Consider the following 70,286-nt stretch of genomic DNA (forward strand, 5'->3'; position numbering starts at 1 on the left):
ACCCAGATCCCTGGGCAGGGAAGAGAAACGGGAATAAACAAACACACTGATATTTATTATATTAACAGACGATTAGATAGCACTTTATGTGAGCCAGGCACTGTCCTGAGTGCTGTACAAATATTACCTCATGTAGCCTCTGAGACAGGTACTAGCATGATTCCCCATTTTACAGATGAGAGCAGTGAGACAAAGAAATCCTAAAGTCACACAGCCAATGGGCTCATATAGGAGCTATACCACCCCTCAGAGAGGAAGGACTGAGAGGTACCAAGTAGAGGTAGAGAACATGGAAACAACTACAGAAATATGGGAGAGGAGGGGGCAGACAAGGCGGGGAGGAGAGAGTAGCAGGATGGCCTGGAGAGGGAGGGGAGGGACAGAAGGGAGGCGGGCTCCCCTTTGACCCCAGGGCCCCAAAGATGCTATCAGGCCAGACCCTGCCGGAAAATCCTTCCTGGATCCCTCCACATTCCAGCCTCTGCTGGGCTGGTTTTACAGCCTTGTGGTGCTGCCGGACACTGTTTATGGCAGCCCCATTCTCCAGCCCTTGTCTCCAGGCCCCAAAGGCATCTGGCCAGGCTGAGGAAGGCTTGTGGGGGCAGGGGTCCCCCCCCCAGCCTCCCACTCCCTCCTTTGAACCCTGCTGGACGCCGGAAGGAGGGGGCTGGGTGGGCGCTGAAAGGGCCCCTTCCAGGCTCCTTACTGAGTGTCTGGGAGGAGGAGGAAGACCCCCAGGCATAGGCCAGCCACCTCGCAAAGACCACTGAATCCCACCTCTGCCAATTCCTTGCTGTGTGACCTTGGGCACATAACATGATTTAACCTTCCCTAGTCTCAGTATACCCTTCTGTAAAATGAAAATAATGGTACATCATGATTATTTTGAGAATTTGACATATTATATATAAAGTGCTGGCCCCAAAATGTAGGCGATATTATTAGCTATTATAGAGTTTGTAAATAAGGCAAAGAACTAGAGGTTCCCACCCCATTTAGTAGTCCTAGAACTTTCCACTAATTCTGCCCCTAACCAACAACCTATGCTACAAGCTTCCTCTGTCCCACCTCTCACCAGTCACCCCATCCCAGACCCCTCAGCCTTCACGCCCTTCTGCCTGGGCTTGTGTGTGTTGCCCTCTGCTGGCAATGGGAAGAACTGCATACCCCCTTCTTTGGGGCCTAGAAACCTGAGGCTTGGGAAGAGGGGACCCAAGAAGGCCAGGAAATTCTCTCCAGTGTTCCACGAGTCTGGGAAAAGCTCTATGGAATCCATAATAGGACCAAGGGCAATAGGACCGAGAGAGGTTTTGGAGTAGAAATCAGGGACTGCACCACCTGTGTTCTAAGGAAAAGTTTGGGCAGATGAAACTGAATAGAAGAGGAAAGATGCAGGAAGCCTTGAAGAAGGGAGAGAGAATTCAGGGGAAGGGAGTGCAAGAAAATATGACACCTCCTTTCCAGAGATGTCCCAGCCTGACAAAGACTGGGAACAGGGAGGACGTGGAGGAGGAATGTCTGTCATTCCTCAGAGACACACGGAAAGGGGCCATTGGGATGGAGGAGGACACCCCCACACACCCTGAGAATGGGAAGGGGTTAATTGAGTCTGTCTGCAGGCAAGATAAAGACTCTGGCAGGGCTGGAGCTGGTTCCCTGGAGTGTCTTCCAGAAAATGCTCAGAACCTGGCTGAAGATAAACAACTCCCAGAGAGAATCGGGAAGGAAGAGCAAGGAACCTGGTCTCCTCCACTCTCATGCCCTCCCTCGGCACTCCCCCAATCCCATAAAAAGAGAGTGGGAGAAGTCAGACAAGAGGAAGAACTTGTACATGGCTGAGACTGGGCTGCATTCATTCCCTTTCCTGACCCTCAAACACTGAGAATCCCCAGATCTCCCCATCCTCTGCTCCCCGACCCTTGGCCACCACGGAGTGATTTCATAAGCACGTAGGTCAGTCTCAGGGGACTTTGGATGCTAGACCTTTCCTTAAAGTCATCAGCAACAAGTCCTTGAGCAATGTCAAGGGCTGCAGAGCTGAGGTCCTCTCTTTCGGCACCCCAGACACTCTAGTAGGTCTATTCTCCCCCCTCCAACCCCTGTCCCACCAACTGCCCTCTCCCTACTCACATACACCACCCAACACCCCCCCACCCACCCAGCTGCAGTCAAGAATTCCAAACAAAAGGCTGGGTTCCAGGCCCCATGTTTTTGTTTATCTCAGCACAGGCTCTGTCTTGTCAGAAGCTGCCCCTGCATCTGACCCCCTGCCCTGCCCCCAGAGCTCTGCTGAGAGGATACACTGAACAGGGATGCCCAGTGGACAGGCCCTGCAGGGGCTGGAGCCTGAAGAGTGTGGGGGTCCATATTCTCACAGAGCCAGAGCCCAAACAGGTAGGGCTGCATATGTGAGGGCCTCTTCTCCTGAACAGTCTCCTCAGGATGCAGGGGCAAGCTCTAGCTCGTTCCTCTCCCTAGGTAGTTATCCCTGCATTCAGCCTCCTCACACCAAGAGTGGAGCCACCACCACCACCCCAAGCCCCTCTCAGCCTAACGTCTGCTCAAGCTACAGCTCCCAGGTTCTCAGACCCAGGACCTCCCCTCCCCTGTGCCCCTGAGAATGCAAAGAGGGCGCCAAGAGGAGGAATAAACACACAGTGCATGGGAGAAGAACTGGAGATACATGAAACTGACCCCAAGCAGGTCATAAACAAAGCAGGACCTACTGTAAACAAAGAATGAAATTCCCTATAAACAGAAAGTGAAAGGGCTGTAACAGAGGGACCAGGGTGGTTAAAACATGATCACTGACCCCTCCCCAAGTAAGCAGTGAAGGAAAGAGACCTGGGAGCACCTGGCCCAGAGAAAAGGAGGCCTGGGACAGGGGCAGCACGAGGGACAAGAGCTTATTACAAGGATATGATGAGTTCATGGGATCTCCAAATAGCAAGAGGGATGGAGATGAGACTCACAGAATGACTTCCTCGTGTCAAGGGCAAGTGTAATCTGCCACCACTTCCCCTTCTCCTTTTGTCCTCACGTCTCCCCCCGCCCCAACCCCACAGGGCAATGGACAGAGTCCTAAGAAATAGCTAAGAGGAAAGATTCAGAAACTGAGGCCCACTCCAAACCTCAGGACATAGGAGGTCCTGAGGGTGGGTTGTGTGGAAAAGAGGGCGCAGAGGGAATCATCAGACACCCCAGCAAGACGAAAAGACAGAATTCTTGAGCTGGCAGGGCCCCAAATCCAAAGATGAAGAATCCTGTCCATTCTTCCCTCCTTCCTCTTCTCCTTTCCCTACTCCATTTCACCTCGCCCTTCTCCCTCCTCTGGTCTCTACCCCTCTGTGTCTCCTCCTCTCCAGTGGCATCCACACCATCCTAAAGCCTCAGGTTTAAAGGCAAAACTGAGTCAATCCCAGCACCACTCATATACCAACAGACCGAGATTGTGGAGAATCGGGCACATTTGGGACTTGTCTGCATCTCTGCTTCTCCCCGCTGAGTTGCTCCCTGTCCTCACCCTGTCCACACACACACGCACAGACACACTCACAAATGCAAGTCCCCTTCATTTTTCTTTCACCTCTGTGTCCATGTTCCGATTTCCACATCCTGGAAGTAACCCTGGAAGTAACCCTTCCGTTGAAAGCCTGGAAGTAAGGAGGAGGAGGAGGAACTTGGTGCCTGCCCTTGCAAAGGCACCAGATGGGTCCTGATGTGTTCCTGACCTCCAAGCATGGGTGTGATCATGGAGGGCAAAATGGGACCTAAGCACCTTCCAAATCTTGCCAGGACCGGGAGATGGTCCAGACGCTGCCAGACCTTACAGCCATAACCTGCTTCACTGCTGCTCCCCTCCACCACCACTCAATTACTATTCATAGTGCACAGCTGGGTGATTAATGACCTGATTAATAATTACTCAGGCTAATAAAATAATTAATTAATTTGGCAAGCCATTATTTATCTGTTCATCCTCAGCCTGAAACTCTGCAACTAGGAGTTTGGGAATCTCCCCTCCAGGCTCTTTCAGAAATATGCTCATTAATGTGGACAGGGATGGGTGGGGGATGGGACTTCTCCCTCCTGAGACCCTCCCAAGGTAGCAGAAGGAGAGGGCCTGAGGGCTTTCTAAGAAAGAGATAGAAAGGGCTGAAACTAGCTGACCAGGCAAACTCAAACCCTGGAAGAAGCTGACCAGGGGAGCCCAGGGTGGGGGTGGGAACACTTATTTGAGGGGAGAGCATAACGGGGAACTTAGGGGGTAGCTGAGCACCCATGTTTGGGGAATTCTTGGATGTGTTCTCTCTAGCAAATGATTGATGACACTATTTTCAACAAATGATCTTTATCTCACCTCTTGTCTCCCAAATTTATGATTGTGCCCCCAAGCCCCAGGCTAACGAGCAAGGACCGGGTGAGTTTGGGGTGGGGGTGGGCTGACTTGGGGTGGGGTCCAAGAATCAGTGGGGTGTCTCCAGGACTCTGCGGGAAGGAATAGCCTCTCCCTACCATCTGTTTCTGGGCTTTCAAGAAATAAAGCTCTGCCTGGGAGGGAGTTAGGCTTGAGTCTCCAGAACCTAGAGAGTCTGGGGCACACCCCTCCCAGTAGGGATTAACTGGGAAAAAGAGGGGACAGCTGATCTCCTGGGGGGTGGGAAGGGAAGGAGAGGCCTGCCCCAGTGGTGAGGGAGGGAGATGACTGGTATGTCCAGTCAGTCTTATACAGGCAGGGGTATCTCTGCCATGTTTCAGTCCCAGCATCAGACACAAGACACCGATTCTCCACGTGTCGGGCTGAGGCACTAGTCGCTCATTCACTGAGCAGACCTCCTTTGGACGGCCAGTATGTGCAAGGAAAATAAGAATCAGGCCTTGCCCTAGAGGAGCTCAAGTACTTTGGGGGGAAACCGACTTGTAAGTAGATAATGCCTCAGCATAAGTGCCATAAAAAAGGTGTCTATAAAGTCCTTGGGCGCACAGAAGCAGCTTGCCTGGGGGTGTCAGAGAAAAAAATCCCAGAGAGGGGACATCTGAGGAATGAGTAGGATTTTGCCAAGTAAAAATGGAAAAGTATGTGCAAAGACATGGAAGGGCAGGATGTGTTTGGAGAACTGTGAGTAGGGAGGCAAGCAAGGAAGCAACTTGGTGAGACTGGAGGCCAGATCAGAAAGGATGGAGATAGCCTGAGCCTGAGGCTGGACCTTTACTTGTAGGCAGTGGGGAGTTGCTAGAGATTTAAGTAGGAGAGTGACCTGCACTGATCTGTGTTTTAGAAAGATAATATGGAAGTTGCAGAGGAGAGAATGTCAGCAGAGGTCCAAGGAGAATACTGAAGCATGTCCTGGCTGAGGATCCTGAAGGACTGACAAGTTGGGATCTGGCGGAGTCCAGGGAGCTGGGGGCGGGCAGGTTGGATTTCAAGCCTCCATAAGTGTGGGTAGAGACTCTAAGCAGGTGGTTGCTGAGATTTTCCTCACCACCCACCACCCCAAGTTCCAGTGGCTGCAGAGCTGGGTAAGAAACCTTGATCCACCACACTTCTGAGGGGTGGAAGGAGCTGGACACTCCTCCACAGAGATAAGGGATAGCAAAAGTTAGAGCCAGGCCTGGCTGGAGGGTCGGACGTCTGGGTTCCGTCCAGCTTCAGCAGGGGGGCGTGGCCAGCAGAACACAGATGCGCAGGAACTCGCTGATTTGGTGGCCACAGGGGAGGAGGCCGCGCGGCGGTACCCACTGTGGCCAGCAGAGGACGCGCGGGAGGCAGGCCGGGCCTGGTGAGAGCTTTAGCTAGGGGCTGCGGTGAAGTGGCTGCGCCGGTCTGGGCGCCCTCTGCTGGGGGCAGGCCCCGCACGGCCAGACTCGCCGCTCCCACAGAGGGGTCTCCCATCCCGGGTGTCTGGGCCCGCGCCGTTTGCGCTACATCCAGCATCCCGCAGGGAACCGGGGTCTCGCCCAAGAGAATAGGATTTTAGGTCTGGGACAACCAGTTCTGAGGCCACCCATTGCATTTTTGGGTTCCCTCTTTAGCATCTCTGACAGCTAGTTCCTCCAAGAGCCTCAATGGGTGTGTGCGAATGTGGTTGTACCTATGCCTGTATCTGTGTGGCTCGAACTCCCATAGCTCACATTTGCATAAAGCAAAATGCTTTCACTTCCATTACTTCACGAAGTCCTCCTTTCAACCGAACAAAGACAGTAGTACATCCCCATTTCACAGATCAGGAAATGGAAGCTTCAAATCGAGGTCACACAGTTACTGAATGCAAGACTTAAACCCAGGCCTCCACCCCAAGACTAAATTGATGTCCCTACTGTGTGCTACGTAATCAAGCTGTGGTCCCTGTTCACAGTTGAAGTGTCATCAGGGAAACAAATAGAGGAGCTAGAGGACTCTCAGCCGGCTGGCGCAAGCAGGGCAAGCTTCTCGAAGGGTACTGGGAGGACATTTCAGGAAATGCCCTGAGCGCCGCGTGCTGCGGGAGCCTAAGTAGGACCTTTGAGGTCTGTGCCGCATCTAAACAGCGCGCGCCAGCCGACTAGGGAGAGACCCTCCCCGCCCAAACCCACTGCGAATGTCTCAGGGGCACCGAGGTGTCTGTCCTGGTGGGCGGTCAGAGTGACAGCACCTGGTCGGAAGCCACCTACTCCTTGGACCCCGCAGGCACTTCGTGGGCGAAAGGGTGGCCACCTCCACTTAGGTTTCCACCAATTGTGTCTAACACTTAACTGTATTACCTCTCCTGCTCCTACCACCCCTGACCGGTTTCCACCGTCAGAGCCTTTCAGGTAATTCGCCTCCAGCACCCAGGAACGATGTCATCATCGCTTTACACCATCCCCCCCAGGTCCGACTCCACCGGGTAAGTCCTTTCTGGTGTCTCACCACCATTTCTCCTGCTGCAGCTTCAGCTAAACCTAACAAGTTCTGTTCTCACGGGAGAAAGAGGTTGCTTTAATTTTTCTTCTTTTAGTTAAACTATCTAAACTTCCAGCCCCCTTTCCACGTTTTCCCCATCCTAACAAGGCCTCCCTTTAAGGGTCTACATCTTCCGTTTCTCCCACCTTTCCTCTTCAAGGTAATCTAAGGCTGTTTCTGATTGGCTGTCCCTTCCCTTCCAATTTCCCCTCTCACTATCGGACCTCCCCACCAGCTGTACTGATACCCAAGTCCCATGAGCCTGGGCCCATAGATGGCCTCAGTTTCCCCGGTAGTTGCACCGCCTTTGTGGCACCCTCTTGTTTCTGGGGGTCCTGCTCCACTGTATCTAGGTCGTCTCGTCCCTCCGCCAGCTTCTGAACAGGACGCTACCACATTCTTTCATTCCTCTCAAAAACATTTATTGAGCGCCTACTACGTATCCCGTGCGAGTTCCTCGCCTCAACCCCCAGCCTTCCCTCGGGCCGCTCCTGAGGCTTACAGCAAGGAGCGGGAGATCCAGGAGTGCGGATCTCCAGGCCCGAGTGCTGGGTCAGAGAACTGAAGGTCGTCTGCAACTGGGTGAAGCCACCGGGTGGGGCCGGGGTGGTCGGACGCCTGCAGGCCCGGATGCTCCAGGACCGCAGAGAGGACAGGGCGCCAAGCGCCGCGGCCGCCCAGCGCTCGAGCCAGGCGCAGGATTTCCCATTCCTAGCGCAAGGAAGACCCCTTGTGGCTGTTGTGGGAAGAGCTGGCAAGTAAAGGGGGATAGAGCATGGAGATGACAGTCCCAGACTCCCTTCTAGGTCTTGCCTGGGTTAGGGGCTTGTTTCCTAGAAGGCCTTGGTGGCTAGTTGTGTCCAGAAACCCTTCACCCAATTTCCATACCCTCAAAACCCACAACAGGGACTTCGGGAATAGTCTCGCCGAACCGCGAGGAAAAATAAAACAGAAACAGCAATTGTGACTGTAGTTAGACTTTTGGAAGAACTTCTCTAGAAACGGATGGGAAGCAGGAGGACGCACAGCAATGCGGGGGTGAAAGAAGACATGCCTTCCGACTGTCCCCTTCCCCGGCGGTGGAGAGACAGAATTCTCTAGGGCTGGGATGCGTGCGGGGATGATCAGACCCTGACCTGGGGCTTCTTCTCGCTTACAGGGTAGGAAGTAAGCTCTAACAGCAGAGGGCTCAGGTAGTGTCCGCGCCACGGACCGTCCCGCTGCCAACACCTTAGGCCGGATGGGGGGTGCACAAGGTCATTGGGAGCAGGGAGGGGACCCCACATTCCGGTGATAGACCGGGGCGGGACTGGTAGGGCAGGTAAGATGCACCCCCACATACGCACCCTGTCTGAACTCTTTTTGAGAGCGGAAGACCACTAACAATGCTGCTCCCCTTCCCCCACCCTTTGACACTGCAAGCGACTAAGCCAGGGCCCGGGTAACTCAATTTGCATATATTTGCATGCCCAGCTGCTCACAGCTGCATCAGGCTTTGGGCCATAAATTCGTGGCGGGTGGCTCGGGGCGAGCTGGCCCCACGCAGGGCGGGCGCTCTCTCCGCGCGCAGCGGCCGCGCCAGTTCACGCCCCGGGTGCCGGCGGGTTCTCACGCCTCCCTGAGCAGTCGCCGGCGCTGCCCAGCCGGCTCCACCTCCCCCTGCTCGCGCCACCTTCCGGGCATGTGTTTGTCTCGCACAGCCCCAGGCCCAGCCTGAAACGCCAGATCCCCGTTCCAGGCTCTCTTGGGAGACCCAGTGTCTCCCGAATGTATTCATCTTTCTCTGACGCCTGGAGCCAGGTTTCTGGTCGGAGTTTCCTGCCAGGACTAGTTTGTAGCCCCTAGGTGGCAGTACTGTCTTCGGGGGTACCTTCCTGAAAAATAGGTCTAATTATGGTCAACAGCTTAAAACTCTGTGGATTCCCTAGGCTTGCAGAATAAAGCTTATATTGTTCACTCTCGCCAACGAAAGCCCCTCCCATTTGCCAGCATACCCCTTTTCTTGAGCTTTAACCTTATCTCCTGCTTGATAGCCAGACGCAGGCAAACCACAGCCTGTGTTTTCGTTACACAAAACTGCAGGAGATTCATTAAACTTCTCATTAGCCTGCTCCCTGGGCCTGGCCTTTATGTGCAACTTGTTGCCACCTGGACTGCCCCCCCTCTGGTCTTCTTGACAGACACATTTTTAAATCAGTTCTAAAACATTCCCTCCTCTGGGGAGATCTCCCTAATTTCTCTCCTCTAGGGCAATTTGTAATGACATCTATTAGCACTTACTGCATAAATGGTTGGTCAGTTGCACCCACCAGATTGTGGAGCTCCCTCAGTTAAGACAGGGACCATGTCTGTCCCTTGCTGTGTCCCAGTTCCCACAGAGCCTGGCACCAGAAGATGCTCAGAAATACTGAATGAGTGAATAATGAATGAATGAAGCTGCGATTTTCCCAGGCACCCGGAGTATGACACAAATGCAGAGACACTCAGAGCTCTGCTGGTCCCAAACAGCTTTTACATGACATCTGTGGGCCCAAAGGAGAACCCCTCCCCGTTTCCTTTTGGGTTCAAACTGCACTGCTGCATGACCTTGGAAAAAATTAACTTCCTCTATCTGAGGCTGTTTCCTCAACTGTAACATGGGAATAATATTAACCACTTAATAAGGACTTCATAATGATTGAAATAGTCCACAAAATGCATACTCTATGTCAAAAAAAGGGTGGATTCCTTTGAGATTCCAGGCGGATGAGGTGAGGATCTAGTTCGCCCCCTTTCCCTGGGGAGGAGAGCACTTCCACTAACAACCTGAGCCAAGAAGCTTAAGGGATTGAGTTTTCCAGAGCCTCGAATTCCACCAGTGTGCATTCTGCAGGAACGTATGGAACAGCAAGACATTCATCAGTAGTGTGGAGGGAGGTCATACCTGCTTCTCAGCAGAGAACGATCCTTACCGCTGTTCCCTCAATGGCTACCAGGGGGCAGCACAAACTCTCAAATCGCCTCAGGCCGCCTAACCGCTAGAAGCAGGAGACCCGTCTAGGCCACTCCTGAGAACTGAATCCTGGTTCCCACCTCCATCCCCTGACCTTACAACACCCCTACCACGCAGGTCTTGGTGTCCCATTTCCCTCATCCCCTTTCCCGTGTCTCCTGTCTTCTCCGGTGGCTTTGGCCAATTTACAGCATGTTCCCAGGCCCCCTAATTGCCCAACCTGCCCTTGATGGTGGCCCATCTTACCTTGAGTAGGCGGTCCAGGATTGGGAGGGGCACAGACAAAGCCTCCGGATACAGAACACAGCAGACAATTCTGGGGCAGACAGACTTGGGTTCCAGGCCTGGCTCTATTACTAATCAACTGTGACACCTTGGGCAGATCACAAAGGGCTCAGTCTCCTCTCAGAATTGTGAGGTGTAAATGCCTTCACTGCATGGAAAGCCCCATTTGCTCTATGCTTGTCTTATTCAACAGACTTTTTTGACTCTGCCCAGTGTTTACCCTACCACTGCTGGGGCCAGAGTTTCCCTCATATCAGCCCTATTTCTGGTCGGCTCAACTTCTTTGAACTGGTGCCAAGACCCAGAATCCTTAACCCTGACATACCTTTGGATATACACAGCAAGTCCTGTCTCACCAAGAGATGCAGTCTGGATCCAGCTTCACACAACACAAGGCTTGTACCCAACATGGAGAAACAACGTAGGGTTCTATCACACTCCCATTTATAGAGCCCCACCAAGCATTTTTTTCTAGATGAGACAACCCAACTACCTTCCAGGAAGTTGGTTGTGTGTGTGTGTGTGTGAGGGATTGTGACATCCAAGAGAACAGGCACTACTGGACTCCCGTTCTTCTCCCCCTCATCCCACAGTGAAGCTGTCCCGGCCAAGACTCTCATTACCTTCTTTCACGTCATGATGACCAGGAGGCACACGGACACAAGTCAGGTGCCTCCTCCTTAGGTGGTGCCTTTCCCCTCACTCCCTACCATACCTCATCCTTCTCATCTTCCTTTTTACTCTTTTCTTTTCCTCTCCTTTTATACACCCACTCTTTCTACTTCCATGTCCTCTCTCCTCTTTCTTATGGGATTTGTGAGTTTCTTCCCATCATTCTTACCCTCTAGAAATCCTATCTCTCCATCCCAAATGCTGCCCCTTGCTCTCCTAGGGGAGTTCTTCATTATCTCCCTCCAATTCCTCTGTCTTCTGTGCTTCCCTTCCCACACCCAAGACACCACCAGGGCTCTAATGATTTATGAGCCACGTTTTAGAGATTCCAAACTCTGAAACTAACGCCTGATGCTTCAAGGGACATAATGTGCAACCTCACTGCTGGGACAGCATCACTGATAAAGGTATCGAGACCAAGACAGTCCCATGCAGAAAGCAGGAGGGAGGGCGTTGGGGCTGGGGCCTGAGGGGACCGGATAGCCCAGGCAGGGAAGGTCTTGCCAACCGTTGTTGGTGTTCTTGGTGAGTTTCACCCTTGTTGGTGATGATAGAGACAAATCCAACCTCGCTTGATGTTTTAGCATGCTATTTTTTAAATCATGTTCACAGCCTTGTTCACTGTCCATCTGTCTGTAATGAATATCCCCAAACACCAACTCTGTCTTAGTCTGTGAGCTCCAGAAGGCAGGGGTGACATATAACTCCATCGGTAAAACTCTTTGCCTCGAGAAGTCTCCAGCATACTCCAGAAGAGGCAGCAGAAGACGAGCGGATACAAAGGGAACAGAGAAACAGAGAAGTTGAGGCCCAGTGATACAGGTTTGGGTTTCATGAACCTTATGATAAGCAGTGGCTGAAATTATGAGAGTGGATGAGCTGTCTCAGGGAAAGGAAACAATGGAATGAGAACAAGAGCTGAGAGTGGAACACCGGAACCACCCCTATTTATTTCAAAGGTATGAGGCTGAATTGAAGTGGTCAGAGGTGGAAGGGGGGCTTCCAGACCCCAGATCCTGATAGAATCCATATATAGTATATTAATAATAATTTCAAACAGTAATTGTTAAGAACACAGTGCTATGGTACTATTTTATGGTAAGTTAAAAAAAAATGCAAAATGGTACACAATGCAAAAATAGTACTTTGTCTCATACAAATAAAATCTGGTCAAACACACAAACATAAAAATATGTATTATATTAATGTAATAGGATTATGGTTTTTCCAGTTTTTTTTAAATTAATTTTATGATTTTAATAAAAGGCAAAATATTTGGTGAAAAACGAAATAATTACTCAACATTTGAGCGGAGTCCCCTCAGAAAACTGATACCCCAAGGGGGCAGAGGGGCAGGAATTAACGTACCCACCCCAGTATCACACAGCCTGTGAATGGCCAACTCGACCAACCTGAATTCTCACCTAATGATTTTTTCCCAGTGCCTGGTTGTTCTGGGCTGGTGCTTTGGCTACTTCTGGGCAAGGTCAGTTGTGAACTTACATTGCTTCCTAACCTCTCTCAATCCACACTTTATCCTGTCCCTCTTTGTGCCCTTGGCCTTCCAATAGCATGCTGCCCCCGAGGCCCTCTCTGGCCTCCCTGTCTTTCCACCTGAAGAGACACATTGCCTGTAATTTTCTGCTTCTGATCTGTATGACTGTCCTGGTGCACAGCTAAAAGCAGTTTCCTTTGCCTCCTTTAATGACTTCTTCTTCTTGACCCAGAGAAGGCCACAAGGCACCTTCCAAAGCCTATCCTGAGTGCAATCCAAAGCACCTTTCAATCATAACCATAAATGATTCGGGGATTATCTGCTGCCTTGAATTACCTAGGCCATTACTCCCCTCCATTAGAGTGACTCAACTTGGACTCAGTGGAACTTAATCTATTCAAATGAGCACAAACATATTCAGAGCGTTATATTCAAATGAATACATCCCTCCAACTGTCATACGCACACACAGACTGGCCATTTCGATGGAGGGAAGGAAGCAGCTGTTTGCCCTATCTCCTCTTTGGAGACAGTTCTAATGCGCCCTAGGGTACCCCTACCTGCATCCAATGAGACACCTGTACTGTCAGTCCCCTAATGTCTCCCCAATACACGCTCCCATCTCATACCCTTCCTGGGACCACCTGAAGCAGGCTTAGAGATCGGGGAAAGAAAACATCAGGATTCCAGGTCCTCCACCCGCCCACCCCAGAGTAGAAATTGAAGTCATTCAGGATGCAGAAGGGCCTCCTGAAGTAATCAAAAATATTGTTTAGATTTTCAGGGTGGTCATCCACTCCAGAGCAGACTGTTCTAACTCAGAACACATGATGGTAAATGCTACATTGATTCATTGCCCAGAGCTCTTCAGAAGTGAAGTTCCACCCATCTGTGGCTGGGTGAAGAAGACATTCTGCCTGGAAGCAGAGGATGCAGCCTCAAGGGCCTCCTTGCAGGCCCCTCTGAGCTTCCACATTCCTCGCATCTGTGTTTTGGTGGGTACAAGTGGGTATGTGTGCACGCCCCACTCCCGCTCCCCGCGCGTTATCTGTTTTTCCAAGCCTCTCATCTCCCATCCTTCATTTCATTTCAGTCTCCCAGTTTTTTCACAGGGACAACCTTGTGCCTCCTTCTCTCGCGCACCTCTGTCCAAGGTTGCAACTTCATCCCTAACCACCCCATCCAGCTCAATCCTTAATGGAAACTCTCCCCTCTCTTTTGAGGTTGGCCTTGCCTTTTAGGGAGGGGGGAGAAAATCAGGGAAATGGTTTGTACCTGTCCATAATCCCTTAGGTTGATGAATGGGAGCCACAGGAAACCCCCAAAGAGGAAAGTTTTTATTCCCATGCTGAAAGGCAGCAAAAAATTCAGACAGAAAAAAGGATCTAATTAGTTTAGCTGGACACTTAAAAAACAGTGATTTCCAGTCTTGTTACAACACCCCAGATGACTCCAGTCATCTCAAGGAGGGGTAGGAAATTCTCAAAATTGATTATCTTAAAATTTTTAACAGAAAAATACCACACAAAGAACTGATTTTGGGGCGGCCTGATGGCTCAGTTGGTTAGAGCACGAGCTCTGAACAACAGGGTTGCCTGTTCAGTTCCCACATGAGCCAGTGAGCTGGGCCCTCCACAACTAGACGGAACACAATGAGCTGATGCTGAGCTGCGGGAGGGGTGGCCGGATGGCTCAGTTGTTTAGAGCGCGAGCTCTCAACAAGGTTGCCGGTTCAATTCCCGCATGGGATGGTGGGCTGCGCCCCCTGCAACTAAGACTGAAAACGGCAACTGGACTTGGAGATGAGCTGCGCCCTCCACAACTAGACTGAAGGACGACGACTTGGAGCTGATGGGCCCTGGAGAAACACACTGTTCCCCAATATTCTCCAATTTAAAAAACAAACAAAAACAGACTGACTTTGTTTTTGTGGGGATGGCAAAGGTCCCTCTCACATACAAAACCACAAAGAACCCAATAAAAATAGAAACTGTTTTTATGTCTAAAATAATCCGTTTTGCACCTTATTCCTGAAAGAATCAGTAGATCTGAGGATGAAGAGATACTCCAATCCCCAGGAAAAGAAAAAGATGGCAATATTCCTGTTCTCCATACCTCCAAAGGGGAAGAGGAAAAATAATCTGAACTTTTTTTCCCTCTCAACACCTTCTCTCAAGCCCTCTTATTGTCTACTCCTAAAACAGGGATAGGAAAAAAAGGCAGAGGAACTGGGAAGATGATAAAAGTGTGTGTGTGGGGGGTGGAATAACAGAAAGGATGATGAACAAGAGAAAAAGGGAGGCAAGCAAAAAGGGCAGAGAAAACATGGAAAGAGGGCTCATCCTGTGTCCCGGTCTAGAAGCTGGAGAGATGTGCCCCCCACCCTACCCCACCCCACCCGACCCTGCTCTCCAGGGAGCATCATGGCAGCTCCATCCCCTCTACCTCCCAGCTCCACTGCAGACACGACTGGAATGATGAGGCAGGAGCCAGAGAAAGGGGGTATGTGACAGAGGACAAAGGAGCACAGCCAGGCCCAGGTCTCTGGGACCTGGGCTCTCTTGGCTCCTGCCAGAAATCACTGAATCATAAAGCAGCAGGTTATAGGGTGTGTGGGGTTTTTTTTTTGGAGGGGGCGTGGGGGAACCAGGCTGCTGCATAGGGTGGTGCTGCTTGGAATTGGAAATAGCATGAGGAATGAACGGTCCATCCCATTCCCACATGGCAGACAAGGGCTTCGGCTTACCTGCCCTCCTTCCCCTGGCTGCAGATCGCACACCTGGCCCCACCCCCACTCTTACTGCAGATGTAGCAGCAGAATTTCATAAGCTGCAGTGGTTGTGGCCAATACCTCAGCTCCCCACCAGCTTCCTTCCCCAGAAGCAGCAGGAAGAGGGAAAAAAGGGTACAATAACCCCAAAACTTCTCATCTGGGCAGCCCCCCAATTTATTAGCAAACTCAATTCTCAACATCTCTTCCTCTCTCCCTGGCTCATAACTAAATGATCACACAAGGATTTACTAAGAGGCGTGAGGTTGTTGAGCTGGCATCGCCTCCCCCACCCCCACCGTCTGGGACGGGGAATCACATTATACACAGAAAGAGATGCACCTGTTTCCAGAGGCGGCATGGGGTAAAAAGAGCTCGTAAAGAGTCCTAGATTGTTGCAAGAAAGATAATAATTTGATGGGGTTGAAATTAAATGTCCAAATTGAGGCCGCTTATGGAATTTAAAGGGGGTGATGGTGTAGAGAACATGGGGTGGAAGAGACCAGAAATAAGAAAAAAGACAAAGAAAAACACATATGATATAGTAGACAAAGGAGAGAAACCATAAAAAAAAATAAACACACAAATAAAAACAGAAGCTGAGAGGAGGGTGCCAGCACCTGGGAAGCAAGATGTTACAGCTGCAGAGGGGGTGGAGGAGCAGGAAAGCAGAGTGGGAAGGGGAAACAAAGGCAGAGGAGCCAAGGAGCAGAGCAGACCCTTCCCATCCTGTGCCTGCAGCTCGTCCATGACTTTCAATAGGTGCGTCCACGAAGTTTCTCACACTCATGTTTCCTTCATGTCTGCCTCCAGGTCTGCATGCTCACACCCACCAGTTGGCCTCTGCTTTCGCGTAGTCCCCCCACCACCGCCCCAGGTCACTCAAGACTTTCGCAGCTTGGCGTGTCCACAGACTGTAATGGGCCCGTCTGCACATGCTGATGTGCAGCCACCCTCAACACTAGGCTCTCACCCCCAGCGCACTTCCTCCCAAAGGCAGAGGTTGCCTGGGGGCTGCTTGCTCTAACAGGGTGATTCCATGCTGTGTGCTCAGTGATCCAGCTAAGCAGACTCTCACACAGTGATCCCTCCATTTTCTCTGGCTGTCAGTGCTGCATCGATTTCACTAGCTCTGCAGCTTTTTAGTGGAGACAAAAGGGGAGGCGGAATTGCCCCGCTTTGGGCGTCTCCAGCGCAGTTGCCACTCAGTGTGAGAAGAGTTATGGAAGATGATGAGCTGATCTGAATGAGCACCACGCAGGCAGACCCCGACACACTGGAGGGAAAACCAAGACGCGGTTGCTCAGAAGTGGGAGTGCGGGTGTCAAAACCCTGGAGTCGTCTGATGGGCCCTAGGCACAGACAAAGTGGCGTGAGGGTGAGAGAACTAGAAAGAGATCGAAAGGGAAGGGGGCGAGCAGTCCCAGGCTTCAGAGTTAGGAAATAAATAACGTTCCGAAGGGTCTGCCTCTGAAGTGGGCCAAATGGCTCTCCTGTCCCATGTTTATGGGGTCATGGACCATTAAACCAGCCAACCTACAGATGTCTTCATAAGACTTTACGAGATTAGACTGGGGAGACCCTATAACTCAGCAGCAAGAAGGGAAAACGAGAGGGGAAAATTGCAGAGAAGAAATGGCGAAAACAAGAGAGCTCAGCCTACAGTGACATTTCAGTGAAAGGACGTCTGGGTTCTGGGATCCCTATCTTCCTTACTTCTCTCTTCTGTTTCTGCCCATTTCTATTAGATTCAGAACTGCATCAGGTTTATATTACCCAATATATTCTTCATTATTTACATACTTTTTCCTTCCTAATCCAACTTCTACTTGCCCACCCCCCAAACTATGTTCCTGATCCACAATCATTTGATCCTCACTGATGACCGGCTCTTTGGTATTTGTGAAGCAAATCAGGAAGATAATAAAAGTTATATGTACAAACTCATATATATTGGTTTTCAAACCTGGTTTAGATTGTCAATGTGGTTTTCCACAAATTCTAACCACCAGGAGCTGACCCTTTTAGGGATTCCTGGGTTCCTAAAGGGTAATGTTTATTTACTGAGCCATTGGCAGCAGAGATGAGCAGAGACCAGGAGGGCATACAATCTGAACTGGTTAAGGAAACAGATAAAGGAGCAGGATACATGTTCTTATTCAGGCTTGCGCCACCCTGTGGCGATTTGCAGAATGTCATAGACCAACATTCCTTAGGAAAAGAGCCCGTGTTCTTCAAGTCTCACTTCTCTTTCAGAAATGCATGGACCCCAATCAAGGAAGGGGTGTTAAGCTCCCGATCTCCAAACCACCACTCAGGATCCGTATTTGAAAAGCAACCATTTATTAGAACCAATACAAGAGTATGAAAAGAGGGAAAAGAGGAGGGTGGAAGAGGGGGAGAGAATGAGGTCTGCATCGGATGTCAGTTGTGGAAACACGTAAATTGCCTACTTTTAAACATTTACATTTAAAAGACGAACATATATATGTCACTTATCCTAAAAAATTTTAAAATGAAAAGCAGACATGTTTGGCTGAAATAAAACTAAGAAACACAACCAAAACTCCCCCATAAACCAAAGTCCATAGAGAATTTAATTTCCAATTTTTCCATTCAGAAATCTGGCTACAAAGTGTGATTTGTTTTGCTACTCAGGATGGTACAGAGTGCTGAGAGAAACCCAGCCTCGAGTTTCTTAGATCCCCTCTTGTGGGAAGGGGTGGGAACGCCGGGCGAGTCAACTCCTGGCTAGTTGGCAAGATGTCAGACTGTTCTCTCCATCCTCCAGAACTCCACAGAACCGCCTGGTTCCGCCGCCAGTGCCGGATGAACAAAGGAGCAGAGTCCACAAAACACGGAGAACCAGAATGTGACTGCAGCAAGGGGCCAGGACCTTGTGCTTCTTCATGGGTTATACGTCTAGGGCCAAGGAGAGGGAAAGGAAAAAGCCCTATCGGGGAGAGGAGCTGGCTGAGCCCCTGAACTGAGATGGAGAGTAAGGTTCTCAAGCCCACACCTGGGCACCTAGAAACAGTGTCCATAGTTTTCCTAAACCAGATGAAAAAAGGTCAAAGCCAGGTTCAGACTGTAGACACAGAGAAAGAATGACAGATGCTGAATGCAGTGAATTGGATGAAGCTTTAAAGAGTATCAATGCCTAATTCTGAGTATTAAATACATCTCTAGAAAAACCATTTTCCAATGTGGCTTTTTGGTGGGGGCTGGAAGTGATTACGTTTATTGAACCAGCTGGCTCCTATAGGGAGGTGGAGGCTTCAGTACAGATACCACGTAGGGGTGGAGCGACCCAGCTGTCCTGGGGTCAGTTTCGAGAGGGACAAGCAATGATATAACCCACTGTGTCTGCTTTGCTCCTAAGACAGTCTGAGTCTGTTCCGAGCCCATGGGGGATGGGATCTTAATTCCCAACCTACAGAGAGAAACAAGCAGTAGCATCTCTGCCTCATGATTTCCTAATCCAATGCTCTTGGGTCTGAAACGGCCTCCCTTTGTGGATGTGAAACAGAAAATACTAAGTGCCTCCCCCCAAAACATCCTAAGTAAGTCTGGACTATTAAGGTTCCAACATTCACAAAAACACTGTCAACATCTGAACTAGCAGCTTTGATGAGGGGTGGGGGGCAGACTGTGCCGAGGTCACTAAGTAGTTCCAACCTGGGGACAGCTCAGTGAGGACTAAAGCCTATGTCAGGCCTAGACTTCGGCTCAAGGCATCCTCCATCGAGGACCCTCAAGTATTCGATCAACTTTGATTTACAATGCCTCACAACACCCCCGGTGAGGTAGGTCAGTATTATTACCCCCATTTGACAGATGGGGAACTGAGGCATTGGAAGGAGTGACTTGCCCAAGGTCAGCCATTATGAATCGGTTGAAGAGGTTGGCAGTCAGCATCCACTCAATTGTTTCACTCCCCAGAGCATTTTACTTCTTAGAGTACACTTGGGAGCAAAAGGAAGCTGGTGAGTACATCTCACTCTACAACCAAGATGAACTCAATCAGCCCACAAGCATTAACTGAGGGCTATTATTTATTAAGCATAATGCAAGGAACCTTGGAGAAACAAACTGCTTCTGAAAGCCATGTGTTAACGGGTGTTTCGAAAATAAAATTACATTTTAAACATTAAGGCGAAGGACTAAGTGACATTGATTTCCCAAAGTTCTATACTAAGTAATCCAAATTCCTAAAATCCAGATTGAAGCAAAAAGACCACATTCAAGCAGGAAGCTAAGAACTAGTTTCCCCAGGAGTGGTCTCGGTAGTACTCTGAGCTGCAAGGTTGACGGGGGAGGACCAGCAACACCCTCTACAGGCTAAGATAGGAGCATAGGAATCCTAGCGCCACGACCACCCTCCTGCTGCTTCTCGGCTCTGCCCACAATCCCCCGAGGCCAGCCTCTCCCAACCTTTCTGCCTCAACTCACCTGCAGGAGTTGCAGTATCTTCATCAACAGCTCAAGATTAAGGATATAAATGGTGACCCTATTTTTCAATTCAGGGAAAGGGGGGTAAAGTGTTCTCTATATTAGTCATAAGACTCTTGTAATATTCTTTTCTCCTGCCAGAGGCATAACTCTAACAAAAGAAAGGCAAAACAAAAAACACCTTTCCCCCCTCCTATGGATTTACAGTAGATTCTAACAGAGATCATTATGACCTTTATTCTAAAACTAGTGGGACAAAACTAAATCCACAGCCAGCCCTGGTTTAGAATCAAATACTAAAGCTACTAGAAACTGCAAAACACTGACTTGAGCCTTAAAAGTGCTGTGACACGATTAAACTCTATCTTCTCCAGTCTCTCAATCTACAGGCAGGAAGCCCCCCGCCCCCCTTTCCTCCATAGCCCCTCCCAGTAGCCAGAGCGGCAGAAGCTCAAAGAATGATTTATCAACACACACGCTATAGTGTGCACCAGGGAAACTCTAGTTCTAGGAAGGACCAATCATTCCAAGACCTAAATATAAACCTTTTTTCACTGATTGCTAATCACACTGAACAAGTCCAAATGATGATAATGTTCAAGATGGATTAAAGTGGCAATGACAGTTCAGGTTCAATCTGTGTTTGGAATTCCTCAAAGTGTGACAAACTGGCCACTGGGGCCTGGATCAGCCGTGAGGGTCACACCTGCCCACGCCAGGGGACACCACACATACAAAAAAATACAGAACGGCAAGATAAAAAGTTCACTGCATTCAATTTGGCCTAATTTCTTGATAATAGTTTCCTATTAGATTTTCTGATTAATACTGATGGCTCTTACCTAGGCTGTGATAATTAGGTTTTGATCTATTGTGACATTAATGATCACAATCAGTTGACTTTGAAATTGTCTTAATTAACGGCTCTTCCCTTGTCAGTTGCCTCCAGTGCAGGTTCTGTCCCCTCCCTCACCACCTTGTTTTAACTCCTTCTCTTACTGATCTTAGAGACAAAAAGCATTTGGAGATCACTTTCTTCCCATAAACAAAGATTTTAAACTATTTTTAAAACATTTCTCTGACAGAGGAACACTATGAGATGATATTAGGTGAAATGAGAATTGGGATGAAAAGGCAGAACACGCTGTCAATGAATAGGAAGAAAAAACCCATCTTAGAAAGCCCAAGTTAAGCACGATGTTAAAAAGTGGCAATGACAAGTTGATGTAACTTTAAAAAAGACAAGATGAGGTAGTTTAAAATTCAAGAAATCCAGCGCAAGCAAAAAGAAACTAGAATTTTTATGAAGCTATCCAAAGAAACTTCACACTGTAACTTTCCAGACAGTTATTCTAATTCCTGGGAATTGTGACTTCCAACTAGTCAACTCTCAATTATCCAAGCAAAGTACCCTTTTCTCGTGGTCGGGAACTAAGACATTTCTTAAAGTCAGACTGTTTAACAGGGCTAGGCCTCATCCTAGATTAAATCCAAAATTCTAGAGTATGTGGACTTTGGGGAGGGTTTCCACATAATTGACACAAGTCTCTGCTTAGAAATCAGTCTCTGGCAATGTTGAATAAAACTACACCACCCAGAGTAGATGCCCAGGTGTTAACAGATGTGCCCCAAGATGCCTTTTTAGCAAATCTCTTGGCATTGCAAAATATGTCCCTGTTTTAGGCTAAAAGCCAGCCTTAAGTTAATTCCTCCAAAAGAGATAAGCAACTGAAAAAGGTGTGAGCAACTGATAAAATGTCCATGAGGAAAATGTTACAGAACCCACAATAATGTAACACATAACGGAATCTGCAACATACTTAATACTTTTCACAAGCAAGGATGAACTATACCATTAAATACTTTGGCAAAGAGTAGAAAATAGGGACCAAAATTTGGGGTTCTCAATCCCCACTCACCTGTTCTCTCAGTAATAGCAGCATTTCTAACTAACCTTCAGTTACCTTTATTTTCTGGAGTAAAACAGGCCCTTGTTGTGGTCTATCTATGGCCAGTTAGCTCAGTTTCTCCAAGATCATAGGTCTTTCCCACATATGAACCATGTTACCCTCCTTCTTAAAGGCCACCAACTGTATCAACCAGCTGTCTGTCTCTGCCCCCAGATCAGAATAAACTATTACATAGTCAGTTTATCCCACACCATTATGAGAGTTCCTTGAGGTCCGGTAAGAATCTTTTTGAACTTTGTATTCCCCACGCCAGAAAATGTTTGTTGAATGAATGATGTAAAACTAATGTGGCTGAAATATGGACGGCTCAGTACAAACTCAAGGTCACTATTAATTGGGAGGGAGCACCCAATTCTGAGCATGTGCTCTTGGGTGCCAGGCTGGTAACATCTGTATTTTTAAAAACATAACTTTGATGATCAGTAACGCCAACGTGAAACTGGAATACACTGGATCCAGACCTTTCCTCTCTCCACCTTGCTACAAGTATGTATGCTTGGTGGCCTGATTACAAAGGTACAGACCTCACATTACTACTTTGTGCTCTCAAAATCTAAACCAAAAGGATGGAGCCATGGGTGCAAAATAAGCTTTTCCTTTGACCTAATTTGTGAGAAACAATTTCCACATTTCAAATTTAATTACACAACCCTTCCTGGGGTTCTCATACTACTATTACAAAGTAGTATTTTAGGCCCTTGAATTCAAACCCTAAGGGCAAAGACAATCATTCCCCAACCCAAACACAGATCCCTCTGTACTTTAGGGGAGCTGGCCTATACATAGATCCAACAAAATCACAAGATGAAAATCCCAAGCACCTTGCCCAAAGCCCTATGAAATGACCTGAATATAAGGTAAATGGACAGCAGGGTGGCTACAGAACAGGACCAGACTTTCAACAAAAAGTGGAACATAGATATGGCTGGGGGTCAGCCAAGGACTATCTACACCAGGGGTGTCCAAACTTTTTCCAACGTTTTTTACCAAGGGCCATATGCGGCAAAATACACAACCAGCCTGGGCCACTCACTCGAGGTGAAGTAGTATTGCCTCACCTGGTTTATTTAAGTAAACTAAATATATTTTTGGAATTTGCTGCGGGCCAATTAACAATGGCTCGTGGGCCACAGTTGGCCCGCGGGCCGCAGTTTGGACACCCCTGATCTAGACTTGAGTGTTAGGAGCACCACAGGCCCAAATGCTCCCTTGAGCAGGAAAAAAAACTGGACTGCAGGAAGAAAAATGCTATGGCTCTCTCCAGTTTAAAAACGGGTGCTTTCATCAGGGCTGATATTCCCAAGAGCTGATCTTAATGTGAGGGCATCAGCCCAGCCCAGGGCTCAGAAAAGCAACTACACTGACCTTGGTAGACTCTTTTAGGAAAGGCTCTACTACATTCTGTGCAAGGGAGATCTGTGAATGCTGATTACTAAAGAAATTCATCATTAGAAAAATGTTTTGGAAGGACTAAACACGAAAAATACACTGAGCTCCTGGGACCTACATGTTTAAGAGTGCTTAGCCCATGGCTACTAAGTCTTCTGAAAGGAGAAAACCCCATGAAAACAAGTTTCTGTTTGAGGTTGCAATTCTCCAAGGGCCAGGACAGCTCCTCAGCATTAACAAATGCCGGAGGCAGAGGCAGGCATCTGGCTTCCGTTCCGCTGAGGGCTGAAATCTGCACTGGCCTCGGGCTCCCTACATTCCTACAGAAGCAGCTGTGAATAGGCAGGCAGAGAACAAAAGTTGTTTTGGCGGCACTCAGTACAAGACCGTGATTCAACAAACCGTGGACAGAAAAAGATGAATGGAGTGAAGAGTAATGTATTAAAGAGGTGATGAATAGATAATACTGGGGTTATTGTGCTAACAGAAAATCAGATTCTGATGACTGTCTTAAATATTACCTATTACCACACGTCCCACATTTCTCAGCATCAGTCTCAGTACAAAATAACCGTTTTGTCCATATGCTAGATTTTGGTAAAAATATGGTCACTGTTAATTTATATGCTCACTGCTCCTGGAAGACACACTTTGGCTACATGGATAAGCTGTCATTTTCTCCACCTGCAAATTGAGACCCAGATCACCTCCTCAGGGGGGCACTAGCCTACTTCTGTCCTATCCTCGTCTACCCTAATTAATATTCTTGGTTACCTGTATGACAACTATTTCCTGACCATCCTTTCTTTTAGATAAGTACTGGTACCTAGCACTTGATCTAGGCCTTTCATTCCTTCAGAGAGTAAAGGAAGATGGAGATAAACCTCCCATCCACTTGAGGTATGGGTTACGCGTTCTTACCTAATCACTTTACCGTTCAGAAGGATTTTCCTGGATGACTTAAACCCAAATCTTCATTGTTCCCGTCTGTCAGGTCACTGCATCAATAGCTGTCTTCTCAACTGTGCAGTATAATTTTTGACATAATTTATACGAGCACACAGAATTCAATCAGCAGCTGAGCAGGGAAGCAATGTTAACAAATGCTATGAATGGGTATATGATTTGCATATTATTCGGCTCATCTGTGGACTAGAGCAATCTATCCATTCCCCTCGTTACTCTGAATAATCCAGAAATGGTTGAATGCTCCTTGCCAGACAGCTATGTTTTAAAAACCAAAGCAAGAAAAACCTCAGTGGCTGGTGAACACTAGAGTTAAGGCTATTTCAAGCATTTATTCTTATTTCCTCAGCTTTTGGGCTGGAACAAGGATGCTCAAAACCCTGCTATTTCCTTACTTTTAGTCTTGATTCTCCAGCCCTCCCTCAACTAAAAAAAAAAAAAAAAAGGGTAAAGAGAAATAGGGCATCTCGTGGTAGCTAAAGGCAGAAGGTTATGATCAGAAAAATAAACTCTCAATATAATGGCAAAACAGGACAAAGCCAAAAGGGAAATACTTTGCTGAGTTGGGAGAGAAGGTTATGTCAACATGCTAATACCAGAGCCTGTCACTCTGAGGTGATAGTCTTCCATGGAAATGCATTCTTAAAAAGAAGATAGAACTCAGAGTTTGAGGGTGGAAAAAGGAAGAACATTGATACTTTGGGGACTCTTGGCAAATCCAGGAGTCAACAAAGCAGGAAATTTATAACTATAAATGCTATGAATATTTAAAATTGTTATTGTGGCCAATGGTTCCCCTCTAAGAATTCCCCACTGAAAATAATGTCATGGAGAGGAAACTTGGGTCCACTGAGAAGTGAGGGTCAGGTTTGAAGCCTCTTTGGTTAACAGGAATGCTTTGGGAGGCCACAAAAGTTGGCAGGGTTGGAGGGTGCCTAGCACCTTGGCACAAGCAAGCACCAGGCAGTCACTCACACCTACATAAATATATAGTCCAAATGTGAGGGATGGAAGGAAATAATACATATATACCACGTGTGATAATAAAGACAACTGTACCCTACCCCATCATCCTCATGTACTAATAGCTAAACATCTCCACAGTTAATAATCCTGTCATTTTATGACAGACTACACCACCTTGCAGAAGCAGAATCAGGGATTGCTAAGAAACAAGGCCAAAAGTTCTGGGGCTGAAAGGAGTGCCTTAACAAATCTGAATGTAAAATTTCAAGTCCTCCAATGGATGGAGCTATTCTGGGAGGATGGGTGAGGATGAACAACAGAGGGTGGCCCAGAAGACCACACCAGGGACCCTGTATTCTCCTGGGTAGAGCTGAATGACGCTGGGAAAGCCCCAACAGGTAGGCAGTTGCTATTGGCTTTTTAAAAAGATGGGCAACGTCTTTTCCATCCCAACATCTCAAAACAAAGGCTAGCTGATCATCAACATGTTCTAAGAACCAAAATTCATCATCACTGTAACAAAATCCCCCAATCTAAAAAGTGACCAACCCTGAAAAGATCAAGACTCTAAGGTGATTAAAAAGGTAAAATTCATCTTGAGGTCACAGGGGAGCAGAAAGAAGAGATCAGGGCAAAGGAAAAAATGATGAGAATTACACACAGTATGTAAATGCCTGGTCTTCACAGAGAGACACTTATCATGAATCAGACCATCAGTTATGTTACAAGAGAACCAATACCAACATTTCTCCTGTGGAGCACAGTGATAAGCACATTTTTTATGGATGTGTTTAGGATAGAAGGGGGTGGGGAGAAGGGACAGGAAGCAGGGAGGTGAATGTATTATGTACAAAGAGAAATGACAGAGACCACCCCCTCCTTTAGCTCTTTGCTGTTTCTTTCTCTTTGTTTTCCGCATCCTCAGGATATGCGTGCCACGTCAGTCTCTCTTCATAAAATGCTATCACAATCTGTGGACATTTTACATTAGCTTCTTTTGCAAGAACCAGGTCTGCTTCATCTGTGTCTTTCCTGGGGAGAAAGAATAGGAGACTTAAAAGGAGAGAAAGTAAGAATGAGTCTGCCCAAATATAGGTTTCTGTCATTATCTGCATATAACTGGCTTGACTGCCTCTTCATCCTGATATCAAAGTGAGAAGAACCCTACCAGTTCAATATTTTCAAGGAGAAATTTAAGTAAATGAATTAAAATTACAGTAGTCTCCCCTTACCTGTGGTTTTGCTTTCTGCAGTTTGTTACCTCTAGTCAACTGCGGTCCAAAAATATTAAATGGAAAATTCCAGAAATAAACAATTCTTAAGTTTAAATTGTGCGCTGTTCTGAGTAGCGTGATGAAATTTCATGCTGTCCCACCTGGGATGTGAATCATCCCTTTGTCCAGCATCTACATGCTGTACATACAGTAAGATCTTGAGAAAGACCACTTTCACATAACTTTTATTATAGTAATTGTTATAATTGTTCTATTTTATTATCAGTTAGTGTTGTTAATCTCTTACTGTGCCTGATTTATAAATTAAACTTTATCACACAGGTATGTATATATTGTATGTATGCATATATGTATGTATAGGAAAAAACATAGCACATACAGGGTTCAGCACTATCCATGATCTCAGGCACCTATGGGGAGTGTCTTAGAATGTATCCATCATGATAAGGGGGGACCACTGTATTACTATCATTTAACTACCGTGTTTCCCCAAAAATAAGACCTAGCCGGATAACCAGCTCTAATGCGTCTTTTGCAGCAAAAATTAATGTAAGACCCGGTCTTATTTTACTATAAGACCGGGTCTTATACAATATATGATATGATATGATATATGATACAATATAATATCGGGTTTTATGTTAATTTTTGCTCCAAAAGACACATTAGAGCTTATTGTCTGGCTAGGTCTTATTTTTGGGGTAACAGGGTACTATACTACATCAGACAGAAACAGAAATTTTCACAATTAGAATTTAGTTGGAAAATAGCAGGCTTAATCAAAAGGCTGAAAATCATATAAATTCTGCTCCCATAATTTGTGTTTGTATGAGTGAACACTCACTCAAACCTACATGCAGCCCTAGTGATCGTGCAGAAATTGACCGATGCAGTTTCTGGATCATCTAAGTGAAAGCACCCTACCACTCCTCATCTTGTGGCCTTTTCTTTTTTACTTTTTTTTTTCTTGTGGCCTTTTAAACACTCATTATCCTTTTGGTCAGCACCGTGGTTTGGAATAATAAAAAAACAAATTTAAGTCAGAAACAGTACTTATAAAAGGGAAAGGAAAGAAAAATGTAACATCTAGTGCTAACATGAAATGTAGGAATTAGATGCAAATTTCAATTATCCAAGTTACACAGCCTCTACTATCACGTATAACAAAAAAATCTAACAAGTTCCTTAACCAGGATTCCCAACCAAGAAAAAGTTTAAATCAAAATTGCACTGAGGGTGACTGGTTAGCTCACTTGGTTAGAGCGTGGTGCTGATAACACCAAGGCTGCCGGTTCAATCACCGCATGGACCACTGTGAGCTGCGCCCTCCTTAAAAAATAGATAAAAAATGAAAAATTCCACTGAGATGTGAGCAAGGATTACTCCTTTTCTAGAAAATGAGATGTTTAATTCATAGCAGTAAGTATTCTGGATGAGAAGTGGAGGGTGAAAACACATGGCTTAGGGCTGGGCCAGTGGCTCAGGCGGTTAGAGTTCCATGCTATTAACTCCGAAGGCTGCCGGTTCGATTCCCACATGGGCCAGTGGGCTCTCAACCACAAGGCTGCAAGTTCAATTCCTCGAGTCCTGCAAGGGATGGTGGGCAGCGTCCCCTGCAACTAAGATTGAACACGGCACCTTGAGCTGAGCTGCCGCTGAGCTCCCGGATGGCTCAGTTGGTTGGTGCATGGGCTCTCAACCACAAGGTTGCTGGTTCGACTCCCCCAAGGGATAGTGGGCTGCGCCCCCTGCAACTAGTAACGGCAACTGGACGTGGAGTTGAGCTGCGCCTTCCACAACTAAGACTGAAAGGACAACAACTGAACTTGGAAAAAAAAAAAGTCCTGGAAGTACACTGTTCCCCAATAAAGTCCTGTTCTCCTTCCCCAATAAAATGTTAAAAAAACAAAAAACACATGCTTAAAGCAGATACTCAAATTTAGACAGTGGTGGAAAGATAGTTAATATGTGACTGTAAATCACAAGTAGCACATTGGCTAAGTGGGAATAGCCGTCAATACAGCTTCCTTACTTCCGAACAGTACAGTGATTCTTCAAAAATCGGCTTCTAGCTAGGTAATTTACCATCAAAATTTTGATCAAGCGAAACGTTAAGCCTTTTGATTATACTTTTAAGGTAATTAGCTTCCTCAGTGGCACTGTAGCACCAACTCTCTGTTTAAAGACCAAACTTGAATCACAAGCTCAGAATACCTGGAAATAGAGAGGTAGTGAGGGCCACACCATAAACCACTGTCTTTTAGAAACCAAATTGAGGGGAAGCAACTACACCTTCCTCTTAAGAGCTATTGCCTCTACCAGATGAAATAACTTGTGCTTTGGCCACTATTATTCTTAATGTTTTTTTTGTTGAGATTATTTTTCTCTTTTAAACATTATTCAGTGGTCTTGGACCTCAGTGATGGCAGAAAGCCTTACTCAACTCCTATCCCATGGCCACAGGCTTATGGTCTAACAGTAAATGATTCAGAATTGTGTAAAAAAAAAAAATGGTTAGGTCATGTTTATGTTTCGTACCTCAAATCTACTTTTTCTTGTATGTGGGCTAATATAATTTGGCCTAATACTAAAACTTGAGGACGTCTTGAGTTCATTCCAAACCATAATTCCCATTCAATACTGACAGCTGGGGTCAGTTAAAGATCCTCGACAATCAAAATTCTTGGTTGGGGAATACTCAGTCTTCCCTCCCTATCTTCCATACAAATTCAAGTCACTGGCAAAAACAAACAAATCCACAATTGTAGAGTGAGACCCACTCTCGCTCACCATTTCATTAGGAACATTAAATCGCCACAGGAATCTGTCGCCCCAATGATCTTTTCTGGTTCCAGTCCTCTCTCAAAGCCCCGAGCGATATCATTGCTCTGCTATAAATAGAAGATGAAGAAAGCTTTGAGAATAAAAACCTCCATTTCTCTGCTCAACAAAGCACAACCTAAGCTACTAGCACCTGATATCGTTTTTATCACAAATTCATAAACTTTTTAAAATTTAAGAAACACAATATTGGGTTACCCAGACTCAGTGATGACAAAAGATATTTTTGCAAGAAGATGCAGCTGCCCTTCCAGTATTCCTTTAAAGGATTAGGAGTGACCCCTAACACTCTTTAATAACCCTTAAAATATTCTGGAGTCATGAGAACAACTCTAATCCAATCTCCTTAACGATATAAAATGACTACCCGTAAATTGCTTCCGAGATGAAAACAAGTCCGTGTTTACCCAAACTAAACCCTTTTTCATTTTATAAACTTCAAATACACATGACTCACAATCTTAATTTTCTTAGTCTTTTTAGTTTACCTAATACTAACTAGTACTTTTAATACTTCTTTTCAGTCATATGTATTTATGAAAGAATAGATGTAAGAATGATTCAAGGAAATACCATAAAATAGCAGATTTCTTTCAGAGCTCACATACTGCAATATCCAAACACTTGGAAAGAGGCCATAGTCTGTGCCTGACGTGGATGAGTCATTAGCATTAGAGAGAACCGGACAATGATTCAAAACAAAGAAACTGATCATCCTTTAGGGGATTATTCAAATTTGGTCAGAACACAATCATGCCACCTAGACAAGGGGCACAGGGTCTCATTGAAGTGTGATGGCACTAGTGAGAGCAAAATGGCAAAAATTTATAACAACCAGGTAATTTTAAAAACCTTATTATGGAAGACAATGCAAGCTTAGTAGTGGCAACACAAAAAAAGATTTAAAAACACTGTCCAAATGAACTAATCTCAGATGTCTGATTTTTGTAATAAAATCTCTTTGATCTAACATTCACCTTGCTTTCTTCTAAGAGATACAAACATACAGGGTCCACGTGGTCCCCAAAGATACCAGAACCCACATTGGGAAGGAAATTCCATGCACGGATCAGGGGAGATACTGACTGAAAAACACAGCCTCTTTTGGGGGCGCTTAAAGGGAGGAGGTTCCCAGATGTGCACACAGCTGCTCACAGCTGGAATGCTGGCGCATGTACTGAGTCGTAAATCATAGCTGGCGGGTGAAAACAGTTTGCCACATAGGGAGGGAAGGGAAGAAAAATGTTCAAGCTGCTGAAAAGGATTCGAGGCGAGGAAAATGCTAAAATCATCACACAGGCAGTAATCTTAAATCATGCATAATGCAGACTAACAAATTTCTTCTGCAGTGGTCTAAAGAAAGAAACTCAATCCCCTCCTGTACCTTTAAAACATACAATCACCTATCTTCCCAGCTGCCTACCTGACAGCCACCAGCACTGCTGAGAATGCTGTCAGGGGCCCCAGGTGAACATTACAATGTAAGGGACGTGTAGGAGTTATTTTCAAGGTCAGCAGCATCAGAACCGGTCCTAGGAACAAAACTCTGCATTGGCCAGTGGCTCTAAGCCAGACTGCTCCTTTTTTAAGAGGACAGAAGCCTTAGGTTGAGGGAATGCACACTATATGTCACAAATAGCTACTCAGAGGTCTTATGCTATGTTGTTTTCCAGCCTCTTTACTTAGCTAGAGAATTAATCAAACGACAAAAGCCAGAATACAAAGGACTAATAAAAAAAGATGATGTATTACAAAATTGTACACCTGAAACTTATATATTAACCAATGTTACCCCAATAAATTTAATTTAAAAAAGAATGAACCAAGTCTTAGCTCCTTAGAGGAGGGAAAGGATTCTCAAATTTTTTATCGGTAGTTTATCATAATGATATACACACCTCACAATAAAATTAATGTGGGACAAAAATAAGAAGACAGACACAAACCCAGAATCCATTCTCACTTGCAGCCTCCAATCTTTCACTCTTATTTCAATCCTTTTTGGAAAGCTAGTCTCCCATTTTCTCTCCTGTGGAGACCAGGAATCACTTGGGTACGTCTTTATAAAATACTGATGCTTAGATCCAACCCACAGAAATTTGAATTTAACTGGTCTGGAGTGCATTTTGGACACTGGAAGTTTTTAAAAGTCTCCCATCCCCATGATTCTAATGTGCAGCCAGAACTGAGAACCAATGCTCTAGAAAGACTGGTATCCAAGTAAAATGAAGCTAGATAAGGATGCGTATGACAGTGATGCTGGATGATTCAGAAGCGGACTTAGGTTTTTATTTTATTAAATTTTAAGGGTATGATACATCCTTCACCACAAAAGGCTTCGCAACCTTGAAATAAATGAAAGGAATGGACGCTGGGTGGGTGGCATGTGTGTATGTGTGTGCACAGATGGAAAAGATATAGATGAAAAAAGAGTGGCAATCACAGTGTTTATGTTAGTTACTTCAGACCTAAAGATCAGAAGGACTAACGCAACTGAAACAAACCAAAACTTCATAAACAGATTTTCCAAACTGAATAAAAAATATCAAGAGGATGAAAATTAATTTATGCGCAGTACACAGAAATAATAATATCAAAAGAGAATACGTCACTGAACTGTATGTATACTTTAAAATAGCTAATTGTATGTTGTGTGAATTTCACCTCAATGGAAAGAGAGAATATAAAGATTTGAAAATAGGGCTATCTTTGGAACAAACGATAAAAGGAAGTGAAGTGGTAAACATTTTAAAGCCCTTTTCTATTCTAAAAAAATTCACCAAAGACCCTTCACGTCTCAGATAGCTTAGCCTTCTTCTATGGAGAAGACAGAGTGACTGAATGTTTTAAAGGGATTTAATTTTGCCAGGTTAATACAGTTCAGTGCAGACAGAGTACATTTCTCAGTCAGCCAGGAGGGGGCACTGTGGTTCATCAACACCCCTCCCTGGAGGCTCTTTTGTTCAACCATTTTACCTTGCAGGCCACCCTTAGAACGGAAATAAACAGAATAAGGCTTTGGGGGGGGCAAGGTGTGTGCGAAAAGAATAGTTTGTGGGGAAAAGGGGACAGGAAGCTTACCTCTCTCTTTTTTTTGGATTTGATATCATCAGCACTGTTTGAGAAACTGGATTTCCTCTTGTTACTTTCTGACTTCTCTCTGGGTTTGTTATTTTCACCCTCCTTCATCTTCTTATACTTTTTCATGAACTCAGAAATTAGCTCAGGGCAATCCAAATTTTTCTCAGGTTCCCAAGTATTGTGCTCCCTGGGCAAGAAGGATGGAGAAAAAAGGAAAAAAATGAGGTGGGGAGGGAAATTCAATGCCTTAAAGAGGACAAGTAGGCAAAAAGGGGGAAAAAAACCCTTCACTTAAAGGAGATAAATTTGATCCTAGGAATCTATCCAAAAGAAATGAAAAGATATATAGATAAAAAAGTTGGCAATCATTCATACCAGCATTTGAATAGCCAAAAGACAGAAAACAATTCAAATGTCCGTGAACTAGTGAGGGAATAAACAAAATGTGGTACATCCACACAACGGACTAGTAGTTAGCAACAAAAAGGAACACAATACAACATGGAAGAGCCCCAAAAACATTACGCCAATCAAAGAGACCATACGCAAAAAACCATGTATCGTCTGATTCCATTTGCAGGAAATGTCTAGGAAAGACAAATTTAGAGACAGAAAGCAGATCAGTAAGTAGTTCCCTGGGGCTGCTCTGGGTCTTGGAATAACCACATAAGGGCTCAAGGGAATTTAAGGAGGTTACGGAAGTGTTCTAAAACTGGAGTCTAGCGACAGCTGCTCAACTATCAATTTACTAAAAACTCACTGAATTGTACACTTCCAATGAATGATTCTTATGGATTGTAAATTATACCTTAATAAAGCTATTAAAAACTCAAATGAGAATTCTGCTTTACAAGTGGCAAAATGTGATTTCAAACATATAATCACCTATGCAAATTGGGAGGATAATCTAATAAATCATGCACCCCCAATTTATACGGTCTTAAATATGTTACTTATACTTTGAAGAAATGTCAACAAATTATTGGAGGATTGGAAATAGTTATTTAGAAAAAAGGCAGTAAGGGCTTAAATCATTAGAATATAGACAGACCCTAAGAAGAAGACTCAGAAGTGGGATTAGGAGCACAGTAATTCAACGGTCTGGATTCAAGTCTGTTGTCACTAGGTAGTCAAAATATATTGTTATATTAATAAGCAAAAACAAAAACAGCAACAAAAAAACCCTAAACTAAATAATTGGGTTTAATTAAACTTGGAGCAAGGGAGTCCTATTATAGGAAAACAAATAGCTGGTATTCATAAAGGTGTTCTCTGTACTTGGGGTTTGGTTGCAGAAAACCAAACCCCCAGCTCCATAAGCTTATGAAATCAAAGGAAGAAGTACCTACATGGGAGAAACTAAACCAGGAATCCTCTTCACTTGCTAGGCAGTGGCAGAGGTTTTTCTGGTTATATAGTGAGCACTAGTTTATATTAAGCTACATCTGTAAATATATCATAAAAGTAGTTTCTACAGTACGTTCACTGACTTGGGGCAAAAAAAAAATTTAATTTATGCACTATCCATTTTAGATATTTTATTGTTTTTGTTTTTAAAATAAGGTATCTTTACCCTTCCACCGTGTGAGGTTATAGCAAAAAGACAGCCACCTATGAACCAGGAAGTGGACCCTAACCACACACAGAATCTGTCAGCACCTCGATCTTGGACTTTTCAGCTTCCAGAATTGTAAGAAATAAAGTTCTGTTGTTTATTTTTTCAAAGAGGTATCTTTAGAAAGGAATTGTTTGAATACATGCCATAACTTGACTTAAATAAGCAGAAGAAGGATAAAAAAAAATCTGGGATATTTACTCTAGACTGAAACAACTTCCTACAAAAGGAGCTTAAGAATAAGACAAAATTTATTTCTGAATATTTGATCTAAAACTGGGAAAGCTTCGGGGCGGCCGGATGGCTCAGGTGGTTAGAGCGCTCGCTCTTAACAACAAGGCTGCCTGTTCAATTCCCGCATGGGATGGTGGGCTGCGCCCCCTGCAACTAAGATTGAAAACGATGACTGGACTTAGAGCTGAGCTGCACCCTCCACAACTAGACTGAAGGAAGACAACTTGGAGCTGATGGGCCCTTGAGAAACACACTGTTCCCCAATAAAATTTAAAAAATAAATAAATAAAACTGGGAAAGCTTCTCCTTCACAGCTCTACTTTTAGCAAAAACAAACAAACCCTCATATAGTAAACTATCCCCCAAATCCACAGACCATATAGTTTACTATCCCAGAAGAAATTAAGGTACCAAAATCAAGAGCCATGCCAACACTGTCACATAAGCAACTACATATGGTGGGGAGGTGGGGTAGGACAGTCTCTGTTTATAGCAAGGAAAGCCAGTCCTATAATGGAATCATCCCTTTTCCTACCAATTTGCTATTGCTGTTTCTACATTAACAATTTGCACCCAAAAAACAGTATTTCTGACAAAGGACAAATGCTTAATCTGTCTATCCCAAGCCTTGTCTTTCCCTCTTTTGTCTATGTAAGGTACCACTACAGGTATAGTTTCAAGCAGTACTTCCAAAATGCCCAAGAACTTCCAGTGATGATTTAATGGACCCAATAAATACCTTTAAAATCTTTAGGTGTTATTTGAATTCCTATTTCACAGTGCTCTAGGTCTCTCAAACTCATAGTTGTCATGTCTAAGGGCATAGTAAAACAGCATGCATTCCTCTTCAGAAATACGGAGGGCATATTCTGATTGCTGTCCTACCCACCTTTGGTGCTGAGTGCTAGGGATGCTAAGCATCCAGTAGTGCACACACTGTCCCACCTAAATCGCCAACAGTGCTCCCAATGAGAAACTTTGATTCATGTAATGAAATAACCTTAAGTACGTTCTGAAGACTCCTGATTCATACCTTTGTCTAAAGGTACTGTCAAAACTTTGAGTCTTTTATTACAGTATATTCAAGTCCTCTACTTTAAAGCTGTGATGTTCAATATGGTAGCTATGAGGCACATGGCTATTGAGTACATGAAATGTGACTAGTTTGAACTGAGATGTGCTATGAATTGTAAAATATATATCAGATTTTGAAGACTTTGCATGAAAAAATAATGTAAGACATCTCAACAATTTTTAATTAATGTTGAAATAGTATTTTGGTATGTTGTGTTAAGTATATTTTCAAAATTAATTTCACTTTTAATGTGGCCACCAAAAAATTTAAAATTACATGTGGCTTGCATTATATTTCTACTAGACAGCGCCACTCTAAGGAGGCTAAAGCAGTTCCTATCAGTTCATTGGGGTTCTAAGAAATCCATTCTTTGTTATCAGGCACCCTGAGAAGATAATTAACCAGCAATTGAGGCAAAATGGCTAATGATTACACAGCTTCACATATTTCACTTTTCAAACTATTTCTTCTATGCTTCAATATGTGGCTAGTTCTATTTATTCCAAAGGAATGAATAATCTACTTGAGTCCTTCAGCCTAAAGCCAGTTACTGCCTAACACATTCTAGTCAACACTTCAGTATCATTCTTAAATCTCATTGACTGAAAAAGAGAGTTTTTAAGGTCTTTGGGGAAAAAAAAAGACAAAGGAATAGATGGATGGGTAGGTTATATTAAAATATTCATGTAGAAAATAAGTGGTATGTATCTTGAGTGTTCACTCAATTTCTTTTCCCTCAGCTGTATATTTGAAACTTTCAAAAATAAAAATGGGGGTCGGGGTGGGGAAACTATGGTCTCAGATCTAAGACTCTCATGAAGATAAGTGTTTCCTCCTAGGACAGTTCTGAGATCCAAGGATCATTCTGGAAAGGTATGTATGGGCTACAAGATCAATGACTTCTTCAATGTATTTATTTTAGCTTAGTTATATCCAAAAGAATAGTAACAATACAGTTAATACTTTTACACTGAGCTTATATGTCAGGCTCTGTATATCTACCCAACATCTCTATGACAAGTGTTATTTCTTATTCGTATTTTATTGAGGAGGAAAAAAGATTAAGGAACTTAACCAAGGTCACCCAGCTCATGTAAGTGGTGGTCTAAGAACCTGGCTTCCAAGTCTGTGCTAACCAAGTCATTACACTGCCCCTCAAAAGCATTCTCATTAGAACACTAGCTCCAAGAAGGGGGAGACTTTGTTGTTTATTGCCGAGTCTTCTGACTCTTAGGAAAGGAGTGCAGGTAGGGAAAGAAACAGCAAAGATGGTGGTGGTTCATGGGGAAATAAACCAAAGACGTCTACCTCTGCAGAGTCCTAAAGCCTAAGAGAAGGCACTTACTCAGAAAAGCCTTTCCACTTCAGTAGATATTCCACTTGCCCCTTAACCACACGCCTATCTAGCACCTTCTCCACGACGTACTCCTCCTCATCCTCTGAAGAACTGTCAGCTGTCCGCTTGGTTTTCTTTCCCATGTCGCACGCTGTTCCACCTGAAGGACTAAGGCCACTGGGTTCCTGCAAATGGGAAGGACAAAATGGTCAGAATCCACGTGAGGGTTCTTGATGAGCTGCAGAAGGCATAACATAAAGTTGCCATGTACCCTTCTCTTGGGTCTTAAAACATTCTACAGAAGAATCCTAAGAATGTAATTTAAAAAAAGGGTCAATCCCCACTTTCCCTTCAGCTAACAAGACCAAAATTAAAGGGCACAATTGTCTAACTCCTCTAACTTCAGATTCCAAAAGACAAGTAGTGTGGTATGTTACTCCTGGCTACTTCTGCAATTGTTTACAAGGCAGAAACTCAAAGAAAAATGTGGAAAACCTGCAGTTAAAAGAACTGTGATAGAAGTAAAAACCTTTCCCTTCAAGGTGAATAAGGTTCTTTATAAAAATGAAAAAAGAAAATCCACCACAATGTAATTTTCCTCTGCTGTGTGCATCTTGACTAGTCAGTCTCTTAGCAGCACAAAAAAAGGCATGCTCAGGCATCTTTCACCACATTTTCAGTGACTCGGTACATTTCCCTTAAACAACTTGAGCTTGTCTCTTCAGAGCATCCATCAGCTCACAAAGGAGGCTGACATCTCCAACAAACTAAGCCTCCTTTTACACTTGGGGATGGGAGGGAGGCGGGGAGAATAAATTTTTTAATCCTAAAAATCAAAATTAGTCATTGGATTGTTCAGTAATTCTCAAGGCTCAACTAACCCAAATAGTTAAGGAGGTACCCTCTCCTCTTAACTGGAGCTGACTTTGGGCCAAAGGAAGAGGAGGAGGAAAAAGAAGTCTGGCCCCAGACTCACATCAACATGAAGCCTCAAAACACAGAGGAGCCATTCATAGGCCCAAGGAAAACTGAAGCAAGGCAGCACAAATGGAAATTGAGTTAAGCTCAGAAATATGCACAACCAGGGGGTACTCAAAGAGAATCTAGGTTTTTTTCAATTCCCACGTTGTCACCATAATCATTTTTAAGAATTCTTCCTTAACCATACTAAATGGTGCCTACAGTCTGGATTACAGAGTAGCAGGAATTGTTTTTCTTAGCTAAACTCTGTATTTGTTTTGCTGTAATCTTTAAAGATTTGTCAGCACTCTCTGTAAAAATATTTCCATCTTGAACAGAAAACCACTCCCAGGATTAAGGAAGGCCGCTACTAATCTCAGAATTTTGTTCAAGTCAAGTAGCATAAAAAGTTGCATTTACCATTTACTTCAAATTAGCAAAATTTAAGGAATTATTCCAAGTATATAGTTGGAAACCATATCTCCAGAACTTACTAGCAATAGGTTTGCACACCAAAAATCTGCCTGTATCCATTACTGCCCTGTAATAAAACTAAGTTTTCATTAAAATACTTTTTTTCAGAAGAGGAGGTGGGCAGGAGAATGTAGATATGGGGTTTCAAAATAATTTTTCCATGAATTTAGAAGAGTCCTAAGCTTCAAGAAAAAAATACTGATTTGATTTATTTAAAATAAAAACAGCCTCCGACCTCACCAGAGACAGGAAATGTCATATTCCAGGGAGAGGATCCCACCCCACCCCCACTCACCTTGGAATTTCCGGGAGCTGAGCCGTTTAGGTCAGAGCGCTGGGGTTAAAACCAGCCCTGGGTTAGATGCATGCAGTTAAACATTGTGACTATGGCCTCCCCTGCCTCAACGAGGAAAAAACAAGGATTTACATATGTGTTCTTCAGTTTGAGGGAGAAAAGAGGAAAATCTCCCTTTATACCTTCATGCAGAAGAAGCGCCCCAAAGGGAGAAGATGAATGGGGGCTCCCTCCTTTACCTACCGGATCGCCCCAGTTCTTTCTTTCCCTCTGGGCTAACAGGAGGGGCCTCCCCTCCCAGGTCTGGGGCTTGGCGGGCTGGCAGCTCCCCCGCCCCCACCCAGCTGCCTGGGCGCCACTGCGCAGCTGTCCCAGTCCGTTGTCATGGCAACTGGCAGCAGTACTAGACTAAGGGGGAGAGGCAAACTGAAAAGTTAAAAGCCTTAACTTTCCTTTTCAGTGAAGGCTGGGTGGAGAAGTTGGAAGGTACCTCCCTTGGCTTCAAGGCTAAGACATTCAGAGCTCAAGGGAGTAACTTCTTGGGTTTTAAATCCAAAACTTGTGCTTATTCCTTCCTCTAAGAGCACTGGGAATTAATCAATAGCATTTTAAGATCATCTAACAGGATTATAGCTCAACTGGAAGGGGGAGGGGAAAGGCTAGGTCCTTCTACAACAGAATCAGTGCAAACCACCCACCCCAATCCAGCCCACCAGAAGCACTTTAGACAAGGCCTCTTCTACCATCTGTCACTGAACAGTTAATTAAAATTGCTTTGGGGGGAAGATAACAGGAAAGGGGGAAGGGAACTATTTCAAAGATACTACACAACTTTCCTTCTTTGGGAGATTACCAGATACAGAAACAGAACCCAGAGCTTTGAAGCACTACCAAAGAAACTTTCAACTGAAATTATAGGTAGACCAAAAAAAAATTTAATCTTGAAGTAGTTTTTAAAAAGGAAGGGGAGAGCAGACCAGCCACAATCATTACTGTTAAATTAAAACCACTTCTCATTAGTTGTTGTTCTTATGAAACAAAGTTTTAAATTCTACCCGTCCAAAACAATACACAATGAAAAATTCCATACTTCAATAATACCTAATATTTAAGAAAAGGAGGACTGAGATAAAGAAAAGAGATACTTAGGGATTTGCAGTTCCACAAATTTTCATTTCTCCTGGCCCTAAAGAACATTTTAGAGAGCTCTGCTTTACAGATACGTGTCTTCAGAGCTAGAGGTGGCTGTCATAGGCCAGTATGAAAAAGGGACAATCAAAAGCAACCCAATTGGGGAAAAAGCAGAGAATGGTGACTATTTTGGTTATTGAACAGAAATTATAGGGTATGAGAGCAAAGCAGACAGTTTTCAACTACAGAGGATTTCCTCAACTTTGAATGGACCCATCCGGAAATCTGAGTAAAAGCTGCCTTTTTTGACTTTTCCTAACTTTAACTTTTCATAGTTAAGGGATGACAAGGGGAAAAAAATCTGAGATGCTCTAAATTAAAACTACAGCAGCCAGAGTAAAAGACAGAACAGTTACCCTGTCAATAGCTGTGGACCAGCCCTGACAAAAGACTGCTCACATTTCCTGTATATCTGTTGGAATTGAGGATTAATTTCCAGGTGGCTATTTCTGAGATGATCCAAAAGAGAACAGCCAGACACCACAGGACCTCAGGAGCCTTCACTTTCTAATTTATACATGAACTTTTCCAACCTGCTGCCCACAACTAATCCAGAAGAGCCGGACCCTTCTTCTTTGTGGACTCTATTGCACCTATTCCAGAACTAGCCCCAGTTCACCTTCTCCCAGGCCCTTTGTCTATGTAAATCCTTTCAGAAAGGTTTACATCTTTCTCCTCCCTACCTGATGTATAAAAACACGTGCAAAACTCCAGACAACAGACATGTTCTCTTTCCTACCTAGCCATGGTGCTGGTGGTTTAGACTCCATGCCCCAACGTCAGGGCTTTTTTTGGGTTTTTTTTTTGCTAGCAATGGCCTAATAAATCCTTTCTTTTAAAGACTTTCAGCCGTGGAAGTTAAAACTTTTTGTTTAACAGGGATATGAAAACAATGCCAAAGGAATTAGATCAGGGTTCTGATTCTGTTATTAACTTGCCATGTGTGATCTTGAGTAAATAAATTTTAGATCTAACTCCAGAATCACTAAAATGAGCCAACTAAATCCCCACTGCCTACCTCCTAGGGAAACAGTGAGTTTATGTCGAAACCAAAGAGCTGTTTCAGACCCCTAAAGTGAAGCTTTTGTAAAAATATTATAGGGCCGGACACAACAGCAGGAAATATGTGACCTTCCAAATTCCTAAGCTGTTAAACCATATCACATGCAGTAACTCCTGCAGCTCAACATGTTAGTAGACAGCAAGAAAGGAGGAACAGTGTCTTTGTTAATTAGGCAACAGTAAACTAATAAACCTTCAGAGAACAGGCAGGTACGTTCTCTCTCAAGAGTAAATACTTATTCTTACACCTTAAAACTCAGGAAAGCATCATTGGAGATGGCAGAATGAAAAGACTAACAGTAATTCTATGAAGGGATAAAGGACAGGAAAGAATGAAAGCAACACTAACCTTTCAGAAAAAAAAGTGAATTCAAGGAAGAAAGGGGTAAAGATATTCTGGAGTCCATCTCCCTCCCTAAAACATCAGAGAATAGTCAGATCAATTCCCTCCTTTCCACTCTTAAGAACTGCCTAAAGGGCACCTGGCTGAGATCCCTTATTCTCTGGGAAATGGGTTTTGTAACAGCTGACAAATCAAATTGGGCCTGATGCCAGGAGTCAGAGTCCAACCATAATATTCTGTAAAGAATGGCATGCAATTGTCTTGTAAATCTCCTGGACAGTCACAGATCAGAAGCTGGCAAGGATGACGACATAGTTCTGATGGAATGTGTCTTATCTTAACCTTGAAGTTACAGATCTGCTCAGGAGCAGCAGTAAGAAATGAGAAATGCACTCAGACAACGGAGGGGACATAATTCTCTTTTAGACAGTGCGACCCAGTGTATTAGGGTCAAATGAAACACAAAGCCAGATGGACAATTTAAGGGCTAGAGCCTGGACCAGATAAAACATCAAGACTGGTGGTTCACGCTGAGCTTGGGAGAAGGGAGCGTTCCGGTATGAGAAATGAGACATGGCAGGCAGGATGATGGAGTGATTAAAGTAGAATCCCGATACCAAGCCGGAGGAAAACAAGATGAGCCTCGGAGCGAAACCTTATCAGTATGGAAATCTCCATAGGAAGGGGTGAGCAGCTTCTCAAGTTTCTAGAGTCTTTCAGGTATAACAACTCTCAGCCCCTTCCTAAATGTACACAGGAACTCTCAACAACTACAGACAGATTCTGGCAATTTTTACTGCCCATAAGGACACAAGAAAAGAGCAGGCCCCACCAACCCTTCATATCAACGATACAAGGCAAATTCACCTTACGGGCCTCTGAGTGTGTGTTTGAGTGGGGAGGGGGAGAGGATGGAGGGGCACCCACACCCCTAAACCAGGGATCTGGTGAGAAGTCGGCCTTGGAAAAACATCAAAGAGCATATAGTCAGGCACAGTCAGAACCCACATTCCAAGTCGATGACAGGAGACTTCTTTAACAGATGAAATCTTCCAGGAAAAAATGGGAGGGGAGGAGGTGAGGAGGTGAAGCAGAAAGAGAGGGACCAAAAAAAATCCCACACATTATAAGGATAAAAGAAAAAACGTGTTAAAACTGCCAGTCCCCAGAAATTACAGAAATCTGGGGGAAACCAGAAGAACACATGATCGTGAAGTTTTGCATTAACCGATCCATCCCGGAAGCACAGAGCCACCCACATGGAGTATCTGTCCGCTCTGTCCGCTCTGTCCAGCTCAGGCTCTGTTCTAGCCCCTCTAGTCACTACTTTTCAATGCCAGCTGTCACGGGGGCTTTCCTTAGATCATGATGTGTATAGCCCATTTTACTTTCATCATTATTTATAAGCAAATACATATACACATACATATAAAACAACTCTAAATCTTTCTCTAAGCTTTCTTTGTATTATTTAAAGTCATGTAAAATAACCATGTAAAATAACTGGTTATTTTACACCGAACTATTTGGAGTGGTAGTCAGACCAATTGTCAAAATGCATAATCAATGAACTCTCTTCATTTTAGAGTTTCAATATAAATTTTGTAAGCCCACTAAGAAGGCAAAATCCTCCAGAAAGAAGCCATTCTAAAGAATAGGAGAGGGTGAGCGCATATGCAAAGCTCCCTATCATGTGTATTAATTAAATATGCCACAGATGGGGGTGACTTCAGTGGGCCCAGGCTTGAGAAATTCCTATTTCTCTCCTAAGACCCTTGGGGAAAGCTGGTGGCTTAGGTGAAGATTAAATTGTCAGCTACAGCATTGTCTTGAATGCGTCCTATATCTAGTCTATTATAACAAATAAAATAGATGAAAAGAAACCAAATTTACAAAACCATTTTAATCCGGTTCTTCGCTCTTTAAGGATGTAGAAGTACCAGTGGTTTTAGGTTTGTAACACATACTGCTTAAAACGTAAATACCCTCTATAAAGATGTTTTCTTCCACCAGATTTATGATTTCCAAAGTATTAGCCATGTGGCATTTTAACAAAAACACAGCATAGACATGCACATTATAGCTGTCCTGGCTGTCTCAGGTTTTGTTAAATTGGCTGATAACTATCACTCCACCTCCACCAAAAGCCCATGAGCACCCAATTCAAGAGGAGTTAAGAGCTTTTTAAATGTCTGTTTAAGAGACTGGATTAGAAAAGAGTTGCAAAGGAAGATTAACTGTGGTCGTTAACACCCCTATCATTAACAAGCCACATATAGACAACACAAACTTTAGTAATAGAGTGTGGAGAGAAGAAATGCTCTCCCTTTGGCTAGCACAGCTCCAGTTTGTGGTCTTTTAAAAATCAGGCCAAGGCGCTGCTTCAACCAGTCACAGAATGATTCTGGAGCAAAGTACCCTGTTTGTTGATTACCCGAGCCTCCTGCTCCAGTGAGCAAGGAAGTAAAGGAATTTTTATTCTTTTACATTAAAGCATATATATCATAAGTGGAGATAAAGGCTGCCTTCAAGCTCTGACCACCATTAAAAAATATAAATATGTACTAATGCAATTTTCAGAACTGCTTAAAATTTGTAAGTCTGGTTCACTGGTCTATTTAGCAGTAACACAAATTCTTGATATCTCATTACCAGATCACAATCCCACAAAATAATTGTATATGGGATGTTCTTTTCCTTTATTAAAATCTACTGAATTTCTTCTCTGAAGTGTCAGTCTTCTTTAAATCCAGTTAGGGCACACTTAAATCATCACCGGACAAAAGGTTAGATATCCAGTTTTTCCAAGATTTATGAAAAAGTAGAATTTGGCACCAGTGGCAAATGTCTTCCAGATGGTGCTTTCCAACAACTCTATCCTTGGAATGTACTGAACTCATCTCAAGACACCACAGCCTCAGGTGGGTGTTAATCTCATACTCACTCCTCTCTTAATTAAATGTGATGAAGCATGAACTAGTAGATCCTGTCACCTTTCACGAAGAACCTGGCGATTTCATCATAAATAAATCTTAAGAAAAATGGGTAACAGCAATGTTTGAGTATATTACCACGAATCTTAGATTTTTATATCGCACTTTGGCAGAACACGTTCACAAAATACAAAAAGGTTAAAGGAGAACTATAGTGTCCATCCCCAAATAAGATTATGGTCGTAAGGCATTTTTCAAATAGCCATAAAATTAAGACTGGTGCTTACGCTGGCATTGTCCAGATTTTGGACATCAGCAACCAAAGAGTTACAAAGGTCCCTTCAGGTCATTTCAACTAATCCTCTGTTTTAAGGAAGGGCTTCTACTATGCCAGACAATTTACATTCTCTCATATTCTAAATTTAGTGAAGACATTCAAGAGACATAGAAATTAATTTGCATAACCATGAACTAAAATCTCTAATCCCTCTAATTTAACTGTTGAGTTGGTATTAGAATTTAAATCAATATGCTAAAATCTGACTGATACATGCTGACAAAAAAGGAGTTTTGATTTAATTGGAATAAGAAAGATATCTCAGACTATAAAACTTCAGGGAGTAAAAGAGAACATTCCTTCAACATTGGCATAAGCTTGTGCTTTGCCACTACTTTTGGTGTATTTGCAACATGAATTATATTGAAGTCATAGCCTACAATTTAGATAAATAAAATCAAGCCAGTATTGAACTTTTTCCCATCCCATACAACAATATCCTTGGCAGCTCCTTGGCCATCTATTACAATCCTGACCAATTTCTCTCTGTGGCAATTTAAAGGCTGTAAAAAAATACATAATGGGTGATGACAGGAGAAACAAACCCACACCAGAAATTATTGAACCTTGTAGGTCTTTGCAGGTGTCTCTATTGACACTTAAGTGTGAGTTACTAGGCCACAATATCATAAAAGTGTGCTCTACACTTCAGATATATTGATAGTTAAATGCAAAGAAAGGCCCCCATCAGATCAACGGCTGGAGGGATGGCCAATCTCAGACCACCCAGCTCTTCCACGGAGCATTCTGGCACGTTACTTAAGACAAATAAGATGTTTCTGATTCTCTTTTTGTCCAGCTTCCAGCTACAATCCCAATTCAAATCCTATACCAAAGGGATGATTAATATAGTAGTTCTGACCCTTGCTCTAAAACGGATTGGTTGGTTATGGGATATTTATTGAGGGCTTAGTGAGTGTCAAGCATTGCATGGGCACTGAGTCTAGCCCAGTCTTCAACTTAATGGCGAAGGATTTTAACAGTTTCTCTTCGGTTGTCAGTGGTTGGCTCTGTCTCCAAAAGTTGTTACCAAAAAAGCTACTAAAGGGGCAACTTGTTAACAGTGGCAAGATCAGGACTAGGAATAAGGAGACGTGGGTTCTATCCCAACTAGATCACCTGAAGGTCGAACTTCACTAAACCTTAAGGGTATTAGGTATTTGCCCTACTTATCTCACAGGTCTGTGAGAAAAGAAAAAAAGAACTAGAAACACTTTTTAAAAACAAATAAAAGTTAAATGTCTGATAACAGATGAAGTTAAAAATAACAAATTCTTTAGTAAGTGTTCTTCTATTTTCCTGAAGACTTTATGTAGAATTGATATTATTTCTTCCATAACAATCTGGTAGAATTCACCAGTGAAGCCATCTGGGCCTGGACTTTTGTTTGTGACAATGTTTTTAACTACAAATTCTATTTCCTTAATAGATATTGGGCTAGTGAGGTTCTGTATTTCTTCTGAAGTGAACTTTGATAGTTTGTCTTTCAAGGAGGTGATTCATTTCATCTAAGACATTGAATGTGGTGGCACAGTTGTTCATAATATTCCCTTACTACCATTTTTTTTAAATACTTTTTTTAAAATTTATTTTAAGTGTGTTTTTCCAGGACCCATCAGCTCCAAGTTAAGTAGTTGTTTCAATCTAGTTGTGGAGGGCACAGCTCTCAGTGGCCCGTGTGAGGATCAAACCAGCAACCTTGGTGTTATGAGCGCTGCGCTCTAACCACTGAGATAACCGGCCGCTCTCCTTACTACCACTTTAATGTCCATAGGATCAGTAGTAGTGATATGCCTTATTCCTGACATTAGTAATTTGTATCTTGCCTTTCTTTCCTGATCAGATTTGCTCGGTTTATTAATTTTATTGATCTTCTCAAAACACTAACTTTCAGTTTCATTTTCTCTACTGTTTTTCTTTTATAATTCATCAACTACTTACTGCTTCCTTTCTTCTGCTTACTTTGCATTTAATTTGCTCTTCTTTTTTTAGGTTAAGATAGAAACACAGGTCACTAACTTTAGACCTTTTTGCTTTTTTAATTGAAGCATTTAATACTACAAATGTGTGGGGCAGCCAGATGACTCAGTTGGTTAGAGCACGAGCTCTGAACAACAGGGTTGCCAGTTCGATTCCCACATGGGCCAGTGAGCTGCGCCCTCCACAACTAGATTGAAGGACAATGACTTGACTGGGAGCTGATGGGCCCTGGAAAAACACTGTTCCCCAATATTCCCCAATTAAAAAAAAAAATTTAAAAAAACACTACAAATTTCTAAGCACTGCCTTAATTACATCTCACAAATTTTGATATGTCATGTTATCATTTGTTCGGTTCAAGATATTTTCTAATTTTCTTTGTGATCTGTTCTTTGGTCCATGGGTTACTTAGAAGTGTGCTGTTAAATATAATTGTAGATGTATATATTTCAGTTCTATCATATAGTTTGATGCTTTATCATTAGTTGAGCAAAATTTAGAATTGTTGTGATCCCTGTATCATCTAACCTGGTGTTAGCTATTTCCCCTACCTATCTCATGTCTGTTACGGAAAAAGAACAAGCAAACAGTTTGGGAAATATACAGGAAACAAAGTAAAATGTTGGATAAAGGAATTTAAACTTTAATGAATTTTCTGAACTATCTGTAAGTTTTATCTATGCTTGTCTCCGACTACTCATAGAAATGAGGTTTGCCTGTTTTATCAGATCCTGAGACATAATTTATTGTTGAAATACTGAATAAATTACACTCCATAATTCCATGTGAGGTGAATTTTACTGATTTAGGGATGAGAAACAAGGCACATGGAATTCAAGGATTTGCCTCAGAAACCAAACTTAAGATAATAGATTTCCTAGCCTGCCGGTTGACTTCGTTAGCACAGGGCAATTTATTCCGACATAATTATGCCTGCTGGCTTAGATGTGAATTTGCTTTATTCTAAGAAATGTAGATTACAATCAGAAAATACTTGAATTCAATTTGGTTCCTCCTCCATGGAAGAAATAATGAGGATATGTTATAAAAGTTGATCTTGAAATAGTCCTTTCAACAATACCACCTTAATCCCAAGCTTTCTAGTGTCCTTCCTAACAATAAAGCACTATAGAACAGGCACTCAGTAAGTCTGGAGAATAAGACTACATGTGAAAAAATTTTAAACTAGGCCCATGACCTAGTTCCAGGTAGAAAAATCTGTCAGTGTTTAATTTTGATGAACTACTCTTACTGCAAAGCAAATCCGATGATAACGGAAAATGGCCCAGCTAGTCCATCACACTGTTTTTAGAAAACCACACACAATTAACACGTACAGGTTTGTTATCCTGTGTTAATACCCCCAGGGAGATGACAACCAGTCAACAATTCAAGTCTTCTGTGTCTCAAGTCCTAGGCAAGACCACTACTGCACTATACTGGCCCAAAATGTTAGAATGAGTTATTGATTTGCATTTAAAATTACTGACTTCGAAAACAAACCCTAAGACACTTTAAGAGCCACTTTATGAGTATTAGGTCTAGAAGGCTGTTAGCTACCACATACCCAATTCCATCCATATAAGATGAAAAAACTAAGGACCAAGGAAGGCAAATGGCTCACCCAAGGTTACTGTTAATGGCAGTAATAGGAACCCAGGTTTCCTGAGACTTTTTTTCCCCCAGTTGCCTCTCATTTTTTTAAAGTAACCTTTTCTTTTTTTAATTAGGTAAAAATTGTTTGGATAGGGGTTTAGAAAACCAGGGTGTAACGGACTGCATGATGGCCCCCAAAAAGATATCCATGTCCTAATCCCTCCAACATGTGAATATTACCTTATGTGGTAAAAGATGTGAAAGGAGAAATTTATCCTGGATTATCTGGGTGGGCCTTAAATGCAATCACATGTATCCTTATAAGAGAGGCAGAAGGAATTCTGAAACAGATACAGAGAAGAGAATGTGAAGACAGCAGTGAGAGATGTGGCCACAAAATGAGGCTGACACCAGAAGCTGACGGGGCCAGGAAGGGACTCTCCCCTAGAGCCTCCAGAGGGGGCTCAACACCTTAATTACAGGCTTCTGGCCTCCAGACTTGTGAGAATCAATTCTGTTGTTTGAAGCCACCAAGTTTGTGGTAAATTTGGTATAGTAGTTACAAGAAATTAATACACAGGGAAAGTAAAATTTTAAAATCCATAAACTGGACATATATAAAACAAATTACTGATCCATAAAGAACTGTGCTTCAAGTGACCCAAGGACTGCCTAAAACCTCTAATCCTCATTTCAAAGAGTAAAATGAGGTAAACACAGGATGCAATTTACCCAAAAAATATTAAATGTTGACAGATCTGAGAAGACAAACTCAGAAAGGTTTAATATTTACGTAGCTGCTAAGAACAGTGTACGTTCCCCCAAAACATGCTAGTTGGTAGAGCTCCTGGGCAGACTAAACATAGGCAACAGTTGTCACTGTGGGTGTTCTGCCAAAACAAGTGTAAAGTTGTCATCAGAAATGAATATGTGGCTTCAAGTGGCTTACAGAAATCCAGCAAATCTGCGTCTTGGACTCTGCACAAGCCAACTCTTCTCAGGATGACCTGGACTCCTTCCCACTAGTACAAATGATCAGCTAAAGCCATCCTCTATAAGGAGGGAAGGAAAATCAAATTTATGTCACAAAAAAAAAAAATTGCTGAGTCCAAGTTCATGTGTAAATAGCAGCCATACTGAGTCAGTCACAAGTGATATCTCACACTATAATTTATTACTTTTAAAATCAATATTCACAGCTTTAGGCCCAATTTCATGTCAAGTGAATGGAAATAAAAATAGACCAAGTAAAAGAACAAAAAAGGAAAGAAATGCTTTACCAGGGGTTGTTACATGGGCTATTCTAATAAGATATATAAATCATGCTATGTGGTTAAATAAAATACCTCAATAAAAGCAAAAAACACTAGCCTTCCTCCCAAACCTTTGTACCCTGGATACCTTTTCTAGAACTACTGTCAGGGCTCTAAAACCACCAAAACTTTCCTAGACATATAAAAACCCAGTCACTTCAGAGGATGTTCTTTCTCTTTTGTTCAACCATCACCCTGCTCACCTACCACCCAGATAGAAGCTTTCTACTGATTGGTTTTCAGTGAAGGTGTGTTATTTTCTCTTTCAGGTTTGGCTGCAATAGTATGCCTCTAAGATCTAAGCACAGGTGCTTGAAATTTAATTTTTGTAACTCAGGCTCAACATTTTGTCGTGTTAACAACCAAACCAGGTTCTACAAAGGCAATGAAAAAAGTCTGAAGTTAGACAACGTGATAGTCTCAGAGTTTCAATGAAAAATTACCCACTAAAATTTACCCACCAGAGAAATGTTCATCATGCCTATTATGACATTTTAAGAGAATTCACAGTAAAACAAGCAATTTTTACTTGCACACCACAATAAACCAAGAACTCTATGTTCAAAGCCTGAAATCTTTCAAATGAAAATATATCAGACATCAAATAAGGGTTCACTGATTAATTTGTTTATAAATCCAAGTAGCTGGGGCCAAAGATGGGAGGAATAATCTCACACAGAGAATAATCTAAGGCGGCATAATTTAGTTACCTATTCTTTAGACCAGTTGTTTTTCTTTTTTCACTAAACTGTGGATCTGTACAGAGCTGTGAAATCAGTTCAGCAGAAAATGACCTGTATTTTTAAAAAAAGGAAATAGTGTACTGTAGATGCAAAAATGTCAAGAGTGCTTTGCACATTTATTTGTACAGTGAAACTTGTTTCAATGTGTGTACAGGGTCAATATAAAATATATTTTTTATTAAGGGTCAACATCTAAAAAGGTTTGAGACATTGATCCAAAAGAATCCCAATAAAGGGCGGCCCGGTGGCTCAGGCGGTTAGAGCTCCATGCTCCTAACTCCAAAGGCTGCCAGTTCGATTCCCACATGGGCCAGTGGGCTCTCAACCACAAGGTTGCCAGTTCAATTCCTCCAGTCCCGCAAGGGACGGTGGGCAGCGCCCCCTGCAACTAAGATTGAACACGGCACCTTGAGCTGAGCTGCCGTTGAGCTCCCGAATGACTCGGTTGGAGTGCATCCTCTCAACCACAAGGTTGCCGGTTCGACTCCCACCAGGGATGGTGGACTGCACCCCCTGCAACTAGCAACAGCAACTGGACCTGGAGCTGAGCTGCGCCCTCCACAACTAAGACTGAAAGGAAACAACTTGAAGCTGAAAGGCACACTCCACAACTAAGATTGAAAGGACAACAACTTGACTTGGAAAAAAAAAAAAAGAAAGTCCTGGAAGTACACACTGTTCCCCATAAAGTCCTGTTCCCCTTCTCCAATAAAATCTAAAAAAAAAAGAAAGAAAAAAAAGAATCCCAATAAAGGAAAGAGGCTTAACTCAGGTGAAAATGTAAGAAGCATCTGAGGCAAGTATATCTTTTTAAAAAAACGTATTTGCCATTATTTTAGAAAGCCAAACAGAAGATGCAATCAAACATGTTTAAATAGTAAACACCTTAATGAAATTTTCCTTCTATCCAATGGAACACTATATCTGAAGAGATAATCATTAGGATTTAGTAATCCATTTACTAAAAACCACCTCCTAAACACATCACCACCCATCTTCTCCCTCTAATTTCCAATTGGTAAAAGATTTTGACAAAATAATCAACTCTAGCATGTCAGTTTAGATCAATGGTTTTCAACTGGGGATTATTTTGCCCAAACACCCAACCCCCAGGACATCTGGCAGTGTCAGGAGACATTTTGATTGTCAAAAATGGGGGTGAGAGGTGAGATGCATTTGCAGGAAATGTCAATAGTGCTGAAGTTAAGAAACCCTGTAGATCAAGACTATTCTTTTCAAACCTATATCCTTTTAATTCTTAAAAATTAAGGAGCCGCATTTTGAGCATACCTACAAATACTTTATAAACAACGTGAAATAGGTTTGTCCTTTGGGAAGTGCCAGAGAACATGGAAATCTCTCTGTTCATATCTCAACTAAAATCACCTTTTATAAGTCAGAAATGTTCTCTAACCATAAGGATACTTCATATGCAATTGAACTCACGGCAGTATTCAAAGATTTTTTTCCCTTGACTCTAAATAAATACATCAGTGAGTAAAGCAGTATATATTCTGATACAGCCAAAATGTAATGAAAATTTCTGTATTTTAGTAAAAATCTTGGAATAAGCAGAATGGGCATTACCAACAGGGAATGGACTGCATCTAAAAATAAACACTTTTAAGGAAATATAATCAAAAGGCAATGAACTAACCCAGGTGATGGATGAGCCCTTCTGTCCCCAACACCCTAAATCAACAGACTTTAATTTTAATCACAAATTATTATTATCCCTGCAAAGATTTAAACATTAGAGATCTAATCTGCCTCAATGCCACTGTATTCCTGGGGGTAACACACTTTGGTCTGTAGCTTTCCAAAACTTTTTCTATGGACTTACAAATATCGAGTTGTATGTGGAAATATGTATTATTACGTAGATATTCCTCAGGCACCTTTTCAAGACAGTACAATCTCTATTTGTTCTAACATTTCAAGTCGGTCTTCCTAAAGAAGCTAGTTCTCAAAGTCAAAAGACCTTCTTCCTTGCTCCCCCCAAAACCTATGGTGGATGGTGGGATGTACTGATGTGTGTGTGTTGGAGGGGGCGGGGGGATGCCCAACTCGACGTACACAGGAGCAAACGTATCGTTTCCATACCAGGGAGGCTTATGCGATGGAGGCCTAAAGGCTTCGTTAGAAAAGTCATAGTGGATAAAATATCCATCCCGAAGCGCCATCACAGGCATTGAATCCCTTTCCTCATCAACACAAATCCAGCACCTCCGTCTTTTGGAGCGCTGATTGGACGACCCGGGAGAGCGCTCTCAGTAGGTTGTCCTCCTACTGGCTCCAGATTTGGTCCATCCATTTTACCGCCCAACTCCCGCATTTCCCATTGGAGTCAAACCGCTGCCTCTTAGAGGAGCCCAACCTACCGCGCGCTTCGTGCTCATTGGCTTAGTGAGACGCTGCTCAGAAGGGGAAAACCCGCCTCCCACATTCCGATGGCCCAAGGACCGATCAGTCGGCAGCTAAAGGCAGACCCAATTGGCCTATACACTCGCCAGTCAAACTCTTAGACGGCAAAGCTCCACAGAACTTACAGGGATAAAACATCCCGCCCCTGTTCTTCCATTGGTTGGCCGGACCCACCGCTCCCCCTCCGCTAGCCCCCACCCCGCGGTCCATTCATTTCACACAATAACGGGCCCATTTGGAGTCGGTTCAAGACCTCGTATGGGTAGGCAAGACTGTCCGCCACTTACCCGGGATCGAGACCGATCACTCACGCTAATGTCTTCCCTGTTCTTCTGTGGTGAGGCCGGACCACAAGCCACAGCTGCCGCCGCCTTCTGCGCAACGCCAACCGCCCGCCAAAACGGATCCTTCCCTGCGCCTGCGCGACCAATCCTGGGACCAGACCTTTTTCTCCGCCCATTACGCCTGCGCAAAACGAGGCACAACTCCCGCCACAACGCAGGCGCTGTAGGTTCGCCGCCGTCTCCCGCCCGCCATTTCACGTGTTCCAAGAGTCAAGCGGAACTTCTTATTGCGCCTGCGTAAACTCGCCATTTTACTACACATGCGCTCAGCAGGCGGTTGTTGCAAACAATAAAATTAATATGCTATTTTTTAATACACTGCATTAATCATAAATTGACAACTGAATAGAATGTAATATTCGGGGCGTGGAGAGCCAAAAAGTTATTCAAATACCTTCAGGATGTTCAAATATGAATGATTGGTTGGCTAGCCAATCACACTAGTCAGGAGTAACATTACACGGGAACCAATGGACTCCAAGGGGTGGAGACTACGTAGAACGCCCAAACGGATGACGTTACACAGCAATGCGGCACCACAGTCCAATAGTAGCAGGAAGCTATTTCAAATATCCAGTCAGAGCTACTCAGGGGCGGAGTCTACCAATGCCGTAAGCGAGGAGGCGGGATAAAACAGCGAGGCCGAAGGTAGGCTGGCAGATACGTTCGTTAGATCACTCCTTTCTGTCGGTGGACGCCGCCGAGTAAGCATCGTTAAAGTCACCCCTCCCGCGGTCGTCATGTCTAAGTCAGAGGTAAGATGCTCTGTCCAACTTAATTTTCTTCCTCGCTCCTTTCTGAGTTGGGTTGGATGCGGCCTGGATTGGTTGTTTGCGCCAGCCCATTCGGCAGTTCTTCGGTCACTGCCAGGGCCTACCCCTCCCGAAGTTCAGGTCGCCATTTTGTCCTCGTCGTCGCCATGAGGCCGCCGTTCTGCAACCCTTAGTTATCACGCCGGGTTTGGTCCTCCTGGTAAAACTCTTAGGCACAGTGAACGATTTTTATCTCGTCTCAGTGGGCGAGTTTTTTTTTTTTTAAGCAGCTGTGGTCCCTTATTGGCGATGCACTCCTCCCGCCCAGACCTTTTGTTGGCGCGTGCGTCGGAGGGATTGTAGGGGCGCATGCGCTCGCCGTTTCCCAGCCCCCAACATAGAGCCTCCCCAATGGGGAGAAGCACGTGGCTTGCTGCGACCCTCTGGAACAATAAGTGCTATGTACGTTGCTGTCTCGTTTCTCTTAATTGGAAGATGTTTTGCGATACAGACCGACATAACGCTTTCCCTCCCCCCCCACTCTTAGTCTCCCAAAGAGCCTGAACAGCTGCGGAAGCTCTTCATCGGAGGTTTGAGCTTTGAAACAACCGATGAGAGTCTGAGGAGCCATTTTGAGCAATGGGGAACGCTCACAGACTGTGTGGTAAGACCTGGAAGAGACAAAAGAGCACTGGAACTAGTTGATTTCATTGGCTTATCTTGTTATACTTACTGTCCGAATGCTTTTGAAGATTGCTAACAGGATTATAGTTGGAAGTAACTTGGCAAGGGAAGGTGAGGCTTTAACTGATTAAGATGTAAATAGATTTGTTAGATGGGTAAGATTAAGTTGAAGGGCTTTGTATGAGGGCTAGTATAAAGTTTCCTGCTACCTTATCCAAGGTAGAAATGACAGTAGTTCTTGGAGTCTTAATATGTGTTAAATGAATTAATATCTCAGGTGATGAGAGACCCAAACACCAAACGCTCCAGAGGCTTTGGGTTTGTCACCTATGCCACTGTGGAGGAGGTGGACGCAGCCATGAATGCAAGGCCACACAAGGTGGATGGAAGAGTTGTGGAACCAAAGAGGGCTGTCTCAAGAGAAGTAAGTGTTTTTTCTTTCCGTTAGTCATATAGAAGTGTGCTACTAGGTGGATGTTACGTTCAGGGATGTTGGCAAACTTTAATACTGATTTTGCTGATGTAAGTCACTTAATTGGATTTTTCCTTTAGGATTCTCAAAGACCTGGTGCCCACTTAACTGTGAAAAAGATTTTTGTCGGTGGTATTAAAGAAGACACTGAAGAGCATCACCTAAGAGATTATTTTGAACAGTATGGGAAAATTGAAGTGATAGAAATCATGACTGACCGAGGCAGTGGCAAGAAGAGAGGCTTTGCTTTTGTAACCTTTGATGACCATGACTCTGTAGACAAGATTGTCAGTGAGTATCAGATGACTGGTATTTACCAAGGGGTTTGAAATCCATATCTTTCTCTAAACCCTGAGAATTGTCCCTTTTCATTGTTGAAATTTTTTAGTTCAGAAATACCATACTGTGAATGGCCACAACTGTGAAGTAAGGAAAGCCCTATCTAAACAAGAGATGGCTAGTGCTTCATCCAGTCAAAGAGGTGGGTTTGTTGCTTTTAGTTAAACCTTAAATAAAGGTAACTGAGCAATTACAATCTGTGGTTTAACACTTATCTCTTCTTAAGGTCGAAGTGGTTCTGGAAACTTCGGTGGTGGTCGAGGAGGTGGCTTTGGTGGGAATGACAACTTTGGTCGTGGAGGAAACTTCAGTGGTCGAGGTACATGTGGTTCTGCTTTATTGGGAATTAAGGGTAAGCTTGTGATGTAATTACCTGCCTGACTTGTGCTTTTTACAACCTGCAGCTCTATGTAACTACTGACTGGCATTTCTAAAGTTACAGTTTTATCCAAATGTAGTTCTGGTTTCTGCTAATCAGAAGTTAAAATCTTTGGTGTGGAAATCATTTTAGTAGTACAGGAACTGCTCCCTGAAGTAGACTTGAAAGGCTATAATTATATGTGATGCACGTACTCCGAACCTGCTTTAAAACTCCACTTTCTTCCAGGTGGCTTTGGAGGCAGTCGTGGAGGAGGAGGATATGGTGGCAGTGGGGATGGCTATAATGGATTTGGTAATGATGGTACGTTTGTGTGGTTTTTGTTTCTTTAGGAATACATGGGTGGAAAGTTTGTGGTAACCTATAGTCTATACTAGGTTAGTAGAGACTAAAACTAGTGCATGACAAGCTGAACTCTGACTATAACAGCATGTGACCAGGCTGTTACCCATTATGCTTAAACAGATTTTGATTGTTGAATACTTTTGTCTTATTGAGAAGAATTGTATTCTTGTAGGTGGTTATGGAGGAGGCGGCCCTGGTTACTCTGGAGGAAGCAGAGGCTATGGAAGTGGTGGACAGGGTTATGGAAACCAGGGCAGTGGCTATGGCGGGAGTGGCAGCTATGACAGCTATAACAACGGAGGAGGCGGAGGCGGCTTTGGCGGTGGTAGTGGTAGGTATCCAGTGATCCAGGTACTTGGTGCAGTAGCTAGATTAGCCTTGTAGAATTTGTGCCCGTATGGGGATTTGGTGCTCTTAAAGCATTATGTGGTACGCTGCATGGTATTTTTTAATGGACTTGCTGTGCTACCTCCTCCTGGCTTTAAGCTGGGGCCGCCTCACTCCCAAATAGATGAATAAATGGATAGTGGCATCTTCAGCTGGAATCAGATTAGCTTCTAGCAGCATTTAGTATCTTTGGGACTTTAGGCACTTAGTTGATGTATCCAGCATGTTTGCAGTGCCCCTGAATGGGTAAAGGCCTTCAAAGGCTAGAGAATGTTCTGTGTCGTGGTGAGTTGGGTAAATTTTTTAAAATACTGGATTATTCAACTGAATGCCTTGCCAAGAAAGGATGAAATACAATCAAGCATTGGAGCCATCAGTTTGGGAGGAAGGCAGGCAGGTCATGTGACTTCCACTCTGAACGCTAGAATTCAGAACAGTTGTCTTTGTTAAGTAACAGATAAAGGACCTCTTTCCATTCCTAGGAAGCAATTTTGGAGGTGGTGGAAGCTACAACGATTTTGGCAATTACAACAATCAATCTTCAAATTTTGGACCCATGAAAGGAGGGAACTTTGGAGGCAGAAGCTCTGGCCCCTATGGTGGTGGAGGTCAATACTTTGCCAAACCACGAAACCAAGGTATAATAGGTGTTTATAGTATTGGAAGGCTTAGTGTACCTATAACAAATGAGTAAAGAATATATTAAGTATTTAGGTGATACTGCGTAGGCAATCAAAAGCTGACAATTTGAAGATTTCAGGATACTATAGTGACTTGTATTTTGCAATCAAACTGAAAAGCTTAAATTCTCAAGTTTGGAGTTTGTTGATTGAAATATACAAGCGTTAATTATATTGACACTTCGCAAGTTTAAAGGAACAAATTTTATTCTTAGGTGGCTATGGTGGTTCCAGCAGCAGCAGTAGCTATGGCAGTGGCAGAAGGTTTTAATTACTGCCAGGTAAGTAAACACCTTTTTGTGTTTTGACTTAGTTTTTACAATTGATAATAAACCCAGTAACCCTAATGTAGCTGAGCAGTGCAACATAGTTAACATTATAACTGCAGTAAAATTGTGGATATTAAGTTAATGTTCAGATCAGCAAAATTTGTGGAAAACAACTTGCTATTGGATTGTAGCCTTGAGTCTTAATATGTTTAGATTAACAACTTTATTCCATATTGTTCAACAGGAAACAAAGCTTAGCAGGAGAGGAGAGCCAGAGAAGTGACAGGGAAGCTACAGGTTACAACAGATTTGTGAACTCAGCCAAGCACAGTGGTGGCAGGGCCTAGCTGCTACAAAGAAGACATGTTTTAGACAATACTCATGTGTATGGGCAAAAAACTCGAGGACTGTATTTGTGACTAATTGTATAACAGGTTATTTTAGTTTCTGTTCTGTGGAAAGTGTAAAGCATTCCAACAAAGGGTTTTAATGTAGATTTTTTTTTTTGCACCCATGCTGTTGATTGCTAAATGTAATAGTCTGATCATGACGCTGAATAAATGTGTCTTTTTTTAAATGTGCTGTGTAAAGTTAGTCTACTCTGAAGCCATCTTGGTAAATTACCCCAACAGTATGAAGTTAGAATTCCTTCAGGGTGATGCCAGGTTCCATTTGAAATTTATTTACAACCTGCTTGGGCTCAGTCAGAAGCCATTGTCTTCAGAAACCTTGGTGTAGTTGAATTGACAGTTACTGTGTTGGTGATCTGGAGCTCACCATTAAAAGGATCACCCAAGCAGAGTCTGGAGTTTATTTGGTGATTAATGATTGTTGGCACATCCTATGCAATATATCTAAATTGAATTATGGTACCAGATAAAATTATAGATGGGAATGAAGCTTGTGTATCATCCATTATCATGTGTAATCAATAAACGATTTAATATCCTCTTGAATGGAATGACAACTGTATGGATTTGGGACTGGCAGAGCTTTGGACTTTCCCTACCCACTACCCCTGGTAATGTTGAATGCTGCTATCACAATTCGAGTTCAAAACTCTGCCAGAGAATAGAAACGAGCTGCTGGCTAATGCCACCCTGTACATCCACAGATTAGAAGTATTTGGGAGACGTTTTTAAACTGACCAGCACAAGTAAAAATTTTTTACTCTTAACACAAAAACAGGCTTACATTAAAGGAAAACTGCAGTTTGTTGTGGTTGGGTGGGTCTTTGTAGTGGTTTATAGATTAGCCACACTAGTTTGGAGGTTAAAATTAAGGAGATATTGAGAAACTGTACTGCTTATAAACATGCTAACTGCAGTTTTCCTTTAAACATGGCACAAGATCACACAACCATCCTAAAATGTTAATTGTGTAGAAAATGATTTCTAAACCTTTTTAACAGTTATCCAATCATTGTTATTTGTACATAGGTTCTTTTGAGCCCTCTCTTTGGTACCCTCAATTTCAGTGCCATTGTACTTAGTAGCATAGAGATTTGTTTATCATTAGGACTGTGTATTCCATCCCATGGGTGTGTTGCTTGGAAGTTTGGGGGGGGAGGGGACGGTGGGGGGAATTTGGGTGGGAGGTGGAGGGGGGTGGGAAAGGATGGATAATACAGTTCCATGGGTTTGATACTGGCTGAGTTTGCAATGGCAGGTGGAACCTTAACTATTAAGGGAGTTTGCAGATACCTCAGGATTCCTGACAATGCCTTTAAAGATCCAGGAGAGATGTTCAGCTACTAGGAACTGCTAGCAAGTATAGCGCGAATGGCTTCGAGCTCAGACACTCTACAGCTGAGAGTAGACACTTGTGGTATGTGGAGTACAGATAAGCCAGGGGCAGGCCACGGCACGCTCCATGAAAGCTAGGAGGGAGTGAAGTTTCAGTGACCATCGCAAGGAAGGAGGCAGACCAGAGTAAGGCACCCCTGACTCTTAGGACTAGCAGTCAGAACCAGGAGGAAAGGTTTTATTGCTATGCTGGTAGGTAAGAACAGATTTTACTTACATCCATATAGTTATCTAAAATCCAGTTTTCTGTTATATTTTCCTTAATATATTGAGCCAAAATTAGTCCAGTTAAGCTGAACTTGGTTTTTCTGGAGATGACACCCTAGTCTTGGTGGCTCCCAATTGAAGGAAGTGAGCACTTAATTATCTCTGTTGTGCTAATATATATTCGCCCTTTAATTTTTATTTTCTACCTTCCTTTGACCCATTTCCTTAAAACAATGGCTCAAAGTAATATATTAGAATCTTCCCCAAAATGATGGTGGGAGGGGGGGTGGACCATTTATGGGGGGGTGGGGGGTTTAGCTTGAGTTGGGACTTGGTCTCAGAGAAAAGCTAGTTCTAAAGGTTGTTTGCTTTTCTAGGGAGGAGTCAGCCACTACAGGCTTATCAACTCTTAAAAAACATACATCTGCCCAAGTTCATGGCTAAAAGGTAAGTTTTTATAAAGTAATGATCAATAAAAGTACTGCCAAAGTAAAGACTGACGCTCTGTCTCAGAACCCAAAAAATGAGATCTTATATAATCTGGTCTAATAGAAAACTAGCCAGCAAAAAGTTACTAAAGTAACTGGGTTCCCAGTAAGTAAAGAGAATGGATGTGATTGTAGAATCTTGCACTTAATGTAAATACTTCATAACTTTGTTTTCTTTTTACAGGAACATCCTTATGAGGACAACCTTTATCTGAGCCACTACTTCATTTTCACTGCCATGCAGTTTTCGTTAGCTGCTCTGCAGCTTGAATTAATCATTCAATTTTAGGAATGAACTTTTTAAATAAAATGCATTTAACTTGGTTCTATTTCTTGTTTTCCTTTTCTCCCTTTGTGATACAGTAAATAACTTGATACCGTACTCTCTTAACCGTTTCAAGTTTGAGAATGGGAAATAATAGATGGCGACATACCGGGCATCTGGTAAACCAGAAGACGAGCAGAATCAATCTAAATAGTCACTGCATTTTGAAGCTAGCAGTTTATATAAATGCTTTAAACAACCACAGGTTGACACTCAGATTAGGGTGGGTTGTTCGAACTGATTGTAATACGAAATATTTAAAGTTTATCCCATTGGCACCGTTATTGACTGAAATCCAAGAGAAACTGGCTCTGCAGGAGTAACTCTTGACCCAGAAGTAAGCTACTAATTTGCTCCACTGGAACATACCCCTTTTCTAGCTCTCCTGTCAAGGAAAATAATCAAATTTATAAAAGCGGGCACTGCTGCCGAGGTTCTAACTAGAGCTATGTCTGATGTGAAGTTCAGGAGGGACATAGTGGATCTCGTCTTTGGCAAACAAGTATGTGTATGCGTTGGCTGTTACCTCAGGCTTCACAAATAAAAGCCAGGGGTAAGAAGAATATGGAGGGCAGCCAGTTAGCTCAGTTGGTTAGAGCATGGTCCTCTTAAGGTTGCTGCTTCGATCCCCACAAGGGCCACGGAGCTGTGCCCTCCACTAGATTCAAACAACCACTTGGAGCTGATGTGTCCTGGAAAAGCAAAAGTTTTGAATAAGGAAAGGAAGGAGGAAGTCTTAGCTTCTCAAAGGTAATGAACCTTTGAAAATTTTTAGCAATTTAACATTTTAGCAAATGCTTAGCATTTTTTCCTACCATCCAGCCTCAATTTTAACCTAGCGAAGGGGGTGAGGTGTGTGTGAATCCATCATCCATTGTCATCTTACTGCTACTTAAATTTGTGACTTGAAATTAACTAGCAGTAGTTTCTGTTTCACGCAATCCTGGTTTGGTGGGATAGGATAACTCAGTTATCAGAGTTTGCTAAAAGCATTCCTGTTGAAAAACTTAATGCTTCTATTAACATTCTGTGTACGTGGCTACATGCTTTGCAGATAAAACTTAGATGAGGAAATAGACTCAAGGAAGATAATTAACCCTGTTTAAATTACTGCAAACTGGTTCACGTAACCCAGGTCAGTCTCCAAAACTACCTTCCACCTTTTGCTTTAGGTAGGCACATACCCAGTGTGTACCTGATGGCCTTCCCCACAGTGGTGTATCCTTAAGTGCAGGGCTTTTTCTCTTCACTATCTCCAGTGCCTAAAATAGTACCTAGAACTTACTAGGTGCACAGTAAATACTGAACAAATTTATAAATTTGCCTCTGAGTTACCAGCTTTGTGAGCTTGTTAGAATGAAAAAAGTCAGTGATGTCCCTTAAGTGTACTAACCGTTTCTGAACAGCTAACCTCAGGCCCTACCTTTCACAACTTGGTCCCACATTTTCAACTTTTTGAGAAAATTGACAACTTGTCTGGACTGTCAGATCTATTCGGAAAGGGAAGTTTTTAAGTTGCTTTCATTCCCTGAACCTAGCCTAGAGATCACCTTCAGGTGTAGGCATAGAGATTCCACATCTCTGATCACTTTCTGCCTTTGTCTCACGACTGGAGTACATCAGAACTTGTAAGGTTTCCTAATTGGAATGGAGATAGGAAAGTTGGAGAGAAGTATAAATAGAAGCAAAATACCCCAAATACATGCTTTGTGTGATTCAGTTACAAGAAGGGGAACCACCCAGTTCCAAGCAAGGAAATGAATGTGTCAGGGAGCTTTGACGACTTGGATGTGACATCTGAAATTTTCAAGAAAAAAGACACACCAAAGACCTGGGGAAGGGGTGTGGGAGGAGGCAAAAGGAACTGGGTAGGGGCGGCCATATGGCTCAGTTGTTTTGAGCGCGAGCTCTGAACAACAGGGTTGCCGGTTCGATTCCCACATGGGCCAGTGAGCTACACCCTCCGCAACTAGACTGAAGACAAACGAGCTGCTGCTGAGCTCCCTGAGGGGCAGCTGGATGGCTCAGTGGGTTAGAGCATGAGCTCTCAACAAGGTTGCAGGTTCAATTCCCGTGGGCTGTGCCCCCTGCAACTAAGATACTGTGACGACTAGGAGCTGAGCTGTGCCCTCCCCAACTAGATTGAAGGACGACTTGGAGCTGATGGGCTCTGGAGAAACACACAGTCCCCCAATATTCCCCAATTAAAAAAAAGAAAAGGAACTGGGTAGCATCTCTAACATAACCAGGGAGATAGAAAACTTCTCCGAAATGCACATTGTACTCCACTGTGGAACAGGTTTTACCCAGACCTGGGTGTGAAATCCCCTGAAACATTGGCTCCAATCAAATTCATTCCAGTCAAGAGCAGATCACCCGGTCTTGTGTGAAAGCTTTGGCACATCAGGCCCCAGGCTGCAGGAATCCTATAAAAGTAGGCAAGGAGGGGGGAAATGTAGAAAAAAAGGCCTGTGGGCATTTTAGGCTTTTCTGTGTTCCTAAGATTGAGAAAGAAGAAGCCTAAACCTCAGGGACCTTGCACAGAGAATCTAACCAGCTTTGGCAGCAATCCCAGCTCTGTAAATAGGGGACCACCAGGGAGGGTGGGGTTCTTCAGATCATTCATGGCCTCTGGCTCTGAAAAGGAGGATGAAGGCGGTAGATCTCCACACGCTGCTTGAGCCCAAAGTTTGTACCACTCATATAGAGCAGTAGGGGAAAGAAATGAGCTCCTCCCCGCCATCACCGAACAGTGAACACTGAGAAGAGCTCAGCTTCATCACCCTCCCTCCAGAAGGAAGACACAGTGGAAGGTTCTTTCTGTAGAGCGCTTTATAAACCAAAGTTCAAACAAGAGATAGAGATTGGAGAACTGGAAAGCTGAATCACAGAAGAGAGATTCCAGCCTTCCTCTCACTTGCCTCATGGCAAGCCTCACTGAACACACCTTGGCCCTTCCAAATGCGAAGTTTCCACTGTTGTCCCTTCTGGGCCTCAGGGTTTGGGAGTACCTTTATGAGAAGGGAATGAAGGCAATCTCCATCACCAGTCCCATCCTTCTTGGCCAGCTCAGTCTGTGGCCTCCATCTTGGTCCCCCGAGGCACCAGGAAGATGGCCCCATCAGCAGCCTGTTGCAATGCATACTCTTCAGGAGAGTAGTTGTTCCCGGCTTCATCCCGCAGGTGCTGGAAAATGTCACGGTACAGCTCGGTCAGCTGTTGGCGCATGACCTCCAGGGTTCGATCTGCCTCCCCTCGGGCCCGGAGAAGCCGCTCCCGCTCACTGCCCAGCCGCTCCAGTTCCCGCTCCAGCTGCACAATGGTCTCCAGCTTTCTCTTGCGACAGTTCTGGGCGGCGACCTTGTTCTTGCCCCGTCGTCGAATGTCCCGGACTAGTGCCAGCTGGCTCTCCGTCAGTGGGTACCGTGCCAACAGCTCATTAAAGTCATCTACTGGCAAGTTGACAATCTTGTCCGTAGGAAAGGGGATCTTCATGGCCAGGGCCCGTCGCTCATCCCGACTCCCCGCCTCCCCCCGTGCAGCGGGCTTGGCCCGCACAGGGCCTGAGGAGGACTCTAAGGCTAAGGGGGTCTCAGCAGGTGGCAAGGCGTAGTTGGGGTGGGCCAAGGAGTTGGACATGAGTGAGTAGGGATACTCCACTGGGTACATCTCTACATACTCGCTGTGCCGCCGACCAGCTTCTGTCCCCTCCAGCTCAAGAGATTCAGCGTCACTATAGTTAAGGGATAATCCTGAGTCGGATTCTGGGTCTTCTTGGGGCTTGGGAGGCCCTGCTGGCAGCCCAATGTCCAGGAGGGCTAAAGGGTCTGCGAGGGGCTCACTGAGCAGGCCTGAGAGGGTCAGTGGCTTGGAGACAGGTATGGCCATGTTGCCATAGGAGTATGGAGGGTCTGGGATATGAGATGAGGGTACTGGGAGCTCATAAGGTGGTGGAGGAAGAGGGAAGCCAGCATCCGGGTGGATTGAGCAGGGACAATAAGTTGGAGGCGGTGGGGGCCCAGGAAAAGAGGCTGGGCCTGGGGTTGGGGACTCAAATGATGGCTCGCTTGGAGCATTTAGGCCCTGCAAGAAAAGACATAAAGAGGATTGGAAACAGGCAGAGGAAGAGAACAAGCTCTCTCTCAGGACCAAGCTGAGTCCTTCTGAAAGACCCAGTGAGATAATAACAGAAAGGTTCAAAAAAATCACAGAAAGGTGCAAAAAAAAGCTTCTCGTAAAGTTGCAATGCAGCTATTCCAAGAAGAATGAAGCTTAAACAGGAATGGAAGTCACTGAGGTCAGATTTTAGAAAGGACTAACGTAACAATTATAGAATCTCCTTCTTAGAAGTTCTTACTAGGTTGAAATGGCTCATGTTCCTTTCTTTGTTTCAGGAAGACAAAGAGTTGTTATTCAAGATGACCCCTCAGAACCCTTTCCGGCTGCAGTTAATCTAGGGTCAAAGGGTCAAGTTCAGGTCCTGACCATGTCCTGGGTGCCCAGCAGAGGGAGCTGCTGTGTGGAAGCAAGACTTAGGGCAGATCCTGAGGGCCCAGGCATGGTGACAGGGGAGAGAAAAGGAGAGGGCGCAGAGCCAGGTCTGAGGGCTGAGAGGCACCTTGGGGAGCCAGCACAAGCTTTACCCTCTACTCTTCAGTTCCCCCGTCCCTGCCCAGGTGCAGAGAGGAGGAGAGAACATGTTAGAAACAGGGCCCCCAACCCACATTGGGGAGCCACCCTGCTCCAACCCAGCTGGGGACAAAGGCATCATTGTTAGGCCAACAGACACCCCTTTGTCCAACTAGTAGAAGGAGAGGACCCCGGCATAGTCTGACCCCCCCTTCCTGAGGCCCCTGAACTACTGCTCAGCTACCTGGGGGAAAGGGGCCCAGCTGCTGAGGGCAGGGGGAGGAAATGAAGGAAAAAGGTGGGCAGGATTGGAGGAGAGGGAAGTCAGATGGGAAGGTGAGAAAGGAAAGGCGGGGCAGGAGGTGGGGTGGGGAGACGTGAGCAGAGTGGTTGCTGAGAGAGCTCATATCCCCAATCAGATCCTTCCTCTTCACCACTCCTATCCCCTGCTCTTCCCTTAATGTGCTGGTCATCCGTCCAGATCTCCCTCCCACTCCAGCCCTAACTTTTCCAGTGCCTGGAACATTTCCAGCTTGACACCCTTGAGCCCTGCTCACTCCAGCCCTCTGCCTCAGTCCCAGCTAGACTCCCTGCTTCTCTGCTCTTCCCTTCCACCACCACCCAACCCCACTTACCTGCAACTCAGTGATGGACATGATCTCTTGCCAAGTCAGTTCCATCTCGCCCAGCTCTGGAGTGGGCAGCTGTGTCACCCTGTTTCTGCTCTGCTGGGGAGGACACGGGGGCATCCTACTGGGCCAGGACCTGGTCCAGGGTCCCCCAGAACCCAAAGGGCCTCAGCAACCTATGTCAAAGGAAAAACAAATAGGGGTTAGGACTTCTCCTGCTAGGGGTCAGCAATTTTGTCCTGCCTCCATGGAGAGGCTCCTTCCAACTCCACCTGAGAAGAGAGATCTCATCCCCTCCCACTCGTGCTGGACTCATCAACCAACTCCTTAAGCTAGAAAGTCTTTTTCTGCGGTGTGATCTTCACCTCACCTGCTATGGTTGTAGTCAGTTCCTTTGGGAGCACAGTAGGTCTTTGCCTTTTTTTCAGACAAGATGCCTTCTCTTTCACCTACTTCTTTCTCCCCAGAACTGTATCACTGGCTGGGGCAGAAGTCACGTCACCTAGGATTTCCACCCCCCATTTTCTCGGGGCAACATCAGGGATCACTCTGCTTTCCTCCTCTTTGCTCAGTTTTAGGATTTCAGTCTTTTCTTCTCAAGATGAGAGTGAGTACTTGGGCATCTCCAAGGAGTGTGTTGTGGGAAGAGCCACGCAGACATCCCCGCCCCTTCTCTGAGATATGGACCAGGCCTGGTGGCTGATAGCAGCCCTGCCCTCTCCTCCTATCCTGGCCCTGGGCTCCCCTGCCAGGCCCAGATAAGAGGTTTATCAGCTGCAGGCAGCAGAGGAGGAATAGTCTCTGGAGACACTGGACCTCTGCCCTGTGTCCCCGCAGAGTCATCTTGGCCAAACCCCAACCCATGCAGCCAGGGGTCTTTCCTTTTCTAAGGTAATATAACAACTGTAACAAAGACTTATTAAGCATTTGTCAAGAACTGTGCTGGTGTTTTACATGCATTCGTTTATGAGATTGATTTTCACAAAGATCCTATAAGGTCCATTCAGAAATTGAGGTCCAAGCTGGTAAATAGCAGAGTCAGGTCTGGAACCTCTACTGGCTTCCTCTACTAGTCTATATTGCCTCCCCGTCCCATTCCTGTGTCTCCATACTCCAGGCCTCTCTTGGCACTCTACATCATCAATTCTTTCTGTGGAATCGCAGTCTCTTTTCTCCTCTTCTGGAAAAATATCTCTTTAGAGCCTTGAATACACATTCCCCTCCAGCCCCCGCTGTTTCCTGATCTGGGCTCTAGCTGCAGGTCTGCCACAAAGCAGCAGTGTGATGTTGGGCAAGTCATCTCACTTCTCTGAGCCTCTGTTTCCTCATTTGTAAAAACCAGGGAGTTGGGACAAGTCGAACTTGGAGATCCCCTCCCGCTCAGACAGCTTAACTTTCTCAGCAAAACCTCACCCCTGCCTTCATCTCCTCTCTGTCAGCCCCTCTCCTCCTCCTACCTCCCCATTCCCTGACACCCTTCTCTCCCCGCATCTGTTCTCCCTGCCTCTGGCGAGAGAGTCCAAGTAGATTTGGCAGGGACCTCCTGATGTCTGAGGGCCAGATACTACACCCTACCCCGGCCATATAAGTAAAGGCAGGCAGGCTAGAGGTGGGGGAAACTTATAGAAGAACATAGGGTAGGACTGAATGACCTCAAACTGCATGACCGTTGATCACCACGACGATGACCTATCACAGCTATTTAATATGGAGTCCATTCTTTGACTTACCACAAAATTAGTGAGAGCCGAAAATTATCCTACTGAAAGAGGATCTCCCCTGCCCCTGTTACTACCCGCTTGTTCTAGTGCCATCCCCAGAGCTGAGAGTTGCTGTAGGCACAGGCCCTTAGCCAGGGGGCAGAGTGGGTGGGGTGTTTATGTCTGTCCAGGATGCCATTTCAACACCGGAACCCCATGCTCCCCCACCCGGGTTCTGGCGGAAATTGCCCAAAGGCAAAGTGAATGGAGAAGGGGTTTAGGGGGCAGGAACAATGGCTCTTGCCTCATAGTCCTTCACACACACACCTACCCCCACCCTCTGCCCCTCCTTACATCTTCCTGGATTTGACTCACAAATGCAGTACAAAGATCCTGCTCTAGGAGGCAGGAGACTAGGTTCCTTGGCCTTCCAGACGCATGACCTTGGGCAAATCGCTTCCCATTCAGCCTCTTCCATTTAATGGAGACAGGACTGAGGAAACTCTTTGCTGTGAGAGGCAGTAGACTATCCAGCTCAGGCAGTCAAGAACTTTATTGTGCACCACATTTACCTGGGATCCTCGTTAAAAAAAAAAAAAAAAAAAAAAAAGGCATCCTGAATGCCACCCCAGACCTACTCAATTGATTTCATAGGGGCAGGTACACAGAAATCAGCATTTGAACATGTGTCCTGGTGTTTCTGACGCCAGAGGCCCCCACCCCGCCTTGAGAAATACTAAAAGAGTCCAACCATATGGATTTGCAGGGAAAAACACAAAGCAAGAAAGGAGAACAGCAAGTGATCTCCAGGCTTCTGCTAGCTTCAAACACTTGACCCAGGCAAGGGTGGGTTCTTGGCTGCCCCAGTCTCTGAGGCTAGATATCAGCCCTTTCTCATAAAGACCAGGAGCTCAATCTCCCCCTCACCCTAGGACAGGGAAATGAGAATCCAGAAGGGGGAGGCATGAGGTTGGGGAAGAGGGACTTGAAGCGAACCTCTTGATCAGCTAGCTCCAGCCTGCTTTCTGATACAATGGCAAGTTTGCACCAGGCCAGAGGGAGGAGTTTGTTTTTCCTTAGACACTCAGTAATGGGAGGTAGTCTATAAATCAGGCGTAAGCTCCCCTGGGTCTTAGGAGCCTACCCTTCTGAGGACTGTCCAAGGGGCTGGCAGTCAGTGGTATAGATCAGGGAGGAGGGCATAGTCAGAATTGGATCAAAAAGAACATCACATGGGGGGCAGAAACTAGAGACTGCGAAAGTGGAACAGGCCTCCCTGTGTCCCTTTTCTTTTACAATAACCAGTTCCCACTTTGCAGTTCAGCCCACACTTTGAGGTCACATAACATCTTACACCCCAACATTGTATATCAGGTAGGACTGGAGCCATCTCCAGGGACTATAATCCACCCTCTTTACTTTCATCCTGATGGGCCTACTCAGAAAGATCTTAACCACAATCGCTGTGTACTCACAAAATGGCATGGGGCTTTGTGCTTAAGGACCCAGGGTGAGGACCATCTGGGGAGAGATGCTGGGGAGGGGAAGGCATTTGTTCTCAACTGCTGTCCCAGGGCTCTAACCACCTTGACAAAGATGGGAAGGGGCTGGCTTCTGGAACCCTGTTCTGAGGCTTATTATACCATTCCACCTTTTCAGGTGTCAACAGAGAAAGTGAAAGGATGGAGAGATCAGTGAAACTTGGGGCGTGGTGTGACAGGTTAGCAACTTACTAAGAAAGATTAGGAAGGATTCCCAAAGCGGGAGAGGGACACGGAAGTGAGAAAGAAACAAAGGGAATGGAGGAAAAGGATATAATCAGAGAATCAATCTCCTTGGGGCATATATAACTCACACAGGTATACGGAAACCAGGGAGAAAAGGACAAGTTTCTGCCATTCTGTCACTAGGTTCCCTAGACCCCAAACTCCAGTCCTTTGGGGGCTATGCTTAAAGTCCCAGCCCCAGCCCCTCTTCTCTTCCACTGCTTCACAGCTCCCTCCCTCCCTGTTGCCAAGATTTCCAGTTGGAAGGAACTATAGGAGTGATGGGATGCCTTCCTCTCCTTTCCAGTTCCAGCTGATCTCAACTGTGCAGAGAAGACACGGGGCAATGAAAGGCAAGAATTCAGCATCCCCTGTCCCCACTATCCCATCCTGCTGCAAAAAATACTTCTCAGTGATCCAGGCAATTCCTCAGCTTTCCCCAACCTTCTCAGCTGGCTGAACAGAGCAGCATGATGGAATGGGCAGGAGAAAGGGTGGTACTATATACCCGAGAGTCTATAGGCTTCCCCAGGGCAGCCAGCCTGCTGAAAGGTTACTCAGGGTCACTCTCCAGCCCCTCAGGGGTACCTCATGGGACCACTGTCTGGTCCCCATTTACAGTCTTTTACCCCAAGAATCCCAGAGCTCTCCAGGAACCATCTAGGTCTTCTAGAGGACTTCTCAAAGATGTCAAATTCCAAAACCAGGGGCAGCCTGGGAAGGTCTGAGATCTCCTAGGAACATGTGGAAAGTTGGGTATTTTCTCCCACTGCCTCCTCCACCTCCCCAGCCTGCCCCCAGATCCCACTGTAATCCCCCTCCCACCCCGCCCCTCAGGCACCTGTGGCAGGGTCCAAGCAGGTGTGGAGAGAGATGAGGCTTCTGGTGCTGTCTCTGGGGAGGCTGGCCCGGGCTGACACCTCCTGGGTGAGGATCCCTGCTACCTCTGAGAACCAGGGAGGGCCGTGCCCCGCCCCCGGGCCATTGCTGAGCACTGAGTGTGAGGACTCAGGCTGAGAACCGGGAGCTCCGGGGCGGTCCACCAACCTCTCTGAAGCCCTAGGCCTGAGTTCTCAGTCCTTCCTCCAACCCTCCCCTTTCCCCTGGCCCTCCTCTCCTCCTGCCCCTTCTGGCCAAGAGAGGAAACTTGAGCCTGGTGTGGTTTCTGCCCACACCCCGCCCCCACCCTGCTCCTGGCCAGCGGGGGCACACATGGCTCCAAGCCTCTCCCAGTCCTCCTTTTGAGCCCAGGAGTCCAGCCAGGTCTGTGTTTCTCCCATGCAGATGATGAATTCCAACCTGATGGTCCACTCCAAAATGACCTCTAAACTTTCTACAAGCTGTAACCTCCTTCCCTCTGCCTTCTTGACTCGCTTAGGAACAGGGAAACTGAGTCATAGCAAGGTGGTAGAGGGCAGCTGAAGAAAAGGATCAGGTGTCTAGTGTACCAGCTGTTTAGGTAGGTGGGCATTTAGGGCACTGCTTTTATTTAAGGAAAGCCTGGGTTCTGGGAAAGGGGTCGGGGAGGTATTTTGGGGAGGAGGGGCAGCCGGCTCCTTTGATGTATCCTTTCACCTGTAGCCTTCTCCCCTCCCCCTGCAGCCTCAGATGTCCTAGGACAAAGGCCTCTTTCTTGGCTAGGTTTCTTGTCAGTGTGTGAGGGGAGTTGGGGGGGGGGGTGCCCAGCAGGGACATTATTCACCTCCCTTAAAGAGGACCCCAGATGCCCTCTGTCCTCCTTTCTTCCAGGCAATGCACCCCAGCCACATGGCAGCCACATACCCTGGATAGACCAGGACATATGTGTAGGATATCAGGTCGATCCCGCAGTACCCACAGCAGCTCTGTTGTCAGGCCAGTAAGTACCCCCAGAAGTCACTCATTCATCCCTTTGCCTCCAGCACACAACGCAAGTGCCAAGCTACACAGATCTCCCTCCAGAGGCTAGGAGAAAAGAATCTTGCTTTCTCCTAGCTTTTAGTGGCTTTCAGCTCTAAGGAAAGTCCTTCCTATGTCTAGCTTCAGTCCTTACAGCTGCAGCTTAGCTTTCTCTATTTTTCCTTCGTGTGGTGCTCAGTTAAAGTGGAAACAGTTAAAGACTGGGGAGGCAGACAGATGCCACCCCAAAGCAGGGCTGGC

General features: G+C 44.7%; 3 protein-coding genes across 9 annotated transcripts; 1 reads left to right on the top strand and 2 right to left on the bottom strand.

Annotated features, from left to right (window-relative positions):
- Positions 1–17,460: 17,460 nt before the first annotated feature.
- On the bottom strand, positions 17,461–52,391 carry CBX5 (chromobox 5). Of its 3 annotated transcripts, none has more exons than XM_033117879.1 (5): positions 52,235–52,391; positions 36,306–36,481; positions 32,037–32,223; positions 28,905–29,005; positions 17,461–25,911 (listed from the first exon to the last, which is right to left on the bottom strand). In XM_033117879.1, the coding sequence occupies exons 2-5, from the start codon at positions 36,437–36,439 to the stop codon at positions 25,761–25,763; spliced, it is 573 nt and encodes a 190-aa protein (XP_032973770.1). In that variant the 5' UTR covers positions 36,440–36,481; positions 52,235–52,391; the 3' UTR covers positions 17,461–25,760. The 3 variants fall into 3 exon arrangements, with proteins under 3 accessions (XP_032973770.1, XP_032973772.1, XP_032973771.1); XM_033117881.1 differs by lacking the exon at positions 52,235–52,391 and adding an exon at positions 38,269–38,393; XM_033117880.1 differs by lacking the exon at positions 52,235–52,391 and adding an exon at positions 38,026–38,240.
- A 497-nt stretch (positions 52,392–52,888) lies between these two features.
- HNRNPA1 (heterogeneous nuclear ribonucleoprotein A1) lies at positions 52,889–59,425 on the top strand. Of its 3 annotated transcripts, XR_004424165.1 has the most exons (12): positions 52,889–53,046; positions 53,591–53,707; positions 54,005–54,151; positions 54,280–54,490; positions 54,588–54,680; positions 54,765–54,857; positions 55,146–55,220; positions 55,435–55,593; positions 56,132–56,287; positions 56,545–56,610; positions 58,988–59,057; positions 59,283–59,425. XR_004424165.1 is itself a non-coding variant. In XM_033117877.1 (11 exons), exons 1-10 carry the CDS (start codon positions 53,032–53,034, stop codon positions 56,598–56,600), a joined length of 1,122 nt encoding a protein of 373 aa, XP_032973768.1. In that variant the 5' UTR covers positions 52,889–53,031; the 3' UTR covers positions 56,601–56,610; positions 56,843–57,554. The 3 variants fall into 3 exon arrangements, 2 of the variants coding, with proteins under 2 accessions (XP_032973768.1, XP_032973769.1); XM_033117877.1 differs by lacking the exons at positions 58,988–59,057; positions 59,283–59,425 and adding an exon at positions 56,843–57,554; XM_033117878.1 differs by lacking the exons at positions 55,435–55,593; positions 58,988–59,057; positions 59,283–59,425 and adding an exon at positions 56,843–57,554.
- A 2,812-nt stretch (positions 59,426–62,237) lies between these two features.
- NFE2 (nuclear factor, erythroid 2) lies at positions 62,238–69,249 on the bottom strand. Of its 3 annotated transcripts, none has more exons than XM_033118641.1 (3): positions 68,989–69,249; positions 64,688–64,857; positions 62,238–63,506 (listed from the first exon to the last, which is right to left on the bottom strand). In XM_033118641.1, exons 2-3 carry the CDS (start codon positions 64,799–64,801, stop codon positions 62,493–62,495), a joined length of 1,128 nt encoding a protein of 375 aa, XP_032974532.1. In that variant the 5' UTR covers positions 64,802–64,857; positions 68,989–69,249; the 3' UTR covers positions 62,238–62,492. The 3 variants fall into 3 exon arrangements, with proteins under 3 accessions (XP_032974532.1, XP_032974534.1, XP_032974533.1); XM_033118643.1 differs by lacking the exon at positions 68,989–69,249 and adding an exon at positions 68,777–68,800; XM_033118642.1 differs by lacking the exon at positions 68,989–69,249 and adding an exon at positions 65,052–65,716.
- Positions 69,250–70,286: the final 1,037 nt, after the last annotated feature.

Source organism: Rhinolophus ferrumequinum, chromosome 10 (genome assembly GCF_004115265.2).
Source record: "Rhinolophus ferrumequinum isolate MPI-CBG mRhiFer1 chromosome 10, mRhiFer1_v1.p, whole genome shotgun sequence".
NCBI classification, from domain to species: Eukaryota; Metazoa; Chordata; class Mammalia; order Chiroptera; family Rhinolophidae; genus Rhinolophus; species Rhinolophus ferrumequinum.

Excerpts from the sequence above, each read along its gene's own strand:
- CBX5 (XM_033117879.1), bottom strand. The coding sequence starts at position 36,439 with ATGGGAAAGAAAACCAAGCGGACAGCTGACAGTTCTTCAGAGGATGAG. Across the intron at positions 32,224-36,305 it reads AAGTGGAAAGGCTTTTCTGA|GGAGCACAATACTTGGGAAC; the intron begins GTAAGTGCCTTC and ends CTTCTTGCCCAG. Across the intron at positions 25,912-28,904 it reads TTAATGTTCCTAATGAAATG|GAAAGACACAGATGAAGCAG; the intron begins GTGAGCGAGAGT and ends CTTTCTCCCCAG.
- HNRNPA1 (XM_033117877.1), top strand. Across the intron at positions 53,708-54,004 it reads GAACGCTCACAGACTGTGTG|GTGATGAGAGACCCAAACAC; the intron begins GTAAGACCTGGA and ends TTAATATCTCAG. Across the intron at positions 56,288-56,544 it reads TGCCAAACCACGAAACCAAG|GTGGCTATGGTGGTTCCAGC; the intron begins GTATAATAGGTG and ends TTTTATTCTTAG.
- NFE2 (XM_033118641.1), bottom strand. The coding sequence starts at position 64,801 with ATGCCCCCGTGTCCTCCCCAGCAGAGCAGAAACAGGGTGACACAGCTG. Across the intron at positions 63,507-64,687 it reads TGTCCATCACTGAGTTGCAG|GGCCTAAATGCTCCAAGCGA; the intron begins GTAAGTGGGGTT and ends CTTTTCTTGCAG.